The following is a 72,089-nucleotide window of genomic DNA, read 5'->3' as shown; positions in this document are numbered from 1 at the left end:
GCTCTGCATCTTGTGGTGCCAGAGTGCAGTCTGTTCAGTGCCTTCCAAGTCTCCCAGTCTTCTGTGTGCCCGGGGGGGGGGGGGGGGCTCTCTCATTTGGTATCAGCCATGGATTGAGGTGGTGGGTTTTAGCCTGCCACTGTTGGACTCTCGCTTGCTGAGGGGTTCCTGCAAGTATTTCTGTAGATCTTAGAAAACTATTTATTGATAAATAAAACTGAAATGATGGCAGCCTTGGTCAGTGTCTGAAAAAGTTCCAATTCTGAACCACAGCTCCTCAGAATCCGCCCAGTCATCATGATCATACAGTTTTTTGGTTTGTGAATTCTGGAAGTCATAGCTCAAAGTAAAAAAGAACTTCTACAAGCTCTGATTATAATAAACTGAGAATTTTTATCAGACTTTTTCCTAACATATCTGGATGTCTAGGGTGGCCTGCTTATATATATATATATATATAGAGAGAGAGAGAGAGAGAGGGGGGGGGGATAAACAAACCCAGGACCTGCCTGTAGTCCCCACACAAAACTGTGGGTCTTGGGCTGTCTTCCCCCATCATTCTCACAGCCCTTTTATGTTTTGGAATAAAATTGGAGGGCAGATGGGGGACATCCACCAGAATTTAAAAAAAAATACTTAGTTATGTGCTGATCCTCATATGCATACATGCAAATACCTAAATATAAAATATGAGGAGATTCCCATGTGTGCATGAGGATCAGCTTATAATGAAGTGATTTAAAAAAACTGCCCCCAGATTTCTCTCTTTCCCCAATTGTGTTTTCATGCTCTGTTTCAAGTTTAGAAACATTGAAATAAAGATTTTCAGTGAGCTCCAATGGCTTTCCTTCTCTCTCTGTTTAAGCCAACTGGAAATCAGCAGTGTCTCCATGACAGCCTGAACTGCTGATCAGCTGTTTCAGGCTTCTTTAAAACAGGCCCACAGTCTGGGGGGGGGGGGGGGGTGGTCCATTTTTCATGACTACAGGGATAAACAGTAATGCAAATATATATATATATATCTGCACTTCCCATTCAGAACCAGGATAAAAAAACTTCTTTATTCCGTGTTTTGGCTGCATTGCTCTGATTCAGTGCGGATTGACTGGTAGCATCATCTAGCTACCCCCTCTTTTAACCCATTCTCTCCCATTTCTTTTGTGCTGTGTGAAAGAGCCCTGAGAAAAAAATCCACTTAGGCATCTTCTACATAACTGAATAAAATCCACATTGAAGTGGATTATCTGACAGTGTAGACTCAGATAATCCAATTCAAAGCAGATACCATGGATTATCTGCCTTGATCTGGGTTATATGGCTGTGTGGAAGGGCCCTTAGAAACCATCTGAAGGATGAGAGATTCCTGATAAGCCATGTAGAGTGTAATAATAAAAAATAATAATAAAACTTTATTTATACCCTGCCTCCATCTCACCAAGGGGACTCAGGGTGGCTAACATGAGGCCAAGCCCAACAATTACAACAAAGCAAGAGAATACAACATAAAATCATAAAATAATACATCAAATAAAATACAATAAAATAGAATCATAGAATCATAGAATCAAAGAGTTGGAAGAGACCTCATGGGCCATCCAGTCCAACCCCCTGCCAAGAAGCAGGAATATTGCATTCAAATCACCCCTGACAGATGGCCATCCAGCCTCTGTTTAAAAGCTTCCAAAGAAGGAGCCTCCACCACACTCCACCACACTCCACCACACTAAGATTTTCTGCATACACATACAGAGCAAGCAACCACTTCTTTGAAATGTTGTTGCATTGGTAACTTTGCAAACTAGCAGCACTAGCCACTTTCTACATGATCAGAGGCCCAGGTGTGTACCTTTGTAGGAAAATGTGATAACAATCAATGAACCGGCATTTGATAGCAGAAGAAGAGTCATGTTAGATTAGATCCAAGTTCTGTTGAGTCCAACATTCTGTTCATGCAGGGACAAAGCAGTTGATCCCTCAAGCAACATGTTCCTTGGGAAGATTTATTTTATTGTTTATTCTATCCTATCCTACTTTTCATCGACAAAACTTAGAGTAACATACATGCATTTGGGGGGATTGTAGTTCAGGAACTACAATCCTTTAACCTACATATTAATCCTAAAACTTTACTATTTTAACTGTTATATAGTACACTAGCATTTCCTTTAGGCAATGTGCAACCCAGCTCTAAAAGCTAAAACCTCTCTCAAAAGGCCTTCCGCTTCTTCTCTTCCTCTGCTTTCTAGTCAGATGTACTGGGGTGTTTGTGGTTAGAACTGTTGATGAAGGAAAACCTGTTCAAGAACTGGTAAAGAGGATAGACACGTGCTAGAGTGTGCAAGGAGCTGATAACTTTGGGAGGCCAATTTGGTGGGATGTTGAGTCAAAACAAAAGGGTGTTTGAAAGGAGAACGTTCAGAGTTGCAAGCTCTTCTGATTCACAGAAAACTGTGACGTTCAGTTTCTGTGGTTTCTCTCTTATTGCCGCAGAACTGCTAATTCTCTTGCTTGGTTACTTTTCTCAACTCTAAATTGAGAAAGGCAATATTTCATTTGGCCCAGCTCCACTTATAAGCAGTTAAAAAGTCAAAGGACCTCAGGGGGAGCAGAAGACCTTCACAATATGACATGAGAGGAATGCAACCTTTTGCCAGAGCAGCCCAGGAGATCTATGAAGACAGTGGTTCCAGATCTGTGCTCCTTGGATGCTTTTAGAACTCAGTTTCTGGAACCTGGTCAACATGTCCAACAATGAAGTTTTTCTAAGTATTAAAGTTCAACCACATCAGGAGAATCTTATTCATGGTTCCCAGCTTCAACCTTGCAAAAACACATAGTTCCTAGGATTCCTCAGCCAAAATGTGGTCCACAAACTTAACTGGTACTGGGATCTGGATGTTCCTGCTGCTCTTGTCAACAAACATCTATGTATTTGTGTGTATGTGTGTGTTTAGGACATGAATCAGCATTAGAGTGATGGAAGGAGCCCACTGCTTAGTGGGTGCCAGTGGCAAACTTCCCATACTTTATTTTTTTAAAGGAGGTCTTCAACTTGCATATTGGGAAGAGGAAGGGACCACCTCTGGCAATACAATGGCATAAAGTCTTGGCAAATCAATCTCAAGACAAAGCTTGAGAAAGTTATTTTTGGACTACAAGGCCTACTATCCTCTATCCTATGGGGCACTTTTCCAAGCTCTGACCTCATCCTATTCCTTCACTTTCAGTAGACTACTATAGCAACTGAATACACTTCTGTACACACCTTTAGGATTTAAAGGTTTAGGGAAAGTGCTCTGCTACAGACTCTTTGCCATGCTGCGCACTGAGATCAACCAATGCTTCTGCAAGGATTGGAGTCCCAAAACTGTGCCATCTCTTCTGTGTTTATTCCCAGGATTGTGCCATCTGCCTGGGCTTTATATATCTCCTCCTCCAACCCATACAAAGGCAAAGAGGGAAGAGGGAGAAGTTTTTTGGTGGGGGGGGGGGCTCTTTCGTTTATGCGAGTCTCACAGCCATAGGGGGTATTTAACTTTCTGCCCTGCTTGCTGTAATTCTCTCTCCAGTGGATATACAGTTCAGCTCAGGTTCCTATTGCTGTGATGACAGGCATTCAGCAGGCACTATAATTGCAGAGTTAAAACAGCTCATTTTCTTACTGGCAAGCTGTAGTTAAAGAGGTGCTAGGAGGCAGCCTGGCTGTCTGCATAGAAACTGATCAAAGACCTGAAAGGCATCTGGATTGCCTCTGTTTTCTTTCACCACCCTCCCCCTCCCCTTTTCCTTAAAAAGGGGAGGGGGAGGGGAGGGGAAAGAAGAAAAATTGGTTTAAAAAGTAATTTAAGAAGATGAATACCTATCCCTTTCCTGAGGCTAAAAGGTGGCCACTTATTAGAGATATTAAACCTACGCAGAGTGGGTTTTCTTAGGCTGCAGACAGTTTCTAATAAGAGACGTTAGGCCGATACTCATGCCTACTTAGATGTCTATTCCCATTAAGTCATGCTGTGCAAAATTTCTAAGCTATTGGATTGGACTTTTCACACTTGAACTTATTTCCTGATGGAGATGAAACTTTCCCCACCTCCTTATACATCTGACATTGTCAGAAGTCTACTTTGCCCTCCATCCTCATCCCACCTGTATTCGCTTATAGAAAACAACAATGGTACTTGATCTTGACTGCATTTGGAGCATGGCTCAATGCAGACTGGCATGAATCTGTTGGTTTACTGCTTTAAACCTTTGCATTCATTTAGTATTCTATTCCTACTCTCTTCTAAGAGCCAGCACGGTATAATGGAATTCAACTTTGGAGACCAGGGTTCGAATCCCAGCTTAACCACAGAAATCCACTGAATGACTTTGGGTAAGTCACACTCTCTCAGTCTCAGAAAAAAGCAAAGGCAATTCTGAATAAATCTTACCAAGAAAACCCTGTGATAGGATAAGTTCACTTTAGGGTTGCCATAAATTGGAAATGAGTTGATGGCGTACAACAACTGCAACAATGCTCTAGAATTAGTTTTATTCAAGGGAACTGTTGAAGACAAAGGGGTAAGTCCTCTTGGGTCTTATACTAAGACAACTGAAGGTTACACTAGCAATCTAATTTTTGTCCTTTGCACAGTTAAAATTTGTGCAAAGCACTAGCTGTGACCAGACCTCAAGAAGCCAGACTTGGCTACGGTGGTCCATGCCTTGGTTACATCCAGACTGGATTATTGCAATGCACTCTATGTGGGGCTGCCTTTGAAGATGGCCCGGAAACTGCAATTGGTACAAAGGTCTGCAGCTAGGCTTCTAACTGGAGCTAATTATAGGGGACATCTGATGCCCCTATTAAAGCAGCTCCACTGGCTGTCGATACATTTCCAGTCCCAATTCAAGGTGCAGGTCATGACCTACAAAGCATTAAATGGTTCAAGCCTTGCCTATCTTTGGAATCGCATCTCCCCCTATGAGCCAGCGGGGCTCTAAGATCTGCCGGGGAGGCTCTCCTCTCACTTCCACCACCGCCACAAGTACGGTTGGTGGCAACAAGGGAGAGGGCCTTCTCAGTGGTGGCCCTCTGACTTTGGAACTCCCTCCCCAAGGAGATTAGGCAGGCCCCCACACTGTCCTCCTTTTACAGGGATTTGAAAACCTGGATGTTCTAGCAAGTTTTTGAGAATGATTAGTCCCCAGGCCCAGTTCCCAGGTAGCCAGGGACTTAATCCCTGCACTTCATCCACTTCCCTGGCCCTATTATTTGCTGTTTGCACTATTCCATGCTCAGCCCTCTTATTGTTAGCCATGTCCATTTATAACCCTGGCCATTGGTTTTGTTGAACCTCTACTAATGGAGCTACAATTAAATCGGTTTCAATGTGTCTATTTTTAATGTGTTTTAGTAGATTTGTTTTGCATTTGATTATGTTTTCAGTTGTTGTTTATTTTGTTTGATATGCTTAATTAGATTGTGTTATATTGTTGAATGTGTTTATCTTGTTGTAATTGTCTGTATGGTTTCTTTCTGCCAAATGAGTGTTTATCTCTCCCCTTGGTGAGATAGGGTGGTATAGAAACAAAGTGTTGCTGTTGTTGTTGTTGTTGTTGTTGTTGTTCCTGCATTGTGTAAGAACTGCTCAGGTGCTGCTCCAGCCCTAATCCAAACCCTGATTTGGCCATGGGGACTCGCTGGGAAAGCTCTTTCATGCTACCACCAGGTCACCCTTTCTAGCATCTGGATCTCTGAATCAATACACTAATTGAACTCTGTGCATCACCAGCTTCAAACAAGATCTTGACCAAAGAGAGGACACTGTATGCAAACCTGTGTGAAGAATATTTCAATAATACTTTGGAAGAGAATCCTTTTCTGAGAAACAATATGAAAAGAAATTCTCAAGAGTTTTCTTTCAAGAAAAATGTTTGCTTAGAAATTTTAGCTTAGTCCTAGTAACTAATCACCTAAGTGCTATGAAATCCTGGGATTTGTAGTTTGGTGAGGCACCTTACTTACTTAAGCGATCCCTCATTGGCCGAGTAGAATAGTCTTCCAGGATCAGTATTCTTGTGGGTCCGTAGGTGACTGTGGAGCCCTATTCTTGATCTGCATCTTCTTCCGCAGTGAGGGTATTGGTTTCCAGATGGAAGGCGGTCTCTGTCGGGGTTGGCTTGAAATAAAGAGGCACCATCTTTATTTCAAAGGCTAAAGACACTGCAAAACGTCTGCTCTCATGATTCTATAGCATTGACTATGGCAGTTAAAGTAATGTCAAACTGCACTAATTTTACAATGTAAATGCATTCTCAGGCATTTATCCAGTTAGCTTCTGAGAGTGTTTTGCCTAGGAGAATGAGAAGGTAAACAGCTTTCTAAGAAATAAGACATCGAAAAGATAAACCTAAGCATTTCAAATATAAGTATGTTTAATGATAATGCATTATTTGTGAAAGTGTTAAGATTTTTTTCAGTATTCAAATGCTGCCTACCCCATTGTTTTACAATTAATAACCAGGCTACAACCAGTGTGAATCAGGCTTAGATTTGCGATGTAGACTTAACCTAGGTTAACTATTCCCAAAAGAAATTTTATACTCAGGGTTAATCAAAACCAGTGCTTATTGGTCATGACTGTTGTACATACTCCCACAAAGGTAAATGCAAGGATCTGGTCACCTACCAAAGCCAGTTAACTGAAAGAATTTTATCCCCCTTTCCAGAGTTCCCTTGTTTAACTATATCTTGTTTCTTAAAAGTGTAGTAACATATTAACAACTATAATAAAAATCTGTTCTAAAGATAAAGATCTAAACAGGGCACCAGAAATACCACATTTACTACAGGATATATTTACTACAGGATATATTAAATAGTATGTTATTGATGAGGTGGGTGTTAAATATTGTGGGTATTACTTTGTTGTTGTTGTTGTTGTTCCCTTCATGGCATGTCATTTCCTCACTTGTAAAGTTTTCCTTTTGTTCCTTCCCAGATTTGTAGACAATTCTTACATTCATATTCAATATGTGTTGGAAAGGACAAGTTCAAAACTTGGGGAGGACGGTCTCCTTTATTTTTCTTCCTTCCTCAGTTTTTCACCCAGTGATGAGACTGTCATCTTTATACAGCTTTTCCTAATATGGTGCCCTCTTTATGTATTGGTTTGTAGCTCCTATAATCCTTTAGAGTGTGTTGTGCTGGCTGGGATGGAATGGGGATTGTAGTCCAATATAACAGATGCTAAGAAGGAAAAAAAGGGAAAAAAGAAACTGATTATTTTGATGGACACACTTTAATGTGTTTATGCTTTTATGTTCTCAAAAAGCTGTGGGAATCTTGCTCTGTCAGTACTGAACAGGGTCTCAGCCAGATGTTTTTGGACCACTTTTTCATTCTTTTTCTATTTTTTAATAATTGGTACCTGAACTATATCTGAATTTTAAAAAATTAATGTTTTTTTAGATGACCCCCCCCCCCCACATGCACTAATTTCTCATTTTATTTCACACTACAATTACTCAATTACATCTGCCCCAAGTGTAAACAGATCACTCGCATGGAACACAGTATCCGACAACTCGAGGACCGTATTAAGACCCTTAAGGACATTTAGGAACTTGAGCTGTTCTTAGACACCACACACCACACTGTCCTAGACACGCAGCCCATATCACACCAACATTACGGGGAGGCTCAAGAGAATAGCACCTCAGATGTGGACAACCCTCAGGCTTGGAGAAATGTCACCCTTAGAAGGACACATAGGACCCGGAAGCCTCCTCAGAATACTTACGCTCAGCTGCAGTTACACAATAGATTCCAAATTCTCACACAACTATCACCTGACCAAGAAACACAACATATTGGGGAAGACCAGAATGGCTTAGATACTGATCAGTGGCTCATCCTTGATCAGTGTGCAGGGGATAGCCCTGACTGGGACAACACTTCACAACATTCACACTTGCACAATCGTGCAGGTGTACCATCCCCAACCATAGACCAGGTGCAACAGGAACATATACAGGAGAACCATAGGCTCTTGGACGAATCTCAATGGATTGTCCTTGACGAATGCACCGGGGATGTCGAGGAGGAGGACAACACTTTTCACCTACACAATTCACACCAACAGGATCACTTTTCTGGAGACCTACACACTACATTGCACAAAAGGGGCCCTGTCATTCCCGAAAGTAAGCAGGTCTTGGTAGTAGGCGACTCCCTCCTTAGAGGAATGGAAGCTGTCATTTCCAGACCAGATGGGATGGCTTGAGAAATATGCTGCCTACCGGGGGCAAAAATACACCATATTACTCAGAGGCTCACCAGGCTCCTCGAGCCCTATCACCGTCCTCCCCTCATGTTTATTCATGTAGGAACCAATGATACTGCAAGGCATACGTTTCAAAAGATCACAAATGATTTTCGATCTCTAGGAGCAAAGCTAAAAGAATGTAATGTACAGGTGGTCTTTTCATCCCTCCTCCCTGTTGTAAGACACGGACCCACAAGAGCCAGAAAAATAGTACAGGTCAATGACTGGCTTAGAAAATGGTGTCAGGAGGAACGCTTTGGCTTCCTCGACCATGGCCTGCTTTTCCAGGAGGATGGCCTACTGGCAAGGGATGGGGTGCATCTCACACAAGTAGGAAAACACCTTTTTGCTCACAGACTCGCAAACCTCATTAGACACACTTAAAGCTAGGTCCACCGGGGGAGGGGGACAACAGCCTTGCGAACACTACTTTACCCATAATGTCTGGGAATCGCCAGAAGGCTAAACGGAGGGCTGCACAAACACAACAAGGACCAAGTACCAAAAGCACAATAATCCCAATTAAACAGCTCAAGGGAAGATCCCAGGGGCTCACATGTCTTTACACTAATGCACAGAGCATGGGAAATAAACAAGACGAACTCCAACTTTTAGCACAACACCACAAATATGATATCATAGGGATCACTGAAACCTGGTGGGATGACTCCTATCGCTGGAATGTAGATATCGAGGGGTATAACCTCTTTCACAGAAACCGAACAAAGGGGAGAGGAGGCAGAGTAGCCTTATATGTCAAAAGCTCTTATGCTGCAGAAGAGATTCAAGACAGCAATCTGGGAAACCAGCTTGAAATCATCTGGATAAGAATCAAGGGAACTGGGACTCAAAAAGATGTTGTTGTAGGCGTCTACTACAGACCCCCAAGCCAGGAGGAAGAACTTGATGAAGTCTTCTGCCAACAGTTGACCAAACAGGCACAGAGAAGAGATGTAGTAGTCATGGGCGATTTCAACTATCCCGATATTTGCTGGAAAACAAACTCGGCCAAGAGTACAAGGTCCAACAAATTCCTCACTTGCCTTGCAGACAATTTCATGGTCCAGAAGGTAGAAGAGACAACAAGGGGATTGGCTACTCTTGATCTCATCCTAACAGATGCGGAGGACCTGATCGATGCGGTCGAAGTAGTAGGATCCTTAGGGGCAAGTGACCATGTGCTCCTGCAATTTGAGGTACAAAGGAAGGCCGAAACAAAGACAAGTCAAACCCGCATTTTGGACTTTAGGAGAGCTGATTTCCAAAAAATGAAGGAAACGCTGAGCAGCATTCCGTGGACACAGATACTAAAAGACAAGGGAGTTACGGATGGATGGGAATTTCTCAAGAGTGAAATACTCAAAGCGCAATTGCAAACCGTGCCAACAAAGAGAAAAAATAGGACAAGTGCAAAGAAGCCAGAATGGATGTCCAAAGAACTTCTAACTGTGCTAAGACACAAAAGAGACATGCACAAGAAGTGGAAAAAGGGAGAAATGACCAAAGAAGAATTCAAACAAATAGCCAACACCTGTAGGGAAAAGGTCCGCAAGGCTAAAGCAAAAAATGAGCTCAGGCTTGCCAGGGACATTAAAAACAATAAAAAGGGCTTCTATTCTTATGTCAGTAGAAAAAGGAAAAACAAGGAGGCGATAGGACCTCTTCAAGGAGAAGATGGGGCAATGCTGACAGGGGATAGGGAAAAGGCAGAACTACTTAATGCCTTCTTTGCCTCGGTCTTCTCACAAAAAGAGAGTCTTCAACCTCAGCAAGATGGAGTGGATGAGGGATTGGAGGACATCCAACCCCAAATTGGGAAAGAAGTCGTCCAGGAATACCTGGCCGCTCTTAATGAGTTCAAGTCCCCAGGGCCAGATCAACTACACCCCAGAGTATTGAAGGAACTAGCGGAAGTCATTTCGGAACCATTGGCAACCATCTTTGAGAGTTCTTGGAGAACGGGAGAAGTTCCAGCAGATTGGAGGCGGGCCAATGTGGTCCCAATCTTCAAGAAGGGAAAAAAGGATGACCCAAACAACTACCGTCCGGTCAGCCTCACGTCGATACCGGGCAAGATTCTGGAAAAGATTGTTAAGGAAGCGGTCTGCAAACACTTAGAAACAAATGCAGTCATCGCTAATAGTCAACATGGATTTATCAAAAACAAGTCATGCCAGACTAATCTGATCTCTTTCTTCGATAGAGCTACAAGCTGGGTAGATGCGGGGAATGTCGTGGATGTAGCGTACCTGGATTTCAGTAAGGCCTTCGACAAGGTCCCCCATGACCTTCTGGCAAAGAAACTAGTCCAATGTGGGCTAGGCAAAACTACGGTGAGGTGGATCTGTAATTGGTTAAGTGGACGAACACAGAGAGTGCTCACTAATGCTTCCTCTTCATCTTGGAAAGAAGTGACAAGTGGAGTGCCGCAGGGTTCCGTCCTGGGCCCGGTCCTGTTCAACATCTTTATTAATGACTTAGATGAAGGGCTAGAAGGCATGATCATCAAGTTTGCAGACGACACCAAATTGGGAGAGATAGCCAATAGTCCAGAGGACAGGAGCAGAATTCAAAACGAACTTGACAGATTAGAGAGATGGGCCAAAACTAACAAAATGAAGTTCAACAGTGACAAATGCAAGATACTCCACTTTGGCAGAAAAAATGAAATGCAAAGATACAGAATGGGTGATGCCTGGCTCGAGAGCAGTACGTGTGAAAAAGATCTTGGAGTCCTCGTGGACAACAAGTTAAACATGAGCCAACAATGTGATGTGGCGGCAAAATAAGCCAATGGGATTTTGGCCTGCATCAATAGGAGCATAGTGTCTAGCTCTAAGGAAGTAATGCTACCCCTCTATTCTGCTTTGATTTGACCACATCTGGAATATTGTGTCCAATTCTGGGCACCACAATTCAAGAGAGATATTGACAAGCTGGAATGTGTCCAGAGGAGGGCGACTAAAATGATCAAGGGTCTGGAGAACAAGCCCTATGAGGAGCGGCTTAGGGAACTTCTGCTTCCTTGGAGACTAGGACGCGGAACAATGGCTTCGAACTACAAGAGAGGAGATTCCATCTGAACATTAGGAAGAACTTCCTATGAGAGCCGTTCAGCAGTGGAACTCTCTGCCCCGGAGTGTGGTGGAGGCTCCTTCTTTGGAAGCTTTTAAGCAGAGGCTGGATGGCCATTTGTCAGGGGTGATTTGAATGCAATATTCCTGCTTCTTGGCAGGGGGTTGGACTGGATGGCCCATGAGGTCTCTTCCAACTCTTTGATTCTATGATTCTATGATTATTATTTGAGTTCTTTCTAAGGACCTCTACACATGGTTCAGAATTTGGTGCCGGTGGCACTGATGGCCATTTTTTTTGCCCTTTCACTATGAAGCCCACTGGCTCCCATCACACTCAGTGATGGCTCCATGGTGGAACCATTGCAAAAACCCTGCCACCACTGAAAAATTACCAGCGGCACACAACAGGAGGCTTCTTGTCTTTCCATTGGGAAAGATGAGTTGAGCCAGTTTACTATGCCCCCCCCCTTGCCTATGTGATGAAGTAGGGGGGAAGTCAGGACAGTGTGGGGTTGGGATGACAGGTCCCCACACCCACTAGACAGGCACCATGGAAATCACCACAATTTGCAGCAATATTGGGCGATTCCATCCATGCGTGTGAAGAGTTCCTAAATTTACCATTCAAACTCATGAGATATTTCAAAGACAGATCCTAGTAAGATCTCAAATACACTTAAGAGAAAGGGGAAAAGATTTCTGTTTGATCCCTCTAGCTCATTGGTTCCCAACCTTTTTTTTTTTTTTACCAGAGACCACTCTGTTTGTTTGCTTTGTTCTGTTAGAAATGTAATATAATTTGACTGGTTGTCCTGACACGAAAATAAACTTGACCAGGGACCACTATGACCAGGGACCATTCTCCAACATTAGTACCAAAAGGGTTACAAATCATTTTGGTGTTGATTCAGAAAATTGCACTGGATAGATCACATCAGCTCTAGTTTCTGATACAGAACATATGCCACCCAGTAATTACAATTTGCTCACCCACAGAAAACCATATTTAATAATCTGGAGCTTATGTGGTCTATCCAAGTGGTCGAGGCTGGTCAGTGACAGGGAAGAGAGTGGCAGGCAATGTGAAAGGAGTGGAAACAAAATAAATCATTAAAGAGGAAGGAGGCTCACAGACCTGATTTTTGTCCTTGTGGCTCACTGGTGGTTTTCAGCCCAGAGTTTAAGAACCACTGTTCCAGCTGATGATTTACCTTCATATTTTTATTCTAATAATAGACAACTAGTTCAGCATCAGTCTCTCGGAGAGGGGGGGGGGGGTTACAATCCATATGTTTGTTCTCTGCTGGGTTGCAGAATTATAGCTGTTAATTGATCCTTTGATCTTCTGCGATTTGTAGATTTGTTATATATTTAACTGCTCTGTCAGATGCCACCACAAATCACAAACACCAGGATTCCATAGGATAGCCTATGGCATTTAAAATGGTGTAAAAGTGCTATAATTCAGAAGTGTGGATGGAAGTCACACCAACTTGAATGATAAAGAGGGCCAGTATGAGAATGATGTGGCAGAACCCAGAAGTGCTAGAACAGACAGCATTCATTTCCGATAGGAAATGCTACTTCCAAATGCATAAAATCACATTTTAAAAAGTCTCCCTGCAAGTAGAAACTATTTCCATTTCCTGCTGAACCAACTTTCTAATGCAAGGAGAGTTTATGCCCTTCTACAGTAGGGGCTCAGCTTGCCTCTTCCCTCCTTTCATTTCACTGGCAAGATAGAGTATGTAATCAGTCTCAGGGAAGCTCTCTATTGGGGTATGGGCTTTATTTATTTTAGTTTTGTATCATTTTAAAATAATGTTACACTATTTAAAATTAAGTGATACACACACACATATACATAGTTAAATTTTGATCAAGTCAGGACTTGGACTTTCCCTGTGTTTTTTAAAGGTATTAGGCAGCCTTCCCTTGGATAAGTCGTAGAAGTCTGCATGTGTTTTGTAGATGCCCACAAGTTGATTCACATTTACATCGACCTAAATAGTCAGTGTAGAAGCACCTTTGATGAGGCACCAGTATTCCTTGGTAGAGAAGGGTGAATATATCACCACAGTGCTATGTACTGTGGCTCAGTACATAGCACTGAGCCACAGCAGTTAAAGTAATGTCAAACTATATTAATTCTACAACGTAGATTCTGACTAAGATGTATATTTCATAATTTTGATTCACATTCAATTCTTCTGTGAGGGACAGGAGAGTACAGCTTTCATTCAAAAATTGTTTCAGGGTTAATTTTCTTGTGAGGAGAGAGTGCTTAATATCATCTCAGTACTTCCAAGCTGAATGAGGTTGAGTATCTGGAATGGACAGTAGGCATAGATAAGTCTTGAAACAGAATTAGTCCTTCAAAGCAACTTCACATTCTTAAAGCTTCATGCAGCCGACTCTTCCCAGGCCCAAAGTGTTATCTTGATGCCTCCTTCGATGCTCAAATCCCAGTGCCTTGAAGTTGCCGCTGCTGTAGAAGTAATCAAGACACCAGAATAAAAGATCCATATAATACAAGTAAAGATGCAAACAATGCTAATTTATATTACACTTTTGGTGAGGTTATGTTGAATGGCAAGCTACTCTCCCTCCCTCCCTCCCTCCCTCCCTCTCTCTCATATGCCTGGATAAGACCTTAATGTGAACTGAAGATCATTTATATTCTGCATCGTATGTAGCATCTGTACCTCATTTTCTAGAAAGAATTCCCAGGATCTTGATTGGTGTCACAAGTTTCAATCTTTCCCAGGGAGCTGGACTGACCCAGAGTCTAGTCTGCTTTTGTGAACCACAAATATTTAAAATAAAGAGACAACTTCTTAGAATTATGAACAGAGTTTCAAAATCATGGGTTATGCTGAACCATAGTAAATCTGTGGTTCTTTTTATTGGCCCTCTAGGTTTTGAGTCTTTCAGATATGTTGCCTTCATAATTTTAAGTTTCTTTCCGCAATCACGAACACTAGACAGGAATTTGAAAATTGAGAGGTGAGATTTTTCAGGAATTTAAACAGTGACCACATACTCATTGAGCATATGAAAGCAGGAAAAAAGCAGCTTTCTCTCAGACGATGCAGTAACTTTACACAATAAAGGGCTCACTGACCAAATCCTCCTGTGGATCAGCCAGACCTTCATCCTACCCAATGGGCAGAGTTCATATTCCCTTACCCTTATATGCCTTTTGTTGTGCCTCCATCAAATTAAAATGTTTCTTTGAAATGTTTCATAATTTCTCTTTTATAATGTGTTGACGTTCTTCTTATAATGCACTGCCTTAAAATAAATGTAGTTTCTAGGTGTGGCTGTGTTTTTTCATACATATGTTTATGTGTATGCTGAAATTACTTTCAAGCTCCTTTGAAGGACATGGAGATATTAAAGTAAATCTCTTTGAAGATAGAAGAAAATTATCTTTGCAAAAAGCATCAGAATGATAGTATATTTGCAGTCAGTGGTTTTCTGCCTTAACAACCCAATTATTAACCTGGTAAGAAATTATTTAACTTTATTAACATGTTGCAATTATGATAGAAATACTATGGTAGCAGCATCATGTATTAACATAATTTAAAATTAAAAATATGTACATGAATAAATATGTTTGAAGGACCTTTAGATAAAACATAAGAATCTGCCTTTGAATAGATTATTAATGTGTTTCACAGCGCATATATGCCAGTTAACTGCCTGCATCTTGACTTCTTATAAAAAACATAACTACAGTATATTGATTTTTAAAATCTGTATGACCACAACTATACAATAATAGTAGCAAAATTCTTGAAATTCAGCTTGATAGAAGCACTTTGAAGTAAATAAATAAATAAATTGTCTATCCCAGGGTAAGCAAAATAATCCATGGCTTTTCTTCTAAGGCCCCATTTACATTGTGCTATAATGTGACATAAGGGGTGCATTAACATGAGGTGGCTAAGCAACGCCTCATGATAATGCACATAATGTAGACGATGCATATTATGGTAGAAACCTGAACTTCTGGGTTTAATCCAGGTTACAAAACACCTGCAAAGATCTGGGACCTTTCAGTAAGGTCTGGATCTTTGCAAGTGTGCCTGGGGGGGGGGGGGGGGGGTTGGAGATTGTTCCTGGGATCACCATTCTTTATCATGGCTGCATTGCTAAGAGCAATCCCACCTCTGCAGGTTCAAGCAGCCCATAGAGGAGGAATGGCAATGCCATCCTCATCTCTTTTGCCCCAATTTTTGCCATAAAGAGTGCAAAATAGCCTCCTTACGCATGCTGGAGGGTCTCCTTTGCACTGTAGCACCTGTAAATAATGCACAAAACTTTTAAGGGGGATTCCTTCTGCCCTGTCAAAAGTTCTGCATCCTGTACAGGTGCTACAGAGCAAAGGACCTCATCACAAAAGGCAATCGATTCTTGGGGTCCCAGCAGGAGGTGTGGAGAACCCGCTGTTGCACAACCTGTATTGCCTGACTTAACTGGACCCCTATGCCTTGGGGAGAAGTGTTGCTACCCAGTTTCCCCCTGTTGATACAATGAAAACATGGGAAGCCTCCCATGCTGCCGTGGCAGTGGTGTATGCCACTTCTTTCCCCTTTTGACATGGAGCCCAGGCAGAAGTCTCTGTGTATTATCTAATGGGCTCAGTGTCAAAAGTGGAGAGCAAGCAGTGTACAATGGGCAAATAAGCTCATCTAATGAGGCTCTTTCTATACTTTCTAAGGCTAAAAGGGGGGTGAGGGAGGGCAGGAGACTACTAGCTATACCCATCTCCTGTACTGATTGTGAATAGGTGGGAACATTCCTAACCCCTTGACAAAAATGCAAGGTTTTGGTCCCCTGTGTGGGCACCAAATGTATAGGGAACCAGAGCTTTACACTCCAGCCCCCCTGTATATTTTTTGCTATCTGGAAATGCCCCCAATCTAATTTTGACGTTCAAAGACCATTGCTTGAATTACTAACTTTTCTCCACAGCAACGCTGACACCTGAAACATTGTGCATTTAGCTAAAATTTGGTTAGTAATGAACTATATTTGGCAGATTCATTTTCCAAAAGTCTTTTCTTCCATTTCATTTATATTTTTCATTTGTTTATGTGCATTTTTAAAGGACCTTTGAAATCAACTGTGAAGAATGTAAAAAACCCCTCAAGGAATTTGATGATCAAGACATCAGTATTTTGAAATGTAGGTTCACAAGGAGGCCCATGAGAATCTTTTCCTCCTAATTTGAAAAAAAACCCGAACACATTTGCTATTGCATCCTTAGTTGTCACTGTAACATATGTTGTTGCCTTCTTTGCCCCACATTTGATACACCATTTCTTTTGACACTGAGGCTCCATGTGTGACAGTGTTAATTCCATGTTTGGTAGTGTACTTTTAAATGCATATCCTGCAGTTCCAAGTAAAATCTTTAGTGAAATAGCTAACTTGTTTAAAAATATTCCTATCATATAAAGGCATAATGCAATCAGCCGACATGTCTTTGTAGTATAGATTTAAAATATTCAGTCAGCACAGTTGTTGATAGTTTCTGTTTCATTTATATTCTGTTTTGATTTCCAAACTTTGGCGTGAATAAGCTTACAAAAACAAAGAGTGATAAAAGCACATGCAAAGGCATAAATAAAAATAGATTCAAGTTTTTGATAAAAGGTGATTGAATAATAGAATTTAAAGCATTTAAAACAAATCCATTAAAATGCCCAAAGTAAAAAAAAATAATCAATAGAATCCTACACTGGTAAAAGCTGTTGAAATGAATGCCTTCCATTGAAAGATGCCATAAAATTGCCCTCTAATAGGTAATCCAGGATGACTCTATAGTAATTTCTAACAAAACCATACCAATAGAATGGCTTAGAGGACCAATAAAATTATTTGAGAGGATATATTTTGTCAGATGAAACCATAGTACCATTCTTGCAAGTACGCGGTTCATACTGTGTAGTAATTTGATATTGAACAAACTACTATGGCTGCACTCAACTCAATTCTGATAATTGTAATTTGATGAGTTAGTAGAAAGGGGAAGAATTTTAAGTACCTTATGAAATTGCATCAAGGTGGAGCTATGACTATTAAAGTGTTATAATTGTGTAATGTGATAGAGATTTTAAAGTCTAAATAGGTTCGAATAGAATGATAAGGGTCTTCAGATAGCATGGACACAAGCACTTTGAATAATACCAACTTGAAACTACTGTTGCTGCATTTCTTCATGTATCATGAGCACATTTGATTTAGAACTGAAGTGTAAAACATTTAACCCTCAAGAAATCTTGAACTACAATTTCCACAGTCTTCTACAACTAGCTATGCTGGCTGAGACTTCTAGAAAGTGAAATACAACACATCTGGAGGGTCCTATTTTTTTCACTCCAGACTTAGAAGCAATTTGATACTACCACAAAAAGATCTACCCATTGTTTCTTGTCACAGCACAGCATTAATGATTAAACAGTCTTTGGCCTCATCTTCACTAGCTACTTAGATTGGAGTGAGGTTAGGCCAGCCAGTGGGTAGCTAGAAAATACATGTGGGTTGATCTGCATTAACTCAAGGAAATATGGTTAATGCAGCTAAGAAGAAAACCCAAAACCTGCACCAGGATTTAATAATAATAATAATAAGAATAATAATAATCTTTATTTATACCCCACCACCATCTCCACCACCATTTTCCCCCATTGGGGACTCGGGGCAGCTTACATGAGGCCAAGGCGCCCCCCCCCAAAAAAACCTCCACATATGAATACAGTAAGCAATACAAAATATAAAATACAATATCTACAATAACAGTGACATTGAGCAGGCCACATGTGCAAGAGAAAATGCTAAAAACTCAGGGTGAGATAAGGAGGAGGAGCAGATTATTTGTGAGGGGGAGCTCATTGAGAAATAGGTTGTAAAAAGGGGGCTTTCCTATAGGCGGTGGAAGAGTACTCCAAGAAAGGCATTGAGGGGAGCAATAGTGTATAATTGTGTGATTACTCTCCAAAAGCACAACAGAAAAGCCAGGTTTTGAGGTCCTTCTTGAAGGTTTCTAGGGTGGGGGCTTTCCTAATCTCTCTGGGCAATGAGTTCCAAGGTCGGGGGACCACAGAGGAGGAGGCTCTCTCCCTAGTACCTACAAATTGTGCTTGTGATATTGGCAGGGGCAAAAGGAGGGCCTCCCCCAATGATGGAAGAGCTCGGGCTGGTTCATGGAGAGAGACACGGTCATGAAGGTAGGCAGGTCCCAAACTGTTTAGGGCTTTAATAGGTGATAACCTGCAACTTGAATTGGTACCGGAAACTAAACGGCAGCCAATGAAGCTCCTTGACCGCTGCTTTGATTTGAATTCTCCCTCGAGTTATCAGATCCCAAGAACTTGTCACACGAGCTGCTGGAATCGCCATGCATTGTTGTGAATTCAGTGACTGTCATCCAGGGGGAAGACATGGGGAACCTGTTGCCCCATGCCCCGCATTGCCCAGTTTAGCTGGAAGCTGATCCCATGCGGGAAAGTGTTGATCACACAGCTTCCCTCCATTGCTTCCTGTGCAACACGGAAAGCTTCCTGTATTTCCGTGGCAGTGGCATATGACAGCTCCACTATAGTCGACCCACAGAGCCCTGTCAGAAGTTCCTCTGCATCATGAGATGAGAGCCAGCGGGCTTTGTGGATCAGCTAAGGCTGAACCAAAATATGCTGCCGAAATAAGCCCCATCTGATGAGGTAGCCAGACAGCCACATATGGTTCCTAAGTGGAAATGGCTGTAGCTGTCCCAACAGCCATCCCGTGTCCCATTCCCTTACTGTGTCACTCCTGGCTACAGCGGGACACAGCAATGTATCTATGCTGCGGGCTTTGTTGACATTTTCTGTGTCTTGTGAGGATGAGGGGAGGGAAAGGATGATAACCCCCCCACCACCACCATAATGTAAGTCATGGTGTCACTGTTGTAGCCAGCAGCAACATGAGAGAAGGGGTTGGCAGCTGGATCTTGGATGCTGGTTGTGGCCCACCTTGTTGGGGCTGTGTAGAACTGTTCTTTGAGACACTAGAAAATCTTAAAACTTCCCAAATCCCTTTGGCAACTGTAATGATGACGTGAAGGGTCAATGTACCCAATCAACTAGTGGCTATGCCAAAAAAAATTTCAGTGCAGAGCAATATATTCATATCATTTGAAAGTGTTACCTTAACACAGATCTGCACTCATTGAATAACTGCAGTTATCACAAGTAATATGATTATGAGATCATAAGCAGCCCACAGCCTTTTAAAAAAATAATCTTATGCAACCAGCTCAAGCAGCTGTTTTTTCTCAATTTTCTAGCTTTGCTACTCCTAGCCTAACTTTCTTCTAACATTCTCACACCCCTCCCCCATTCCAACTGTGTACAGAAAATTCCTTGTGAGTAAGGTTCTTGTATGATGCATTCACTGTATAAATAAAGTAGTAGTGTGGGTAAAAATGTCTTGCTTCCTGCCTCTCTTCATTCCCCAAATTCAAACCAAAAGCTTGCCAGCAAAACTTTCAAAGTCTTGATAATTGCTTGCTACCTTATAATACTTTGAGAGTCTTGCAGTTTAAGTGAAGCAAACGTTTTTCCAAAGGGTCAAAGGACAAAGAGATCTTGTAAGCAGATTAAGAAAGGCCAAAGACACCCTAAGACTTTACATTCCCAAAGTGTTGTGTTAAGTGGTAGCCCAAGGATGTACTTAACTCTGGAGGTTAAATGAACTTGCAGCATTTCAACCATAATCAATCTAGAAGTGTAGCTGTTTACAAAAGTATGTTCAAGTGGCATCCAAATAAAAATGTGCAATTTTCTTCAGACATGACTAGTCCATGTGAAATTGCTGCTGTTTTATGATAATTGTATTAGGTTAAAGCAAATATTGTAGCTTTATTTAATTTATCTAATTCTATTGAACGGTCTGCTTTCTTTAGGCAAAATTTCATTGTCAAGTGTGATATATAGATCTAGGAGCCTGTTTTCCAAAGAATAACAAAAGGACTACATATGTCATTCTGAATTATTTACATACCATCATATAAAATATAAATGCATACAAAACTCAACACTCTTAAATGTATAGATTCTCAATATCTCAGGCACTGGCTTCAATTTAAAACACAACCCCTTTGTAGGATAATGTTACACAAGAAGGTGGGAAAATTTTGCCTTCCAGATGCTGGACTACAATTTCCTTGTTCTTGGCCATGATGACTAGGCCAAATGCCATCTTCAAAGCTATGCATCCCCATTCCTGTCTAAAATTATATTGTCTAAACATATTATAATATGATGGTAGAGTATGTATACATTGTAGAATCAATGCAGTTTGACACCACTTTTTAACTGCCATGGTTCTATGGTGTGGAATCATGGGAGTCTGGTTTTTTCCAAGCTTTTTAGCCTTTTCTGCATGAGTCCTGGTATCTCAGGATTCCATAACATGGAGCCATGGATGTTAAAGAGGTGCCAAACAGAATTAATTCGATTAGCGTTACATGCATCCATAGATTCTACTGTGACAGAGTAGCTCATGGTTCACATGGTGGCTCTCTTTGTGCATTACTATTGACCCTTCACTATGATTCTATAAAATAATTTCTTAATGCCTTTCAGAACCTTTCCAAATATGCTCTCCTGAGGTCATAAAGACTCATAGTGCACCACAGAAGAGACAATATAGTCATTTTTTTCTATTTTTAAATTTCATTCCAATTAAAGAGTAGTCATTCTTGCTCTTTTTCTAAACTAACAATGACTATTTGCTCTCCCTTTTCTACTATCAACCTCATTAGATGGGCCACCAGAATCACCATGTATTGTAGCAATTCAGGCTGTACCTGTTGGGGTGCTTGGGGAACACGTTGCCCCACGCCGTGCATCATCGAACTTACTCATCACCCCACGGGGGAAATGTCTGCTGCCCGGCTTCCCCCCATTAATCCAATACAACATGGGAAGCCTCTGAAGCTGGTAACAGCAGCATGCAACAGTTCATCTATACCTTTCTGACAGAACCCTGCTGAAGTTGCTCTACGTTGTAGAATGGGAGCTGGTGGGCTCTCACAAAAGTTTAAAGGCATGCTGCCAAAAATTACCTCATGTATTGAGGTTGTATGAACACTGATTAAGAGAGTTAAGAGGATAAAAAAAAACCCTCTCTGCAGCTCTCAGTCACCTGTCTCAAGACAGAAGGATTCAAATCTTCTACTTTTTTTGAATATGAAAGAAATTACAGGAACACCCCATAGTTGAGCATTACAGAAATATAAGAATTATCAGTTATCAATTCAGTTGTCAAAACACTGGCATCTCTCAGGGGGTTCCATAGAAACAGAGATGAAGCATCAATGTTTGTCATCTAGAAGTACAATATGAAGTCACTCATACTTCAAATAGAACAAGACAACTTGCTATAATAAGGAATAATTTGTCCAAATAACACTATGGAAAATTCCATTGAGAATGATTCTGAGGTGGGACTTTCTTGGCCATTTCTCCTTTCCATCTTCTGCCATTGTAAAGTCTGATGTGTTGACTCAAAGACTAGGCAGCCATACAAGCAGATTAATGTCTTTTCCATTGTGTTATATGGGCAATCTTCCAGTTCTACAGTGTGAGAACCAGAAATACGTCAACACTTTTGGCCATGGAGAAATCTAATTAAGAAGTCATTCCTGCTGTTTGTGCAAACCAAACCGAGCATACGTGAGTGCTTTGACTCAATCTTTTCTACCATGTGCATTAATGAACAGGAATCTGTGCAATCTGAAAAGTCAGCTCTATCTATACTATGGAATAATAGCAGTTTGATATTAACTGCCATGACTCAATATTATGGAATTCCAGGATTTGTAATTGTGTGATGTACTTCAACTCCTGGTTCTTCCACCCATCAAATCACATGATGTTCATGGTTAGTGTGTAGTGTTCATGGCTAGTTTTTACTCATGATTCCTGTGTAGTCACTACTTTGGGGGATATGTAGAAACTTTGAAAGTTTCCCATTCCCTCTTAATGGGCAACAGTCATTGCAAGTGACAGAAGTCTGTTATCCTGTCTATCAGGAAACAGCTGACTGACATTTCCACATTCAGCACCACCCCAACACACATACAGACTCTGAGGGAGGACTGTGACAGAAACCCCGCTTCTGATTATCACAACAGAAATTTCTCACTGGAAAGAATGGAAATATCAGTCAATTGCTTCCCAATTGATAAGAGAACAGACCCTTGTTGCTGGTAGGAAAGTCATACTGACATAGCCAGGTGACTGAGATGGCTAGATCAAAGTAGCCGATAGAAAAATCAATCCATCAATAATCATGTAGCAATAATACAGCAATAATAACAACACTTTATTTATGTTCCTCCCTTCTCCCCAAAGGGACTCAGTGCAGATTGCAGTCTATAAAGCAGACACAGGCAAACATTCAATGCAAACATTCAATGCCTTGTCACAAACGCAGATAAAGGCAAAGGCTTCTCCTTTCATTTCTGGCTCTGGGGAGGTGCTCTTCTCCATTTCCAAGCCAAGGAGCCTGCGTTGTCACCTTCTGGTCATGTGGCTGGCATGATTGCTTGTTTGTGCTCACAAAATGTTGCTATTTAAAATAAGATGTATACAGTCCATCTTATTTTAAGATCTGTCTGAAAATTTTGAGTATTTTAAAAATATTTTTATTAACATTCTAACCATATTGAGATAAGAGGAAGCTAGATATATGGAAAGTGTGAGAACACTGGATTTGTAGAAAAGTCAGAAAGAAGAAGTAGAATATAATAAAAGATGATAAAAAATATAGGTTTAACCTAACAAAGTCCAATAAAAAAGGGGGGGGGGGAGGAAAAGGTTCATTGACTTCCATTCTGCGCATTGGCTCATATTTGAGTATTTTTGATGCTATTACCAAAACAAAATTGAGAGAAAAAGAAACAGTTTTCCTTCCTACCCACTCTTCCTTCTTCCATTGAAATAGCTGTTTCTTAACTCTTTTTATTATGGAGTAATTTTATAGATCATTCAAAGCACCAGACAACAGCGAGGGGGGCGGGGGTGGCTTGCAAAGTAGATCTTGTATTTATTAAATAGAAAGATCCACACAGAAAAGCAGACTAAAAAAGCCCCAACAGGAAAGTTTGGCACACTGACATTTCTTTTTTTTAAATCGAAGTAAAGCAGAAAGACTTTTTTGTTGTCAGAGATCATGAGCTTTCTAATTTAAGGAAAAATGTGATATTTTTTTCTTATTAGCACTCTTTTAACTGCTTCATCTGTTTTTTCACATCTTCCTGGCATTAAAAAGAATAACAAAAGTCAAGTGACAATGCTAATATTCCATTTTAAAAATGATATCAAATCTTTTTTTCAAAGGGGGGGGGGGAGAGAAAGTACAACAGAAGGTCTCCTTATTTTCAATTCAGCCTCATATTCATAGAAAACAGGGACCATGTTTGTAGGATGCTGGAAAATGAAAGCTGACAAATACACTCTGAGATTCTTATATATTTGCATATTCTTATGGTCAGAGTAATAGAGTAATAGTAAGAGTAATAGTTCCTGTCTCATATTATTACTATGCTTAACAGAGAAGCACCTGAGGCCCAGTTTCCAACCCAGTCCTTGGAATCACCACAGCATGGGTATGAGAAGGACCTCTCTTCACCTGGTACCATTTTATTTTTTTTTCCCCAAATGTACACTTATATGGTTTGAAATTGTTTAAAATGTTTGGACTATTTTACCTTGTCGTTTGTTTAATATGTTTTTAGACTATTCTGCACAGAAATACATTTATCACGTAACTATGTCTCTCAGTGCTACCCCTCCCAATTTAGCTTGTAAGCCATGCAATTCTCCCTTTATTTATAACCCACCCTATCTCCCTGAGGGGACCCAGCAAAATAACACAAGGGCAAACATTCAATGGCAAGAACAACAAATAGCAAATCAAACCAGTGAGGAAAACTGTCTCAATAAAAATTACAAAAATAACAACTTAAATAAACATAACATAATACAGAACAAACATTTACAACATAAGTTCGTAAAAACTCTAAAAAATGGACTAAAAATATTAAAGCTGAGATGGTATACAACTGAGCATAGATGCATCCTGCTATCTTTCTGTAGCTGGATGCTTTGTGACAGCCAACTGCATATACTTCCAAAGGTCCTTAGGCAATATCTGTACTTGCAGTACATCTAGCCAAAAAGAAATACTTGGATGCATTTGTGCTCACCCATCGAAGAGCATGGGTATACGTATGTTTAGGGACACCGTGCTGCTTTGATGGTGGGATTGAGAGTTTGTGTCACTGTGTCTTGAGTTCTTGTGTCATAAGTCCAACTTGAACCATTATAAATCACTACCAGGATGCCAGCCATTATTTTTATCGTTTCCATTTATTGTACTTGCACATTGACATTGAATGGAATGTAAGCTAAAATAAAAATCCAAGTCACAAGAAAAATGCATTGCAGGTGGATTGATTCCGTTTGCAAGACCAAAGCAGGGCTGTTCATAACAGTGACTCTTGAAGGTCTCTCATTCAATAGACAACCATAAATTGAAGCCAGTTCACAGAAGTTAAAACAAGAGAAGATTTAGAGGCTTCTAAAGCCTAATCACTCAGGTGAAGTAGGAGTTTGACAACACAAGTCTGGAAAGCATCATTTGGGATTTCTACACCATCATTTGGTGGTAAAATAAGGATGGTCTACCAAAGGGATAGCTTTTGGTTCCAGAAAAATCAACTTGATGCTAGCTCTCTTTCCCCTTGTCTTCAAAATATGGGCATCATCTTGTTAAAATAAAACTCCAAACTCTTAGTGATACTTACCTTTAATTTCTGGGATAATTCATTTTGGTTTATCAGAGCCCTTCAAACATCACATTGGCCATTTGTTGCTCTTTGACAGAAGCTTTTTTTCTCTCCTTAATGCTAGGGGTGACCCTGCTTTGATGAGCTGTGCAAAAAAATTGGATTCTAATGTGCCTTGAAATCCAAAAATAGAGGGCATAGAGACATTGAGTAATGTCTGAGCAAAGGAGTAGCACTTCTCATTTTGCAGACACCTCCTTATTTCTGTATGTTGCTTGATATGTTTCTGAGAATGGAGAGACTTATGGCCATGGGCAGCATGTCCCTTAAGATGAGCCAAGTCAACCAGTCAGTTTAAATGTGAAGTGATGACTGCTGTCTTGACTTTGCAAAGTCCCCTTTGGTCTGTTTTTAGAAGGCCATTGAAGATAAGATAATAGGAGCAAGCTGATTTTAAAAGACTGGAAATTCAGTGCAGATGGAGAGAAGGGCTACTGATATGGCTGCAGTTAAAGAGAGATGGGTCAGAAATTAGTCCAGAAACAATCCAAATGCAACCCTATACAAGTTGCCCCCTCCCCTCATTATTGTTGTCTTTGTGGCCAATGTCACCCTCCTCCTCCTATTTTTACAAATATGTTTCAACAGTGATTCTTTAATGAAACTGTTCTAATGTTCAGTTCTTTCCTCTTTTTTCAAGAAATGAAAAGGCCATGGAGTGAATCATCTAATGCTGATATATGTCAGAAATAATCTGAGGATATAGAACAGACAGTGCTTTGCTACTTTTTTTCATCTTTTCAAAATATGATAACCTTGTATTTATCTGCAAAGCACAGCCTTCTTCACTTGAACAGGAGTCCCAATGGATATGATCTGGAAAACTGTTCAAAGGTGTCAGTTGGAGTAGGACCTGGTGCCTGCTTGGCTTCTTGGTGGAAGTGAGGGATTGTAGGCAGAAAGACAGTACCAAGACCTAGAATATTCACTGGCTTCGGTGGCATGAATCTAAATCTGAGCAAAGTTACTATTTGATAGCTACAGTTTCGACTATTTACAAGTATCATAGCCATTGGAATAGGATTCTTGGAGTTGCTACCCCCAAAATTAACTATCCATATTCTGGGTCTGATGCTGGGATCAGAACAGTCCCCCTTTTTATTTTCATCCTTGTAGTCATTTGCAGAGTCTTTTGATGATGTGCTTAAAACCAAAGCGCATTCCTAAGGGAACCCAAGACCGATCATATTGAACCAGGGACTAAGCTAGCTCATATGTAAAGTTGGAATCTGGTTTTAAGGTCCAGAAACCTTTTGGAACACATTTTTAACAAGTACAAAGGGCTGCAGGATTTAAAAAAGAGGGTCTTCCTATACTCTTCAAAATATGCTTGGCCAACACTAGATTTAATTCTTTGCTATCACATTGGGATACTTGCACAGAAACAGATGTGTTTATTTTTGAAATGCATTTCAATTAGATTCATATAGTTGTAATATAGTTAAAAATGGAAAGTCAATCCAATCATATCACTAGGATTTGTAACAATAAAATACTAAGGTGAAATGTGGCATTTATTATTTACACTGTGAGCTTTCCTTTTCATGCCTCTCATGCACTTTTAGCCATTGTTTATCATCAAAGTTTGGAAAACCTATTAGAATTCCAGAATTCCCCAGCCTGTTTGGAAGTTTGAGAAATAGTAGTGGACCTGTCTAATAAGGATGGAAAGAAATCTATTCAGAAAATGGCTGGGTAACCCAGCAAAGGATCACCACCTTGTCGGGGCGCTGGAGCTTGAGCACCTCAATGATGTCATGAGCGAAACCGTGAAGGGACACCCAAGACGGGACGGTTGTGGCAGAGAGGTCAGACCAAGCGTGATCCCTGGGGAAGGCAATGGCAAACCACTCCAGTATCCTTGCCAAGAAAACTAAATGGATCAGTACAACCAGAGATATGTCGGTATGCCATTGGAAGATGGGACTCCCAGGTCGGAAGATGGCCAAAATGCTACTGGGGAGGAGCAGAGGATAAGTTCAACTAGCCCCAGATGTGATGACACAGCTAGCTCAAAGCCGAAAGGAAGGCTAGCGGCCGACGGTACTGGAGGTGAACGACGAATCCGATGCTCTAAAGATCAACACACCATAGGAACCTGGAATGTAAGATCTATGAGCCAGGGCAAATTGGATGTTGTTATTGGTGAGATGTCAAGACTAAAGATAGACATTCTGGGGGTCAGCGAACTGAAATGGACTGGAATGGGCCACTTCACATCAGATGACCACCAGATCTACTACTGCGGACAAGAGGAACATCGAAGAAATGGAGTAGCCTTCATAATTAATAAGAAATTCGCTAAAGCGGTGCTTGGATACAACCCAAAAAATGACAGAATGATCTCAATTCGAGTGCAAGGAAAGCCTTTCAACATTACAGTGATCCAAATATATGCCCCAACCACAGCTGCTGAAGAAGCAGAAGTAGATCAGTTCTATGAGGATCTGCAGGAACTACTGGATAATACACCAAAAAGAGACATTATTTTCATTACAGGAGACTGGAATGCCAAGGTGGGAAGTCAAATGACAACAGGGATCACAGGCAAGCATGGTCTGGGAGAACAAAATGAAGCGGGACGCAGGCTGATAGAATTTTGCCAGGAAAACTCGCTGTGTATAACGAATACTCTCTTCCAACAACCTAAAAGACGGCTTTACACATGGACCTCTCCAGACGGTCAACACCGAAATCAGATTGACTACATCCTTTGCAGCCAAAGGTGGCGGACATCCATCCAGTCGGTGAAAACAAGACCTGGGGCTGACTGTAGCTCAGATCACGAACTTCTTATTGCCCAATTTAGAATAAAACTAAAGAGATCAGGGAAAATACACAGACCAGTTAGATATGATCTCACTAACATTCCTAGCGAATATACAGTGGAAGTGAAGAACAGATTTGAAGGACTAGATTTAGTAAACAGAGCCCCAGAAGAACTATGGACAGAAGTCCGAGACATTGTTCAGGAGGCAGCAACAAAGTACGTCCCAAAGAAAAAGAAAACCAAGAAGGCAAAATGGTTGTCTGCTGAGACACTGGAAGTAGCCCAAGAAAGGAGGAAAGCAAAAGGAAACAGGGATAAGGGGAGATATGCCCAGTCAAATGCGCAATTCCAGAGGTTAGCCAGAAGAGATAAGGAACTATTTTTAAATAAGCAATGCATGGAAGTGGAAGAAGACAACAGAATAGGAAGGACAACAGACCTCTTCCAGAAAATTAGAAACATTGGAGGTAAATTTCAGGCAAAAATTGGCATGATAAGAAACAAAGATGGCAGGGACCTAACAGAAGCTGAAGAGATCAAGAGAAGGTGGCGAGACTATACAGAAGATCTGTATAGGAAGGATAATAATATTGAGGATAGTTTTGACGGTGTGGTGAATGAATTAGAACCAGACATCCTGAGGAGTGAGGTTGAATGGGCCTTAAGAAGCATTGCTAACAACAAGGCAGCAGGAGACGACGGGATCCCAGCTGAACTGTTTAAAATCTTAAAAGATGATGCTGTCAAGGTGATGCATGCCATTTGCCAGCAAATATGGAAAACACAAGAATGGCCATCAGACTGGAAAAAATCAACTTATATCCCCATACCAAAAAAGGGAAATGCGAAAGACTGCTCAAACTTCCGTACAGTGGCCCTTATTTCTCATGCCAGTAAGGTAATGCTCAAGATCCTGCAAGGAAGACTCCAGCAATACATGGAGCGAGAGTTGCCAGATGTTCAAGCTGGGTTTAGAAAAGGTAGAGGAACGAGAGACCAAATTGCCAATATCCGCTGGATAATGGAGAAAAGCAGGGAGTTTCAGAAAAACATCTACTTCTGCTTCATTGACTATTCTAAAGCCTTTGACTGTGTGGATCATAATAAATTGTGGCAAGTTCTTAGTGGGATGGGCATACCAAGCCACCTTGTCTCTCTCCTGAGGAATCTGTACAAGGACCAAGAAGCAACTGTAAGAACTGACCAAGGAACAACAGACTGGTTCAAGATTGGGAAAGGCGTACGGCAAGGCTGCATCCTCTCACCCAACCTTTTTAACTTGTATGCAGAACACATCATGCGATGTGCGGGGCTTGATGAATGCAAAGCTGGGGTGAAAATTGCTGGAAGAAACATTAACAACCTCAGATATGCAGATGACACCACTCTGATGGCCGAAAGCGAGGAGGAGCTGAGGAGCCTTCTAATCAAGGTGAAAGAAGAAAGCGCAAAAGCTGGGTTGCAGCTAAACGTCAAAAAAACCAAGATTATGGCAACAAGAATGATTGACAACTGGAAAATAGAGGGAGAAACCGTGGAGGCCGTGACAGACTTTGTATTTCTAGGTGCAAAGATTACTGCAGATGCAGACTGTGGCCAGGAAATCAGAAGACGCTTACTTCTTGGGAGGAGAGCAATGTCCAGTCTCGATAAAATAGTAAAGAGTAGAGACATCAGACTGGCAACAAAGATCCGCCTAGTCCAAGCCATGGTATTCCCCGTAGTCACCTACGGATGTGAGAGCTGGACCTTCGGGAAGGCTGAGCGAAGGAAGATCGATGCTTTTGAGCTGTGGTGCTGGAGGAAAGTGCTGAGAGTGCCTTGGACTGCGAGAAGATCCAACCAGTCCATCCTCCAGGAAATAAAGCCCGACTGCTCACTGGAGGGAAAGATACTAGAGACAAAGTTGAAGTACTTTGGCCACATCATGAGGAGACAGGAAAGCCTAGAGAAGACAATTATGCTGGGGAAAGTGGAAGGCAAAAGGAAGAGGGGCCGACCAAGGGCAAGATGGATGGATGGCATCCTTGAAGTGACTGGACTGACCTTGAAGGAGCTGGGGGTGGTGACGGCCGACAGGGAGCTCTGGCGTGGGCTGGTCCATGAAGTCACGAAGAGTCGGAGACGACTGAACGAATGAACAACCCTGACAAGGAAAATTCTGGACTTTTGAACAACTTTTGAGCTGTGTGTGTGTTAAAACAGCAGTTTTCTTGCAGAAAACAGTGTTCCCTATACAGGAACTAACATCTCTGTGCAGAAATCCAAAAACGTAATTCCTGTATCAATGATGCTGCCCTTTTCATACATATGCATACACATGTACAAAGACACACACATACCATAACATTTTTGTATGAATTAAGTCCCAAATTGTGAATCGTTATGAAAAAATGGTATAGTGTTGAAAAATTCTAGCAGTGAGGTGATAATTGAAAAAATTACTGTTGCTTCCTTTGGGAACGAAAATGGTGAAGAATTACATGCCAACTAGATGCTAGCAGATTAATTAAATAGGCAAAGTAGAAGCTGAATGACCATCCCTGTGCCTGCATAAACACAAGGTCTAATAGAAAAGGAAAACACACTTAGTCTTCCTTTTCAAACATATAAAGTGGTATAATTCCTTAATTTTGCTGTAGACCAGCATGGCTACCCCTGAATATATTTTCACAGTATGAGTCCAAATATACACTGGGGTGTATATTCTGTATGCTATTTCCTTGCACTGTGCAGATTTCAGTTTTGTCACATCCAAATTAGGATGTCCTTTCCCATGTTCGTGCAAATAAGCTGGCTGTACGAAGTCATGTTAGTATAACATATCTAGAATTGGATCAACTTGTTGGAATTCAAATAATATTTCTTCAGCATCAAACAATATGATTTACAATGATCAAGGGACTCATACGAGCGAACTTTTCTGTCATCTCAGTCACAACAGGTAAATCTGACACATATGAGTTCACTGACATCAGCTCATGCATTAGAAGTTCCCTTTCTTCCCCCCCACCCCCCCCCCCTCTCTCTCCCCTTCACTCTTGTATCTTTCTAGGCAGATTGTTAGCTCTTGTGAAGTGCCCAGGAAGGAAATGAAATCAATTTTGTGAGTATTGTCTGTTCTGGTAGCAGACAGACGCCCCTAGATTTCACCTGCTACTTTGAATAGAGTCATTGGAACTTATCACATTAGGCTGATGAGTCTAATGGGGGTCCTGTCAGGAGGAGTGGAGAACCCATCGCTCCACGCCTCACATCGCATGACTTACCCTGACCCCCATCTCATGGAGGGAAGCATCATTGCCCTCTTCTCCCCATTGCTCCTAAGGTAACAAGGAAAATCTCCCATGTTGCTGCGGTGATGGTGTGCACCTCTTCCTCTCCTCTTTCACTATGTAGCCCTGCCAGAAGTTGATGTGCATCGTGGGAAGGACTCCATGGGGAAAGGGGAGGAGAAGAGTCCCCCTAGGGATGAGAAAAGGGATATATAAATACTGTAAATAAATAAATACTGTAAATAAATAAACAAATAAATAAATAAATAAATAAGAAGTGACGTAGAATGGGTAAATCAGTCCGTCTGATGAGGTCTATTGTTGGCTACAAAATCACCAAGCAAAGAGATTGAGCAGTCTGCACTCATTTATGAACCAGGCCTTCCTCTTTAGACATTTGGGATGAATACTAGGGAGCAGTAGTCCAACAGTATCTGGATAGCTACATTGTCAAGACCCAGGCGGACCAGCAAGGCAGGACAGCAGCTAAGGAGTTAAACAAAGGTCTTTAATGTCAATTAACATATGAAAAAGGGCTCTTAAAAGCAGAGCAGTAAACACAAAAGGGCTTGCAGCCAGCAAGAATGTAAACAAACAAAGTCCCAGGCAGTCCTCGCTGAGAAAAGGAAAGCAACAATAACACAGGCAGAAAGGCTTGAAGTCAGCGGCAAAACTCAGTTCATTCCAAGTACAAACAAATCAGTAAACAGCAGTCCGCATGAGGAGCGGTCCAACGAAGTCACCAAGGGTTAAGCAGGAGCGTAGAGTGGTCAGGCAGTCCAAGGGTCAGGGCAGGAGATAGACTCACAAATCCAATTCTGGCAAGGTCGTCCACACAGTCAGGAATCCACGAAGCTGTAAGCAGGAACTCAAGGCAAGAGTTTAGACACAAGGCACATGGTAACACGACACTTTGAACTCTGCAACTAGACTGCTCCCAAACTGCTGCTTAAATCTCATCCGAGTCGCTGGAGTCACTTCCAGGTGCATCCATTTCCACAGGTGAATCACGACTTCTCCATTTCTGCCATTCTGTACTTCGGACTGCATCCTGCAAGGTAGTATCTGAAACCCAAGTGTCAGTAAAACCCTGGAACTCATCGCTGGAAGTTGGAGCATTAACCACATCTAACACTTCCTGAACCCTGGTCCAGTCCAGCTCTTCCTCTTCGCTGTCAAACTCCTCACAATCTGCTACATCTTTAAGACGTTTAGAAATGGATTCCCCATCACTGTCTGAGCTGCGTGCTACTCGCTTTACACCGCGGTAATCCTCCACCTCCATTTCCTCTCAAGTAAACCCCTCAAAATCCTCTTCATCCGTAGGCTCTAGGAACAAGTCTCTAATGCGCTTCAGCTGTTGCTGAGCGTCTTCCTCTTTCAAGCCTCGTTTCCTTCTACTACTACTAGTAGGTACATGAGACACACGCTGAGTTACAACATACATGATATCCATATTGCTTTTAAGAAATGCTTTTGAGTTAGAAATAATATTGTATAGCTCAGTACAATGTAGATATGTGCTAAAAGTCTTCAGTTGTAAATTATTGCTGTCAAGACTTATTGTTACGGTTGCTATAATTTGCTTTCATGTGTGGCCATGTCAAATTTAAAATTATTGAACTTCATATTACCCTTATGCAATAAAAGGTGAAACAATGAAACATTTCAGTTCTGTAAATGTTTTAGTACTGCAGTAAGTGAACAGATCATGGAGGATCTCTTATGAATGTCACCACAGCTTTCACTTCCACCACAAGTGGCACCATAGCTTCCTGCTGCATTGCTCAGTCATATGAACCAGTCCTAAAACAGGCATTAGTAATGCTGATGGCCCACCAGTCACGCTCTAATTAATGTAAATTAAGTGAGAATGAGTGATCATCAGGCTGGACAAGGTTGAGATATTGCAGACTTTTCCTGTAAGCCTCATTACAGGTCTCCTTTGCTGGCTCTCTATTTCTACGACACCTGCTTGTGGTCAATGGCAGTGTACTTTCTACCCTCTACCACTTCTTGTGTTTATGAACTATAAGAACCTCTTCACTTACAGTAAATCATTCATAGCAGCTCCCCCATACCCCACAAACATAATTTGGTTAAGTCATGCACAAGCTAGTGTCATGGAGAGTTTGTCTACCAACACTTTCGTGGGCTGCCTCTTCTACTTCCTGAGTATTCAAATCCCTCATTCCAGATTCCAAGCACATTGCAGTGATGGGTGAATGCCATGACCTTACAAACTCATAGAACTATACTGGTTCTACAGAAAATGCCATCTTAGATGGTAGGTCTATTAGCAATATATGGACAAAATGAATGTTGGCAATTACCTTCAGCAAAGATGATCACCCTTAGACCCATTCATCTTTTTGTACATTATTAGCTGTAGGACTCTTCAATCTCAGGATACATTCTTAAATTTCTGCAGACAAAGTTTTGTTTATTAAAATTATCAGATAATACATCAACAACAGCAACAGCAAAAGAAAAAAAACACCTCTTATGAGATAAAACGGGAAACAGAAAAGAAGATTTTGGAAATGTATTTGGAAGCCTATAACTTCAGTGGAGAGTCAGACCCCTTCCACACAGCTGAATAAAATCCCACATTTTCTGCTTTGAACTGGAATATATGGCAGTGTGGACTCAGATAACCTAGTTCAAATATTGCAGGATTTTCTGCCTTGATATTCTGGGTTATATGGCTGTGTGGAAGGCCCTCAGGGTGGTGTCATGGTTTGAGCATCGGACAATGACATTGGAGACCAGAGTTCAAATCCCTGTATATCCATAGAGACCAACTGGGTGACTTGAGCAAGTCACAATTACTTAGGGCAAAAAAGCAAAGTTAAACTTTTCTGAATAAATCTCAGCTAGAGCCCTTCCACACAGCCCTATATCCCAGTAAATCAAGGCGGAAAATCCCACGATATCTGCTTTGAACTGGGCTATCTGAGTCCACATTCAGATAATGTGGGATTTTCTGCCTTGATATTCTGGGATATAGGACTGTGTGGAAGGGCTCTGAGTCTACACTGCCATACACACCAGTTCAAAGCAGATAATGTGGGATTTTATGAAGCTGTGTGGAAAGGGCCCAAGAAAGCCCTGTGGTAGATTCACTGTAGGATTACAATAAACTGGAAACAATTGGAAGTCACACAATATATTCAATTACATTGTGTCAGAATCTAGAGAAATATTTTTAAATGTACACTACAATAGAGAGTGCATCTGACTCACTGAAGGTTGAACAAGATCTACTCAAGGGTCATTAATAATTGCTGGATGTATTGCATAGCAGGTGCAGATATATACCATATATTTTGATGGAACCAATTAATAAGAAAATGTTAGGTGTCTGTTTTAGAAGTTGCAAATACTCATGCAGGAAGTTGTTTCACCATTTGTATTCTTCCACTATATAAGGGCCAGAACAGTAAGGGAGTCTGTTCTTCTCCTGCCATCCCTTTTCCTACCCCCATTGCCACCCAATACATTTATTTGACGTTTGTGTGTTTTCCTCTTTCCAGAATCTTGACAGGAACATATCCTAAGCAGCAAAATTTCCCCAAGCTGAAAAAGATCTACCGCATACATGAATCAAACTGAAATCTGTAATGGAGGAAAGTTTCCAGCAGTTACTCTTCTTCCCCACCCCTCCTACTCCTACTCCATCTCCTCCGCGTTCTCCCAAAACTTTTAAAATTCCATTCCAAATTGACCCCCCTCCCTCTCTCTGTGGGAGGATTATCTTTCTAAGCTAGTGTTTCTCAAGCTGGGGGTTGGGACCCCTGGAGGGGTCGTGATCAGAGGGGTCGCCAAAGACCATCAGGAAACACAGTATTTTCTGTTACTCATGGGGATTACATGTGGGAAGTTTGGCCCAATTCTATCGTTGGTGGAGATCAGAATGCTCTTTGATTGTAGGTGAACTATAAATCCCAGCAACTACAACTCCCAAATATCAAGGTTTATTTTCCCCAAACTCCACCAGTGTTCACATATTGAGTTTTCATGTCAAGTTTGACCAGATCCATAATTGTTTGAGTCCACAGTGCTCTTTGGATGTAACTGAACTACGACTCCAAAACTCAAGATCAATGAACACCAAACCCTTCCAGTATTTTCTGTTGGTATTTGGGAGTTCTGTGTGCCAAGATTGGTTCCATTCCATTGTTGGTGGAGTTCATAATGCTCTTTGATTGCCGGTGAACCATAAATCCCAGCAACTACAACTTCCAAATGACAAAATCAACCCCCCACCCCACCCTACCATTATTCAAATTTGGGCATATTGGGTATTTGTGCCAAATTTAGTCCAGAGAATGAAAATACATCCTGCATATCAGATACCTACATTACGATTCATAACAGTATTACAGTTATTAAAGTAGAAACAAAAATAATTTTATGGTTGGGGGTCACCACATTATGAGGAATGGTATTAAGGGGTCACGGCATTAGCAAGATTGAGAAACACTGTTAAGCATAAGAGCTTTAGACTAAGAATGTATTTACATTGTAGAATTACTCCCATGGAATCATTGGAGTTGCTGTTTTATAAGGTATTTAGCTTTATCTGCCAAAGAGTGCTGATGCCTCACCAAACTACAAATCCCAGGATTCCATAACATTGAGCCATGGTAGTTAAAGTGTTGGCAAACTGCATTAATTCTACAGCATAAATGTGACCTAAGATTTTAACACTTAAAATTAGCATTAGTCCCTAAACTAACTCACACCACACATGCCTCTAACTCTGACCAGCAGCATGGTACCAGTAACATCATAATTATGCGGGCATTGTAACTCCTCTGGTTTGTGGCATGAGAATTGTGTGCTTTTATTTTGGTTATGATCCGTGATCCAAGCACAGCTGGTTTTTCCTTGTCTATTCTTTGAAACATTAGGATAAAGCTTTCCAAACTGTGTGCTGTAACACGTTAGTGTGTCGGTTGCAATGTGAGGTTGTGTCGCACGAATGTAATGAGTAACCTCTGGGTATATGTGAAATAAACAATACCAACATGCATGCATTTTTAGGCAGTAAAGGTGCCGATTAGTATAGTGCACTAGTATATTCTTCTTCTGTCATATCCGTGCATGCATACATATCTTACGCATTATAGATTTTAAAAAATATAAATGAAATATTTTAATGAGCTATGTTGTGTTTCCATACAGTTCATTATTTCAATTTATGTAAGTGTCCAAATCTCATATAAAGATTTGGTTTAATCTCTGGTTTGCTAGTAAAACTGAATTACTGTGTTGTGAAATGATGCATGTCTTAAAATGTATCACCAACATGAAATGTTTCAAAAGGTCTATATTAGGATAATTTGAGACATCATGAAATCAAAATGTTTCAGGAAATTGATCTGGTTGGCTTTTTATCTCAACTTCAGTTGTAAAAACAAGTTTGAATGTGTGATGTAGCCTCTCATATGAGACATGAATGGGAAACCTAAAATAAAATTTGTAGTAACAATTGTTATTTTTTTTCTTTTGAATTTAGGCTGTAGGAAACTGAGAAATGATAGTACACATCAAAGATAGAAATTTTTTAAGTCAAAGCTGTTGTGACTTGACTTCATTTATAGCTTGCAATTTGTGTTTTGTGAAATTCTAACAAGTCCCCACCCTTTCTCTTCCTTTGTTTTATCTTTGATTAATGTTTCCTTAGGGTTGAATTTTGGAAAGAAAAACATCCACTTGGGACTGTTGCCTTAATTTATCATGTTTCCTTTTTTGCCATGTTTTGTGATATATTAGAAATATAGCTGACTTGGAGGTTGTATTATAAACTGTCTACATTAGGTTATTTCAGGGCACTGACACTCTGAGATGGGTGTGTACAAAGCAAACCAAGAACATTATGGAAATGGGGAGGATGTTCCTGGCAGCTGTTCCCTAAACTGAGCATAGATTTATGTGAATTGCTTTTGATGTTTTAATTGCAATATTGAGTAGTAGGTCTGGTTTATCTTACTTATAATTCATATACATGGTTTTCCTGTATCACCTCCACTCTAGTGTCATAGGGTGGATCTACATTGACCCCAAAATGGGTAAGACAATCACTCCCTGGTCACTGAGAAGATGGGAGGGAATACTGATGTGGTTTGGTGACACTAGACAGTCGCCCTTACTGATCCCTCCCATCCTCCATGCCATGCTGTTCTCCTGCAGTGATGTCGACTGGGGTAAAGAGGGAGAATAGTAATACTAATAATACTAATAATACTAATACTAATACTTTATTTATAAACCATCCTATCTCCCCTAGGGGACTCGGGGCAGTTTCCAATAAATGAGGCAAACATTTAATGCCAATAAAACAGAAAAAAACAGACAAACTCAAAATCAATAAATAAGAACAATCACAGTATAAAACTTATAATAATTATAATATTATATTAACACCTTAAAAATGGAAAAATTTTCAACATTAACAACTTAAATAAATAAAATGATACATCCATCACAAGGCTTCACCACATAATTAAACAGACAATTAAAAGCATTAAATATGGAATGATTTTCGGCAACCAACAGGACCGAGGTAGGATTCCAGTATGGAAGAAAGGATATGTATAAAGATGAACTATTCCTCCTCCTCTCCATAAGCCAAAGTGCATAAGTGGGTTTTTAAAAGCTTCTTAAAGGAGAGGAGAGAAAGGGCTCTTTTTTAATTCTTTAAGGAGGGAGTTCCAGAGACGGGGTGCAATCACAGAGAAGGCCTCATCTTTCATTCTTACCAATCGTGCTTGAGATGGGGGGTGGGACTGAGAGCAGAGCCTCCTCCACTTACTGTAGTGCCCTTGCTGGTTTGTAAAAGGAGATGCGGCTTTGCAAATAGTCTAAGCCCGAACCGTTTAGGGCTTTATAGGCAATAAACAGCACTTTGTAGTTAGCCCGGGAGCAGACCAGAAGTGGAAGGGAAGAGAAGGAATCATCCTTTATCTCCCCCTTCCTCCCCCACCTGTGTCAGATGTCACTGCAAGTGATGGTGGAGACTGCCATGCTTTTGAGGATGGGAGGGGACAGTAAGTGCCATCCCATGACCCTGGCCACAGTGAAAACAGTTGCAGCCAGTTCCATTTTGGAACTAGCCCAACTCTTCAGATGTGTCTAAATTCTGGGCAAGAATTCAGACTGTCCCCCAACTTTGGTTAATGTGGGACAAGGCCATATTAAGGCTGCCACAGAGCTGATTTGAGGCCCATTTGAAATAAGTGTCAATGTATATGTGCCCATAGAGTCAAAAGAATAATCAAATTGGACGGGGTCACCAGGTCTACCCCCTTCAGTGTAAGAATTCCAGCAGGTAGCTGTCCAGCTGCCTTTTGAAGATATCCAAAGAAGGAGAGCATACCATCACACTATAACCAATAATGATCTACTCTTACTGACAAGAAGATCCTTCTAAAGTTCAATCAAAATCTCTCTGGGCTCATCTACATAGAACACTTAATGTGGGGCTGATCCAGAATGGTAAGACTCTGGATCAGTCCTGGTGTGGCCACACCATAACAACAACAACAACAACAACAACTTTTTTTATATCCCAGCCTATCTTCCCATGGGGACTCAGGGCAGGTCACAACAAATAGCAACAACCATTCATAGCTGTAAAGTGCAACCAAGAAACAATGACATAAATCAAATAAAACATATTAAAGAACATAAAATAATTGTGAGATAGTACACCAAATTAGATATAATGTCGCTGAAATTATGTCTTAACAAATAAACATTTAGAACAACACTTCAAAATAGGGGCTAATAGCAATTAAAACATAACATTCAAAAAGCCATAAGAAAGCCACTAGACTGCATTTTGCTGCAGTGACAGGTTAAAGTCTTATACATCCAGTTGGGACAGGCCCAGTTCAGCCCACTGGATGGCCATCCTTGCCTTTGTTGTTTTTTTACCTCTATAGTAGCAGCCATAGAGCTCCAGAGAACTGTTGCTGAGCACCTTTGCTGATGACAGGAAAAGCATCCGTGTGACTTGGAGAAAGGAGGAAGCAACCCCGCTCCTTCCCACCTATCTTTTCCAGAAGTCCTACCCAATTAATTTTAACTTGTGAATTTTAACCTACATTTTATTGATGTTGTCTTATGTTATATGTATTTTAATAGTATTGTGTTTTATTGTTCTGCTTTAGTCCTGTTCTCCTTGTTATAGATTTATTTGTACATAACAACACAACACACATTCATATTAGGTCCAAGTGTCTGGGATTAGTCTCTGAAGAAATTGTTGTTATTATTATTATCATCATCATCATCATCATCATCATCATCATCATCATTATATGTCCGGGGCTGGAAGACACTGGATATCATGTTGATGTCCAGGACTGTAGGTGGGTCCTCTAATTTAAAACCATTAGAGCTAGTCCTACTCAGGGGCAACAGAGAATCATGTCATCCCCCTCCCAAACTATACTGCTTTCCCCCTCTAAATTATACTGAAGTATATTTCCCTTTTGGAAAATGTAAAGTATAATGTGTTAAACTAAGGGGCCTTGACTGGCAGTACCACTTTCATATTATTGTACTCAATAAGCACAAACTAAGGGCTAATATGGACTGGTGCAAAGCCACAGGATCTGGTGAGTATTTGCATTTATTCTGACCAGTGTGTGTGCTGTTGTTCATTCGTTCAGTCGTTTCCAACTCTTCGTGACTTCATGGATGAGCCCATGTCAGAGCTCCCTGTCAGTTGTCACCACCCCCAGCTCCTTCAAGGTCAATCCAGTCACTTCAAGGATACCATCCATCCATCCATCTTGCCCTTGGTCAGCCCCTCTTCCTTTTTCCTTCCATTTTCCTCCAGCATAATTGTCTTCTCTAAACTTTCCTTTCTTCTCATGATGTGGCCAAAATACTTCATCTTGGCCTCTACTCTTCTTCCCTCCAATGAGCAGTTGGGCTTTATTTCTTGAAGTATGCACTGGTTGGATCTTCGCGCTGTCCAAGGCACTCTCAGCACTTTCCTCCAACACCACAGTTCAAAAGCATCTATCTTCCTTCACTCAGCCTTCCCTAAGGTCCAGCTCTCACATCCGTAGGTGACTATGGGGAATACCATTGCTTTAACTATGCAGATCTTTGTTGCCAGTGTGATATCTGTACTCTTCACTATTTTATCAAGATTGGTCATTGCTCTCCTCCCAAGAAGTAAGCGTCTTCCTTGCAGGATCTTGAGCATTACCTTTCTGGCATGAGAAATAAGGGCCACTGTACGGAAGTTTGAGCAGTCTTTAGCATTTCCCTTTTTTGGTATGGGGATATAAGTTGATTTTTTTCCAGTCTGATGGTCATTCTTGTGTTTTCCATATTTGCTGGCATATGGCATGCATCACCTTGACAGCATCATCTTTCAAGATTTTAAACAGTTCAGCTGGGATCCCATCATCTTCTGCTGCCTTGTTGTTAGCAATGCTTCTTAAGGCCCATTCAACCTCACTCCTCAGGATATCTGGTTCTAATTCACTCACCACACCATCTTCTTTATAGTCTCGCCACCTTCTTTTGATCTCTTCAGCTTCTGTTAGGTCCCTGCCATCTTTGTTTCTTATCATGCCAATTTTTGCCTGAAATTTACCTCCAATGTTTCTAATTTTCTGGAAGAGGTCTCTTGTCCTTCCTATTCTGTAGTCTTCTTCCACTTCCATGCATTGCTTATTTAAAAATAGTTCCTTATCTCTTCTGGCTAACCTCTGGAATTGCGTATTTAACTGGGCATATCTCCCCTTATCACTGTTTCCTTTTGCTTTCCTCCTTTCTTGGGCTACTTCCAGCATCTCAGCAGACAACCATTTTGCCTTCTTGGTTTTTTTTGGGGGGGGGACGTACTTTGTTGCCGCCTCCTGAACAATGTCACGAACTTCTGTCCATAGTTCTTCAGGGACTCTATTTACTAAATCTAGTGCTTTAAATTTGTTCTTCACTTCCACTGCATATTTGCTAGGAATGTTAGTGAGATCATATCTAACTGGTCTGTGTGTTTTCCCTCGTCTCTTTAGTTTTATTCTAAATTGAGCAATATGAAATTCGTGATCTGAACTACAGTCAACCCCAGGTCTTATTTTCACCGACTGGATGGATGTCAGCCACCTTTGACTGCAAAGGATGTAGTCAATCTGATTTCGGTGCTGACCATTTGGTGAAGTCCATGTATAAAGCCATCTTTTAGGTTGTTGGAGGAGAGTGTTTGTTATACACAGGGAGTTTTCCTGGCAAAATTCTATCAGCCTGCGTCCCGCTTCATTTTGTTGTTCCAAGACCATGCTTGCCTGTGATCCCAGTTGTCATTTGACTTCCCACCTTGGCATTCCAGTCTCCTGTAATGAAAATAATGTCTCTTTTTGGTGTATTATCCAGTAGATGCTGCAGATCCTCATAGAATTGATCTACTTCTGCTTCTTCAGCAGCTGTGATTGGGGCATATATTTGGATCACTGTAATGTTGAAAGCTTTCCTTGCACTCGAATCGAGATCATTCTGTCATTTTTTGGGTTGTATCCAAGCACGGCTTTAGTAATTTTCTTATTAATTATAAAGGCTACTCCATTTCTTCGGTGTTCCTCTTGTCCACAGTAGTAGATCTGGTGTTCATCTGATGTGAAGTGGCCCATTCCAGTCCATTTCATTTCACTGACCCCCATAATGTCTATCTTTAGTCTTGACATCTCACCAATAACAACATCCAGTTTGCCCTGGCTCATAGATCTTACATTCCAGGTTCCTATGGTGTGCTGATCTTTAGAGAATCAGATTTGTCATTGACCTCCAGCACCGTCAGCTGCTAGCCTTCCTTTCGGCTTTGAGCTAGCTGCGTCATCACATCTGGGGCTAGTTGAACTTATCCTCTGGTCCTCCCCAGTAGTGTTTTGGCCATCTTCCGACCTGGGAGTTCCATCTTCCAATAGCATACCAGCATCTCTCTGGTTGTGCTGGTCCATTTAGTTTTCTTGGCAAGAATACTGGGGTGGTTTGCCATTGCCTTCCCCAGGGATCACGCTTGGTCTGACCTCTCTGCCATGACCATCCCGTCTTGGGTGACCCTTCACAGTTTCACTCGTGACATCATTGAGGTGCTCAAGCTCCGGCACCACAACAAGGCAATGATCCTTTGCTGGAGGATCCAGTGTGTGTATCTGTGTAATATATGTGAGTGTGTGTGTTAACATACTTTCTGTCCTGATTTATTCCAGGACAATCCATTTTTTTAAAAATTTAGGATAGGGGGTGATTTTTTCCCACTGTCCTGGCAGTCACCCCTATCCATTTCCATCTTCTGGGTTCCACTTCCTTCTGTATTTTTGGAGGACTCTGACTGATGACGTGTTAACTGTAGAGGATGAGAAGGGAAGACGAACACACTTAGTCCACTGCCAAACACACTGTGGGTAGGACAAAAATGATGCATCAAACCCTGTTATATTGCTAGCATGACTGGATGCAGGGTGGTAGCAACCTACATGAGAGGTGCCCTCAAGAAATATACTAGTCCAGCATTTACCAGGACTATTGCTCTTCTAGAAAGCCATCATTGTTAGTGACTGCCGATGCCTCCAAACCTCTATTCAAGTGGAATATAAACCACAATCTGTATTTTGGTTGTGGGGTATGCTTCCCACTAGGGCTGGGCAACCATGGAAAAAATTGTTTCTAAACTCGATTCGTTTTTAGGGGGTTTTTGCGTTTCGATTTTTAAAAGAATTCCAAAATTTTTCTTTAAAAAAGTTCAAAATTTACGAAATTTCGGAAATTACAAAACAATTACGAAACAATTATGAATCGATTCATTAATGGTGGACGCGACCGCGCAATACGCTAAAAAAACCTCCAAATGGGACAGGGGGAACTTCTGAAGCTTCCCTCTCCCTCTGTTGTTGACTGTTGGTGTGATAATTATATTTTTTTTTCACTGATAAAACAAACAACTATAGAACTTGCACCAGACATGCAGAAATAATAACGAAACGATTTCAAAACGATTTCGAAACGATTTCGAACCAATTACGAAACAATTACAAAACAAATTGAAAAATTCGTTTCGATTTTTAGTTGCTCCTGAATGGTTCAATATCGCTTTGTTATCAAAAAAATAACGAATTAATAACGAATTACGAAATTAACGAACGAAACCGCCCAGCCCTACTTCCCACCCCCACTCCCAGACCTGAATGTATCTCTAATGCTTGGAAAAGTAGTACCAGTTTGTTTGGTCTTGTTGCATGTGTGCAGGCAAGTTCTTGAACCAGTCAGATACAAAAATACAATCATACTATGTTCCATTGAAGCAAAGAAGCATTACTTAGGGCTATTTTCTGTTTCTCAACTTTTCTATTTCCTTTGTTTCAAAATGCCGTATACCCGCTTTTCTATTCTTCTTTCTGGTAATTCTGATAATTTTCAAAGGCAATTAAACATTTGGTTATCTCCAAACAATATGACTGGTAACCCTAAACATTATTTCTATTCAGCCTTCTGATACCTCTACAACATTTTGGCCTTTGTCCAAAACATACCACTCAATTACAAGGTATTATTCCAACTGCCATGGCTTTTGTTTTGTTTTGTTTTTCCATGTCAGAAGCGACTTGAGAAACTGCAAGTCACGTCTGCTGTGAGAGAATTGGCCATCTGCAAGGACATTGCCCAGAGGATGCCCATATGTTTTGATGTCTGACCATCCTTGTGGGAGGCTTCTCTCATGTCCCTGCATGGGGAGCAGGAGCTGACAGAGGGAGATCATCCGTGCTCTCCCCAGATTTGAACCCCCGACCTGTCGGTCATCAGTCCTGCCAGCACAAGGGTTTAACCTATTGCACCACTCCTACTGCCATAGCTGCATCCTATGCAATTATGGAGAGTGTAGTTCAGGGAAAAGTAATTAGATTTCTCATCCAAAGAGTGTCTAGGACCAGACCTCAGATCCTGAGGTTCGATAGAATGCAGTCAATGCAGTCAAAGTAAAATCATGGGGCTATAGCTGAGTAGTACAAAGAGATCTCAGGGCAAAATGGGCAGCATTCCAGGTGCAGAAAGTGAAAATGGAGGGATCCTAAGCTCTGGCTCCTTCCCCCCTGTGGTGAACTCATTCGGAGGTCCAAGGAGGAAATGCATTTGCAGCCACTGGACATGAGCACATGTGGGCTTAATTTGTATTTCAGGCTGTGACATTATGCCATTGCATTTTACGCTTTCTCTGGAAGCCAGCAACCATTTGAAGTCACTGTTGTTCTTGGTTATAAACTCCAGCATCTTCCTCCAGAAATATGTGAGGGCTGTATTCACTTAAATAGCATATAAATAAAAAGCAGAATGTTGCTAAATAAAGCCAGCTTCTTATCTTTTCCTTGTTTGAATATATTTCACCTTAAAAAGCCTTAGAGAACTGACATATAAAGCAAATACACCCAGAAATTTAACATCTGGAACTCTGCTTAACACTTTCCAAGTCTCTTATTCTGTAGACAGTTTTGGCATAATACCTTATGATTCAGATAGATAGTAGTGACTGGAGCTCTCATGTTATTGTCCTCATTTTGACAAGACTTTTAAAGGGATATAAAGAAAACTGCCTCATGGAATTGAATTATATGTTAGTCTTTCCCTTTCTCTTTTTTTGCATGACCCAATACACTACCTGCTCTTTCTCTTGATTCCCAATGCAAAGTGAAAGCGTGACTTAACTGTACAAAACAAATCCATATCCTGTATTTTCTCCTCGCAGGTGAGAGAAGGTCTTATTGGGCCAACACAGTAGTGTGTGTTTAGAAACAAACAGGATGTTAAAGAATAGCTGTGCCAAATATACAAATCAGAAGAAGTCGTTAAAATGTATAGGAGCCGTTGTGGCTTCTGGGCAACTCAGCAGAACACATTCTCCCAGGAGCCAAAGTTATGGATTAAAAATCCATTGCCTTTCCATCATGACCTCAAAGACATTGTGTTGTTCCATTGGTATTGAGTTTATCTGGAGGCACACTTACTACCCTGATCATCTACTGAGGAGGTGAAAGAATGCTACTGAGGGATTGTTGTAAACATTACCAGGGAGATTATCAAATAACCTTGCCAAATAACCTTCCTTTGGTACCTCAAAGGCTTGGAAGAGACTATGGAAATGTCTACAACAAGGATGACTTCATGAGAAGGAACTAATTAAGCATCAATGAAGTTTACCCAGATTTTTTATCTGGGCAGATGAAAGATGAAGTGCTTCAGAACTTGAACAAGCAATTCCTACATTTCCCCTTTAAAAAGAACTAAGAAAAATGTGGGGATTTTTTTTGTTCGTTACAAGGTAACATTTCACTTTCCCTCCCAGACATTCACAAGTACACATCTAAAACAATTACTTGAAGGTATATTTCACAGAGATTAACGTTACTGACTCCAACTGGTAATTGCTTTCCAGAGCATCCAGAAATTGTGACTATCAGGCCCCATTTACACTGCCATATAAAATCCAGATTCTCTGTTCTAAACTGGATTATATGGCAGTGTAGATTCATATAATCCAGTTTAAAGCAGGTAATCTGGATTATCTGGCAGTGAAGATTCAACCTCAGTGTCTTTAGAGCCTGAAAAAGTTACTTTTTGAATTCCAAGTCCTAGAATCTCAAAACTAGCTTGGATAGTGAACTAGGGGGCTTTATGAGTTGTAATCCTTTAAAAAGAAACCTCTGTTCTACTATGCGAAATATTTTTTTATTGAATTTGAGATCTTTTGTGTGCTAAAGGTGTGCTCTCCCACAGAGCTATGAAGCTGAGGTATCACTTTCCTTTTGCTAGCAGGGATGGAGGATTTTGGTTCCTTGCCCTCATGGGCACATTGCATGGGCATGACTGAAGTGCTGATCCATAATAGCTTGATATTGCTTAATCATATGAGCGAGGGGGCAGAAACAGCTTGGGAACAAATTAGTACATATATTATGCCGAAATCATTTCAGTGAAATATTCTAAAGTTTTCAAAACTCGGATTTGTTTTAAAAATATCCTCCAGATGGTTCTACTCAACCGAGAAAGTAGTAAAAATAAACTTTTAAAATACAAATTGTTGCCATATTTCAGAAAAGGGTATGACTAAGTTCACACACCCAGCAGGACTTTTGATCCGCCCTCTCGTCTCCCTTTTAGTTGAACAGAAGCCCCCATGGGCACAGCAAACTGCTTTTGAAAAATCTGGGAGTGTGAAGGAGAGGCAAACAAGAGAAAAAGCAGTTTGCAATGTGGCATGGGGAGGGGAGACTGTGGGTCAAACACGTTTTAAAGGTCTTTTAATATGCTGCTTAGAGTTCTCTGTAACATAAGTAGGGCTACATTTATTTTAACCAAATATAACACAATTGAAAGGTCAGAAGTCCCATTTGGTATGTGAAAAACCTCTGGATGGGTTGGGCTAAAAGAAGTGCTGCAGATTGCCGGCCTTCTTGATGATTTTAAGTTTATGTTACTCACAGTAGGCACTAGAGACTGACTCCTTAATCTTACACCAGAAGCAACTCAGTGAGGAGGTTGCAGGTAGCGCTGTCTCACACTGTCCTCCAGGGGAATCAGGTGGGCAAGTCATTCATCTCATAGAGTGAGCCGTTTCTCCTGAGGTCCCTGGACGACAATAAGGTCAGCTTTATTTATTCTAATGTCAAAGCTATAGGTTCATTTCTGTAGATGTGAGGACTCATTTGCTGATGCTTTGAATGCATATGTAAATTATTACCTATCAGACACCTGGTGCACTGTACAATGATATACATGTGTGTGAGTACATGCATGTGTACACAAACACACATATACATATACACACATACCTACATACTCACACACAAAATGCAGGGAGCCAAATAATTGATAACATTTTGAGAATAGCATTGAAATGGAAGAGTAATGGCAGTAACTGAAACCAACTAGTTGAAACAAACTTAGAGTTTCTGTAATGAAAAAAGGCAAACTCATTTATTTTTTCTGCTTCAGTTGTAATTTCAACATTTACTTAATTTCCAAATGAAGGTATCAATGGAGTTAGTACTATCATTAAATGAGAAATGAAGCTAAAGAGCATAGAAATGTTGTATTTCTCACCTAACTCTCTTGGATTTTTGCACGACTGCTTCTCACTTTTTGTTCCTGCCGAACAGTTAAGGAATTAAAAGGTTTAGATCACACAATTCAAACCACAAAAATAGTTCTTGTGGGAGGAACTCTACTTAGTTTAAGGAGATGAAGCGAAAGACAAAAGAAAGGGAAGAGAAGGCTTTTGCTGGAGTGGGTGAAAAATGGAGTTCATTTAAAAATATGTAGTTGTTTCCTTTTCTCTTGGGATCCAGAGAGTTCGAGAAGAGGAAGACTAAATTCACGGATGAGGTTCTTTAAAGGTTTTTAGTACATGCATTCAAACTACATTTCAGTGGCAGTAAAACATAAATCTAATTGTTAAACTTTCACCGTAAACAAAATAGATTCTACACCTCACTAAGACTTAACTTCAGGGAATCAATTCTTATGCACTAAGTTTCTGGTTTTTGAGCAATATGACATTATATAATATTAAAATCTAAATGACAGGGGGCATTCATTCCTGCCTATCTAATTCAGGCAAGGAAATAAATAAGAAGCAAAAATGCTCTTTCTCGAGAGGAAGGTAGTTTCATTAGTACTCATTTTGAGTGTCTAACAAGTTGACTTCTTTAAGTTTTAGGACATACAACAGAACACTCCATTATTTACTTGAAAATCAGTAAATCAATATGCTAATTAAATGTTTTCTTGGTCCTTATTTACATGAAATATAAGTATTAGGTGGCTGTTGTGATTTTTAATGCATTAGGATTGCTACAAAATGTACAGAGTATTTCATTAGAATTATCTGTATATGCTTCCAGGGCTTCCTGGGACTTGTCATTCAAAAAGTAGTGTTTCCCCCTTATATCAGTGTGTCACAATTGAAACAATTTAGGTTGGGAGAAAGTGGTTTGATGAAGGCCACATAATATCTATGAACTATGGACTTCACGATCCATAGGCCAGTGTCTTAGCTGCTTTCCTTTAGTTTCAGGTGTAAACTATATCACCATTACTAACAAAGGGCACATCTGCACTGACCATTTAATGCAATTTCAAACTGCTACTGAGGAAAGTGGTTTCACTGTGCATGTTATTACACAGGAAATCCTAGAACCAATTTGAGGCTCGGATAGTGATTACACAAGCCACAAAGCAGTAATATACATTTTTGGGAACTTTTGTGGGCGTTTGTTGTCTGGCCACTGCAGTTTGAAGCTAGCTTCATAGTGCATTAAATGGTCAGTGTAAGTGGGGCCTAAGACTTAATTTTAATAAAGAGATGGTTTTGAATTTGTTCCATATATTTGTAAATATTTTCTCTCATGCTGAACATGTGTTATCCCTTGGTCAAATATTCAGTTGTACATTCAGTTGCCCTTGTTTTCCAAAATTCTTGGAGACGTTATCATGTAGCCAAATTTTAATGGTTACATGGTGGCATGACATCATTGCATGAACCACATCATAACTCAGACCAGAAAGAAAGAGGAATAGGCTTGTGAGGAAAGCAGTAACTGAAACTGTCGGATACTATAGGTTTTTTTTTTTGCTTTAAAAACACAATAGTTTTATCCAGTTGCACTTGGTTATACTGAAATAATGTGAAAAGTTAGTCCACTATTATAACTCATTGATTTCAATTCTGTAAGAGTCTGGAGCTAACAAAGCTCAGGTACTAGGGCTGGGCGGTTTCGTTTCGTTAATTCGTAATTCGTTAAAAATTTGTTATTTTTTTTATAACGAAGCGATAACGAACCATTCTGGAGCAACTTAAAAACAAAACGAATTTTTAAATTCGTTTCGTAAATGCTTCGGATTTGTTATTTATTTGTTTCGTTATCGGTTTGAGGTCATTTCGTTATTATTTCCGCATGTCTGGGGCATGTTTTATAGTTGTTTTTTGTTTAATTAGTGAAAAAAAATTATAATATCACACCAACAGTCAACAACAGAGGGAGAGGGAAGCTTCAGAAGTTCCCCCTGTCCCATTTGGAGGTTTTTTAGCATATTGCGTGGTCGCGTCCGCCATTAACGAATCGATTCGTTATTGTTTCGTATTTGTTTCGTTAACGTTTCGTAATTTTTTAACATTTACGAAATTTCATAAATATCAAACTTTTTAAAAGAAAAATTTCGGAATTCTTTTAAATATCGAAACGCAAAACCCCCCCAAAAAATGAATCGATTTTAGAAACAAATTTTTCCGTTGTTACCCAGGCCTATCGGGTACTTATTTTCTAAAAGTTGTGTTACATTTGAAACAGTGTTTTTGAAAATAACTTATCATGGTTAGTTATCAGCACATGAATAATACTGAAAAACAAGCTTGAAATGTTTTTTTAAAAACCACAAAATAGATAATGGTACAAAATGTGAAAAATTCCAGTAAGAATATCAAAAATCCATACATCTTCTCTTTTAAAAGTAACCAGCAAATGCTGCTTGTTGCACAAAAACAAGACTAACAATGTTTATACATGTTTGCATTACTTTTGAAATATAAATTTGCCATATTCCCATTACTAAAGAAAGCAACTCACTGATAGAGTAGCATACTAATTGGAACTCATTACTTCAGACCCCATCAGGTTTGGCTCCTGCCTCTCCTTTTGTAAAAAGAACAGAGAATGGGATTTTCCCACTTCCTTGCTTCCTGGGCCCCTCGCAAACTACTGCTAGAGGCTATGAGTCTTTGGGAATGTTTTGGAATATGGTGTGGCGATTGCAAAGTGGAGGTTGGGTTGGGCAGAAATTGAGCAGAAAAATAACTCAGAATCCAAGCCATAGTCACCTTAAAGGTAGCAGCAACACATGTGTTACTAAATGTTTGAGTTGGTGTGTGAATGTATGTATTAAGCTTCTGCAACAAGGGATAAGAAAGAATGCTTCCATGTTTCAGTAAGGAGGAGGAGGAAGAGCATCAGTAATCAATACAGTAGTAAGAATAACATGCTTAGAATGAAAAGAGGATGCCTTTCTGACAATAGAAAATTAAAGAGAAACAAATATTAATGTTTGTGGTCAATTCGCAACAAATGCCCCGTTCAAAGGGAACCAATTGCATTTTTAACTGAAATGTATGACGGATAGCTGAGTCACTAATGTTTTTCACTGTTAATAAGGTCGATATGGAACAGAGCTGCTTTAGAATATATATGGCAAAGTGGAACTGCATGCTTTGATGACTGCTATAAAGCAGGCCAAAGATATGCCATATTCAATTAATGTCAATAAGGAACATCTGTATTTAGGCACCCAAGTTACTTAATGCAAACATTTCATAATTATATACTATAGCACACACAGAGCATTATGAAATGTGGTGTCCCAGTGTGAAAAATATTCGCATTTTTCAGATCAGTCAGCAGTCTTGGTCTGGCTTTGGCTCAGCTTGCCGTCTCCCCATAAGAGTATTCCTTTATAATATTGAATTAAGTACAATCCACATTTTTTCTCTTATCTGTGAAATCTTGTGGTTGCAGTTTGACTGTTTTCATAAAATGAAAGATCCAAGTGCACAAAGTTAGGATGGCTTTCCACCCACCCCCTTTCTTTTTAGTGAAATACATCTGTTCCTCCCCCCACCCCACGGGAACTTTTTAGGCTAAGAAGCGAAGATTTAGTCATAAAGACTGTAATTTGAAAGACTCTAAATTTGTACTAGTGTGTACTATACTGAACAATATGGCTGTATGCACAAGAAAATAGTAAACTCATTTCAGTCTTCCCCCACAGATACTACTGAGTATAGATGGCTTGCAAATGAGGTAGAGAGGATATTGGTAATAAAGGAATCCTGAGGATTGTGGAGTGAGAAAATGGATCCTTAGCTTTTCTTCAGGTTCAGTATTCCCTTCTGTATTGTACCATACAGTATATTGAAAGAATTAGCTCACAAATATACTTCATAATGCATGACTGGAACATCATATGGTCAACTGCATGCATAAAGTGGCCACCAGAGATTTAACACCACAGACTGACTTTTCCTGGCATTATGAACACAACATTTTAAATGCATGCCAATTCATACTTCTTACTATTATCACTAATCAGGTATATAAACATCAACTGTGCATATGCATGAGTTAACCAGTCCACAATAACATCATTTGCCTTCCTTTCTTCTTTATTTGTTTTATATCCTTCACTTCCTTCTCCATTGAGGCTCCTTTCACACCACATGACTATAATGGTATAATTCGACTTTAATTGCTATTGGTTTGTTTGTTTTTTTGTCATGTCAGGAGCGACTTGAGAAACTGCAAGTCACTTCTGGTGTGAGAGAATTGACTGTCTGCAAGGATGTTGCCCAGGGGGCGCCTGGATGATTTGATGTTTTTATCATCCTTGTGGGAGGCTTCTTTCATGTCCCTGCATGAGGACCTGGAGCTGATAGAGGGAGCTCATCCGCCTCTCCCCGGATTCGAACCTGCAACCTGTTGGTCTTCAGTCCTGCCGGCTCAGGGGTTTAACCCACTGCGCCACCGGGTGCAACTAGAGAACCCTGAAGTTTGTAGTTTGGTGAGACACCAGAGTTGCTCTCTACTTTGGAATTCTCAAAACTCCCTCCCCCAATTGTAAATCCTAGCATCCAATAAGGTGTTGCCGTGGCAGTTAAAGTGTGATAATAGTGTTGCAATTGTGTAGTGTGAAGTGGTTCCAGGTCTCCAGGTGGCTTTCAAATCAAAACAAATACAATATTCTATCAATGTCCTTTGGGCAAACATGCATTCCTCCTCCTGCTGCTGCTGCTCTTTATTTCAGACATTTATATCCTGTCCTTCTCACCCCTGCAGGGGGACTCAAGGTGGCTTACAACTGGCAACCATTATATGTCAACAACAATAATCTGTCATGCATTCTAGTCACTGTCTAGAGACTTTTTTTAAGCCCACAAAAGTTATAGGCGACAAACCCACAATCTTACTGCCTACACAAGGGCACTGACTGTCCCTCTATTGGATCTACAGATGTCTCAGGCCAGACAGCACCTAAACGTGCGCTGAAGTAGCTTTAGGAAACGTACTTAGGTGCATGCTTAAGTCCACACACCACCCCCTAAAGCACGCACTTTCCTGGGGGGTTGGGGTATCTAGATGCCCTCGAGGTACCTTCTGAGAAGGCACTGAGGCACCCCCTCCCCCAAAAGGACTTAAAATAGAAAATAACTTACCCAGCCACCATTAGGTCTTGCAGCACACTTCCTGAAATGTACCAATGCAGCACTAAGAGGCAGCGAAGGGGAGGAACAATTAGCCCCGCTCCTTTAGTGCTACATTGGTACATTCCAAAAAGAACCGGGTAAGTTTTTCTTCTATTTTAATGGTTTTAGGGGGGGGGGGGATTTAGAGAGGGAGTGAGTTCCCAAGGCCAAAGAAGCGAATTGGCCTGTGTGGACTGACCCCTTAGTAATCCCAGGACTGCCTGGCGGTCAGTCCCCATAGGGCCCATACTTCATTAGACCTGGGTCTTTCAGGGAGACCCAGGTCTAATTGAGTATGAAATTAATTTGGGATAAATTAAGGTTTTCCTGCTTTGTCTCAAATTAATTCGATTTTACCGGAGACATCGTTCGAATGCCTCCAGTAAAATTGTAGGAGCTTCCATGTTATGGGCCCTGTCTGGATGGGCCCTCAGTGGGGAAATCTAATTAGTAAAAAAATAATCTATAGGTTTGAGTTAAAACAGGAAGCTCTATTTGTGAACGGTATCATCTCTCACAAATGACCCTTTCCAATTCATTGACTATTCGGGTGAGATGTGAACAGAAACAAACACGCCTGCATCTCAAAGTGCCAACTGAAGGAGCCGCTTTAAAGGATAAAATTTGCAGCAATATGCTTGGCATGATTTTTCTGTAATTTATTTTTGTTGTTGTTGCCAATTTCCACTTTGAAGGAGGCAGTCTGCAGCAACATGTCACTTGTTAGCTTCCTCATATCTCAGTAATTTTCAAGGTGAAAGGTGCATTGTTGCAAATGTGTTTTAAGGAGGAAATCACCGTTTTAATATCCAGTATGATCCCTCCCTCTCTTTTTGCTAGTGTTTTGCCAAGATATAAGCAGAGGTGTGGGGATGGATTGCAATCTCATCTTTAAAAAACTCTTTAAGGGGATTTCCCTTAAGAGGCTAGTGTGCTTTTGAACAAAAAGGCGGAGGAGGAAGAGGAGAGGAGAGGTTGATACTCCTGAAATGACATATTTCACTAAAAATTGGGGTCCATTAAAATTTACCATAGCCCTTGTCTGATTTGATCAGAACAAAAACAGCTTTAAAACAAAACAATGCAAACATCAAAACTTTGCTATGTTTGGGGATAAATCCTGGAAAACAGAGGTACTGATGTACTGATGTTCCTTTTGTATCAGCTATCTGTTGCTGAAGGTTAAATGAACTTGGAGCATTCAATTGTTCTCCGCTTATTCCTGATTGTTGATCAAGATTTTTGAATGTCCATCTTAGAATGTGTCTTATATAAGAAATGAGTTTTGGCACCTGAGTTAAACTGTATTGTAATTGAATTTTTAGCTCCCTGCAACCTAGTTTTACTGGTCACTCAGTCACTGAAATTATCTCAATGTAGGTGAAGAAAATTGTATATTTTCCAAAGCTACTTCCCTCAATTGAGCACAAAAGGTTATGATGAAAATTAACCAAGGAACAGATGGTGGAAGTACTCATGCTTGTCATTTGGCTGTCTGGGTTGAGGCAGAAATTTTTGGCATTTTCTAGTTAAGGTTGAATTTTAATTGAATTTTGGAATTAAAAGATATGTAATCTGACACTTCAGGAAGGAAAATTGAATTTTCCCCTGTAGCTTCCCAAGGATCTATGTTACAGAAGGACATTCCAGCATCTTCCTACACCTTAGAGCAGGGGTCCTCCAACTAAGGCCCGGGGCCGCATGCGGCCCTCCAAGGTCATTTACCCGGCCCTCGCTCAGGGTCAACCTAAGTATGAAACTACTTGAAAGCATACAATAACAACAACAATCCTATCTTATCAGCCAAAAGCAGGCCTACACTTTCCATTGAAATACTAATAAGTTTATATTTGTTCAAACTGTTCTTAATTTTAATATTTTTTTTGTTTTTAAATGTTTTTTGGACTATAAATAAGATATGTGCAGTGTACATAGGAATTCATTCATGTTTTTTTCCCAAATTATAATCCAGCCCACCAACAGTTTGAGGGACTGTGACCTGGCCACCTGTTTAAAAAGTTTATGGACCCTTGCCTTAGAGAGTTGATGTACTTGTCATTGAATTTTAGTGGTAAATTTGTTGGCTGATGCTACGTTGTAGCAGTGGACGACACAGAAGGGACAGTGCACAGATTCTCATAAATTGGGATGTATCTTTATCTATCCATGGAACAGAAGGAACTTTGGGAGAGCTATTCTCTGACATCACATGAAACTGTAATATCTGTACTGGAACATATGGCCTCCCTAAAAATTATTTACCTTTAAAAGGATATACATCTTTTTTTAAAAAAATGGAGTTGTCAGTAGGTGATATTAAATATTAAGGGAAATTAGCATTCCTAGGCATTAACTTGCTTTCCTTCCAACAATGGGATTTCCTCAGAGATGCATGCTCCAGAGCAATCAGGTTTACAAATTAAGGTCATGCCAAGACCAATTCCAAAGCAAAACACATTAATTGCATAATATGGAGGTGAGAGAAAAAATATGCTAACAATCAGACATCTTTCACCCTTGAAGAAGTAGCTCTTCTAAAAAATATACTAGTTGATTCTTCAAAGATAGTCCATTGTAACTAGATCTAGAAAGAAATGTTAGCTTTGTGACCTATCTCACTATAATAGCTACAGACCTTTTGAACCCTGCTAGCAGCCAATAATCATATTAACAAGGTGGGTTGTATGGATCTTACTTACCTGTCATCTATGCAGAAAGGAGCTATGGAGTAACAGTGTTCTGAAACAAGGACTTTCATATAACAGGAGCCAGAATACACTGTGAAAACCAAGAAGAGAAAGTGAAGAAAGATTATTCAAATTTTGAAAAAGCTCTTAGAATTCTCCGTTGGGAAGGAGGGAGGGGGAAAACCACAAGCAATTTATCTCTCTAATTATATTTATTATCCACAAAGAAAGAGATCTTAAACAAGATCAGAGAAAACTGAGATAATTAAATTTACTTTCTTTACTTTTACAAAGAAATGTCAAATTTCATCAGCTTACGACCTCTAAACAATCTCTAGATAGATGTAGAATTTATAAAAATATTAACAATTCATTTTGGATCTACTCTACAGGCAATCCCCAACACACACACACACACACACACACACACACATATATATGGTGTTTGTTTTGCTGTCTGTGCCTTGGTTCAGAATATTTCACCTCACTTTCTGTCCCTGTGAGAACTGGATTTTGAAAAATGTGGATTGTTGTAGAAACAAGGATTGGTAATAAAACTTTGGTGGAGACATCTTTTTCCCATGATAGCTCTTTCGGGAGTGAATTTCCCTTTCTAGGGGTAGATTTCTCTCATTTCCTGTTTTCTCACCCTGTTTGTAACTATGAATAATTTGTAAGTCGGATGTTTGTAACTCGGGGACTACCTCTAGAGTTCACTGCTTGATTAACTGAAATTCTGATGCACAAAGGTATACCTTATTTTTCATAGGGAAAGTTGTGATAGTTAAACTGGTATCAAACTGCTCTAAGGACCTCAACACATGAGGAATTTTTAGCCAGGGGGAGCAGGGATTGCCCACTGCCCTGCCAATTTACCATGGAGGCTAGTGAATGGGCATGGGGGACCTCATGAATGTGATGAGATCCTATTTGCTCTACGTGGACATAAACTTCATGCCTGTATCATGCAGACCTACATTGTGCCCAGTCATAAATTCTCCCCTCAACTTACCACAGAGCCATTCCTTTTTTTCATAGCAAGCAGGTAGCTTTGGAGAAGTGTTTGGCTAATCTCTCAAAGCCAGACACAAAACAATCAAATAAAGAATCTTGGAGAACCATATTTGTAGGAATTGAAAGCATGTTGAGGATATGATAGCATGATGCTGCAATCCTGCACCATTCTCATTATCAGGAATAGCAGCAACTTAAGGACATTGTAACCTTCATAATCACACCACTACTGGTATCACACAATTGTGATGCTTTGGCAGTGTGAGATCTCATGGTCACACTTCAGGGTAAGACATCCCTCTCCCACTATGCTGTTTCTGTTATTATTATCGTTATCATCATCATCATTTTAATCTTGTAAAGACACTTCAAAGTTCTACAAAGTACAGGTAATTTTTTAAAAAGAAATCTTTCCTTTGCAGTGAGTGGAGAATGGAAGAGGAGGACAAGCTCGCCCCTGATGATACTGGCATGCCATTACAGAAGTGCCAGGGATCATCATACCAGGTAGTTTGTGGCAACATGGTGCAATCAGATAGTATTGTAAGGCTCAGAGGCTGAGGGTGGATTCATTGTGGGGAGGTGGCAGATCAGTAACAGATATAACATGTATGTCTGCTTGCAATAAAGTGTTCACTTTAACAACTGATGATATCAGCATTGAAAATCACTGGAGCAAATATGCTTTGAATGCACATATTTTCCAAGTTCACTACCAACATAGCCATGTTAAAGAAAGGGCGTACAATCTGTGGAATCTCATGTGGTAAGGCTTGGGAAATCAGACTTGGGCTATACTGGGCTGTGTATGTGTTATATGGCCTTCTGAATGTTAATGAATTGTAACTTTTTGAATACCTCACATTGACAGTGCTTGTTAGAGCAGCTAGGAGTTGCAGTCCTCTGGAGAGTGGCACAATTTCCAGCATCCTTATTCAGTATGAAAACTCATTGTGTTCTAACTTTTCAGTGTGGAAATAATACAATGTATCTGAAATATTGAGATCACAATATTAAGATACTGAGACAAGTATACCCTCTGTGCCAACTAGTCCTCTGTTACCATTTTGGGGGTTACCATGTTTGGTGTGTCCTTTGCTTTTTTCCCTGGTTTACTTCAATTGCTGCAAACGGAGGCCATTTCAAGACAGGCCTTTAACCTGCACCCAATTAGTTTTAAACTCAATTGGGCACAAGTTAATATATACACACCTCTCCCCAAAACCCACACTTTCCTGGGCGGGAGGGGGTCTAGATTCCCTGCTGCTTCTTCTGGCAGGGCACCCAGACATCAATGATAAGCCACCAGAAAAGATTTAAAAAGTAAAAATAACTTACCCTGTTGCCAGAGTCCTTGTGCCGTGTAGAAATGATGTGCTAGGAAAAGGAGCCAGGAGCGATTTTGCCAGGAGAGCTCTAGCACCAGGGTAATGGCAAGTTATTTTTATTTTTTAAGCAGTTTGGGGGAGGAAGTTCCAGCCCTCTGGGTTTTCTAGGCTGATTCAGCCCAGAAAACCTGAGAGTGTTGTGCAGACTGCCATCCACACAGGGCCCATATTGGATTAGTCCCAGGCCTTTCAGGAAGACCCAGGTCTAATCCAGTACCTAATTAATTTGGAACAAAGCAGGGTTTTCCCACTTTGAGACGTTGTTTGGACACCTCAGGTAAAAGTCTGAGAGGGACTGTGTTTTGGGCCCTATGTGCATGGGCCCTGAGTTCAAAGTACAAAATTAGTATGCACCCAATTAACTCAGTGAGAAAACAGGAAAGATAGGGGCAAAATCTTGCCCTTCCCAATAGGAACAGGCAGACATAAATTGCTACAGCCTCTCCCATCCTGTCTGTTCTTCTCAATTATAACATTTGCCACCTTGACTGCATTTTGATGTTGATTGGCTAAATATGTAGTGGTTTTCACCTAGTATGGAGAAGAACTTGTTTATTTTAGCCTTTTTATATATGCCCTTTCATCCCACTGAAAGCTAATTTAAATACCTATGGCAAGATTGCTAGTAACATTTTGCACACACCAGCTATAACCATGGACATGGAAAGGAAAAGAAACTCAAATTATTTTGGTGCATTTGGGATATCAACTTGGAACAAATGCTTATGCAATCCCTAATTAAATTGCTCCCAGGTTGTATTAACAACTAACAAGATTTCTGTCTCCTCCATCACCTCCTCCCCTTAAACACTTTGAACACATAAAAATTACAGAATTTGTTTGATTCTCCTCCCACCCACACTCTATTTCTCCCCACCTCTCCAATAAAACACTGGAAATAAAAAGACTCCAGTGCATTTGCAAATTCTAATTATAACATGATAGAAGAACATCACACATCATGACTGGCTTACTTCCAGGGGAAAGAGTTGTATTTTTCAAATGGTAGAAAGTCCCTTATTGCATCGTTGTTGCTCGGTGTTTTTTCCCCTTCCCATTTCAAGTGCCAACATGTTTTTTAAAAAAACAACAACAAAACCTCCTTTCACAAGTGGGGGATTTTTATGAGGAAATAACTGATAAGTTGAGCTGGATGGGTGTCAAGAAAAATTGTGCAATGAACTATACTACACTTTTAATAAGAAATGGTTTTGCTAAGCTAGTTTGTTAAGCTTTGCAACTGAAGATTACAAAGTTTCAAATTTAGGAAAATGTCAGTAGGGTCATTATGGATCTAGCAATGTTGAATGATACACTGAATAGCGGAATTTTAGAATACTTATCTGTGGGAAGGTAGCACATCATTAAAATCTCTGCTAATACAAGGATGCCATAAAATATAATAAAATACTAGTTTCAACTGAGATTAAATGTTCATTGAATGAATTTAACCCATGCTGTTGTGATTTTGTTCTGGCTAGATGGATTGCCTGTGTAAGGTATATTTTCAGTACAGATAAAACAATATTTAGATAACATGTTGTTAATTAGTGTACATATATGTTCACAAATAGAAGCTGCTTTATAATACACTTCTAAAATCGAACAGTGCAGAGATTACAGAATTAGATTGACTCAATATATAGGAGATAGTATCTTTGAAACTTAAAAGGTTTACGGCGCAGTCTTGCTCTAGCCCAGACTTTAGACTATCTGAAGGATCTTATATGTATGTGCTTCAATCTTAAGATGTTTGGAAAAGGTTTTCCCTCTCTCCTAACACTATCACAGGGCAGTGGATGGAACCTTCTCAGGAGCTTTTCATCCATTATGGAATTATCTCTGACACGATACTGAGGCCCCTTATACACAGCCATAAAATCTAAGGCCGTTCCACACAGTCATATAATCCAGAATATCAAGGCAGATAATTCCACAGTGGACCCCTCCACACAGCCCTGTATCCCCTGTATGGGGGAGGGGGTGGGATTCCCCTCCACACAGCCCTGTATCCCCTGTATGGGGGAGGGTTTTCCTGGTTTGTGGCGAATTAATTGCCGGTTGGCCAGAACATCATCTGGACAACCCCCTTTTTTATTGTAGTAGTTTCCACAATAAAGGAGCTGTCTGGATGGGCAGTCAACACTACCATATATTCCAGTTCAAAGCTGATAATGTGTGGAAGGGGTCCCAGATTATCAAAACTGATAATCCACATTATCTGCTTTGAAGTGGATTATATGAGTCCACACTCTCTCCTCCAGTTCAAAGCAGATAATCTGGGTTTTATATGGCAGTGTAGAAGGGGCCTGGATATTATGGGAGGTTTAGTCCATAGCATCTAATAGGCAGCAGATTGCGGAAGTCTGCTTTATGATAAACTTCTACTATGAGACACTGCTCAGTTCTAATAACAATGGCCACTTCCAGACAGCAATTTGTTTTGAGAGAAAAGGGGTTAAAATACCGCTTTTTTCCCATGCTGCTGTCTGCACAGGTGCCCGAAGGAAGTGGGCTTTGCCGTGTGTTGTTCCCATTGTAGCGTTGTAACAAGAAAAACTTACTGGGATGCCATTATGCCTTTTGGCATGCTTTTTGGAATGTACCAGTGTAATGCTAAGAGTCAGGAAGGGGGTCCTTTGTTTAATTTGTCTTGAAATAATTCAGTTTTACCAGAGACATCATTTGGATGCCTCTGATAAAAGCGCGGGAGCTCCCGCATTATGGGCCCTGTCTGGATGGGCCCTATATTACCTAGTTGTGAAACTGATTTGATGATTTACCTACTAGCTGGGAAGGAGGGGGTTTGCTAATCAGAATTAATTAAAATGTCCCGGGGAGATTGTCACAAGCATGATGTTTGGAAATGGGAAAATAAAGGGATCTTCCCAATCTGTCAGAGTTTTTCCATCAATATGTGAGCTGTTGACATATTAATTCACTTCTGTGAGTGCTTGCTTTGAGATTTCTTGCCAGTGCCGTCACCTTTTATTTTTTTAAAAAACACACACACACAAATGCTTTTTGAAGTATTTATGGAGATCTGCCCTCCCTTGATTCATTCATCAGATTCTATAAAAAGGAGACAAACATCTTGTTTTATGTTTCCAAGATGACACAAGATCAAAAGCCTTGCATATTAAAAACCTTAATTACAGATGATAGGTTGATTTTTTAGAAATCCCTTCTGAATTATATTAAACAAGAATTACTACTGTATTCTTTGGAATACAGTCTGTAGCAATCAGTGTAGCCCTGAATATAAAATTATTAGGTTTGGCAGTCAAGGATAACACTTTTCTCACTTATATAATTACAACATACATCTTCAAATTACTAGTTCCAAGACCAGTAGCTCCACAACCCCTCTCAAATTATGCCTCATGTCAATAACGTTAACACTGACTCTTCCTTTAATTTTTGCACTTGCAGTAGCTTCCGAATGCATTTTTGTTCTACACAAGATTCCTTTGCATGGATTGATTTCATTTTTGGCACCATCTGAAATCAAGGGAGCCATTCTCAGGATGTACATACACAGAACTTCAGTTGGGGTTGAATGCTGCATTTGTGCCTCTAGTTTGTAATCTCAGGGTCTGCCCTATTTCCATAATACTTAGAAATACACATTACTCTAGGAAAAAAATCCACAAAGGGTGGTTCTACATTGGCAACCACAGTGCGTCTGACCCAGCCTGTGAGATGCCAGATCGGGCCTGCTTTGCAGCCCATCAGGGGCTTGCTGTGCCACCTCAGTGGCAGCGAGGAATCCTCACTGCGCAGCCATACCAAAAACAGTTTAGCACACTGGATATGAGCCATATTTGCTGCCACCCCTTTCTCTTTGTGTCTATGTTGGCTACAGCAGCAGCATGGCCACCTACCTTATCCTTGGGGATCCTCCTTGCTTCGATTCTGTCTTGTGACTCGCAATAAAAGCTGGGAAAAGGGAATGAATCATCAAGGAGCCTGGGAGGAGGGAAAAGTCCCCCCTTTCTCCTCTCAGCCTCTATTATGAGTTATGCAATGCAAAGATCCCACCCCACCCCGCCCCCACCCCAAGATCAGCTAGGTGGCCCTGTCACTGCTGTAGGTGATATGTGTGAGTGTGTGTGTGTGTGGGGGGGGGGGGAGATACCACATCTCTAGGCTGCCTTACCAGAAAGCATGGAATAGCTGTTTTGACAGGGCCAAACTTGAGAGGGAACCCCACTCCTGCTTCAGGGGTTTTTTCCCCTGGGTTGGCTTAACTTAGGGCATTGTGGCTTTCCCCAGGTTAATCTGAATCACCCCCTGTGTGGCATTTAGCTAGTATACTAGGGTTTGTTTCATGGGCAATGCAATATAGTATAGTTCCTTAAAAATCCTGTGGCATTACTGTCACTAATCAGTTACCCACAGAGCAAAATAATACTTTCCTAGGATCGTCTTGGATAAGCATTCAACTTAGTGCTTTACAGATCCTTCTATATCTGTAGTAGCAATTGCTTTCAAGTGTGAGATTTGGCAGAGTTCCTACAAGTACACCAAAGTTTTTTTTGGATGGGCCACTGCAAAGTTTTGAAAGATGAAATTGTAACTTATCAAAGGATTTGTTCTTGATAGTCCACCTGTCAGTCACTATTAGATTTATTGCAAATGATGCAGTCTGGGAAACTCAGTTTAAATTAATCATTAGATTTAATCCTGGGGAAAGTACTACAGGTAGAAGGTTTCACAGATAACATCAGCTCACAATTTATCCCCCAAATGTATATGAGAACACAGCAAACTGCCTAATATTAGTTCACAGTATTGATCTACTCAGACAAATTAAGAGTCACCTATTCAGACCAGGAATATCTCTTCAGAGACCTTTGCCATCATCTGACATTTGATCATTTTTTTCTGGAGATGTTGGAGACTCGGCATGCAGTTTTCTTCCTGCAACATATGTGGCCTACCACTAAGCTATGGCTGCTCACTAACCTTGGTTGAATTCCGACTATAAGTACAGTTTTGCTGGCCAGAGCATTTCCCTTGCTGCTCATAATCAACATGAAGGACTGTGATTATGGTCTTGTACACATTATCATGGAGTGAGATGTGCATCTCATTCTGCTTGGCTGGTATACAAGCATAAAAAGGAACCGTTTCATTTGAATAAAAAATGTTCCAAGGCTTGGAAAAACCCACCTAATTCTTCCCATCCTCATTTTATCTGAAACCATATGCAGAAAAGTTATCCTACAGAAGTCAAAGATTCTTATGATGTTTCCAGCCCAGATGGAATAAGAAATGCTCAATTGTTCCAAAAAGGAGCCTATTCTCAGCCTGATAACTGTTTGGTAAGTATTTTAAATTGAAAGGCTTTGATGTTGATCCATCCCCACCCCATATCAAATGTTAAAACTATCCTGGAGTTTCACTCTGCTTTCTGATTATTCATTCTGAACTATTGTAACAGAAATAGTCCAGCCAAAAAACAATTATGAAGCATAGCTTGCTTTGAACTTGCCAGTGATGAGGGCTGACTAATTTTAACCACATATGATGATAATTATTACCTAGAGCATTTGCCAGTGAAGTCAGGAATTACTGATGTTTATACAAAGCAGACAACTTGATTTTGGGGCTTAACATGAAAATGTAATTAGTAGCTGTTCAAAGTATGATCCCCACTTTTTTATTTCAGTTTTGAATATTACTTTAGTGAATATTAAAAGAATCATCTTTGGATGCAACAAAAACACTTCAAGGTTCAATGTATTGTCGAAGGCTTTCATGGCTGGAATCACTAGGTTCTTGTGGGCTATAGGGCCATGTTCTAGAGGCATTTCTCCTGACGTTTCGCCTGCATCTATGGCAAACATCCTCAGAGGTAGTGAGGTCTGTTGGAATTAGGACAATGGGTTTATATATCTGTGGAATGGCTGGGGTGGGGCAAAGAGCTCTTCTCTGCTGGAGAAGGTTCAATGCTTCACTATCACACACTTATGTACTGTATGTTGGCTGCTTCTGCTAAAACTCAGATGACAATGGCAAGATAGGTTTAAATCTGCTTGTCCCAACTAGAGCAGATACATTGACTCAACGACTGAGTTTTAAACGGATATTTATATTAATCCGAATTATTGCATTTATAGCCTATTAAGTATACTTAGGTTTTTAGTCTTAGAGCTATAACCTGATATTTACTAACCTGGGAGTATGCCTCAGTGAACTCAACATGGTTAGTTTTGAGTACTATGCATTAGGTTGCATTATTAGATTATCTTTTTTACAATGATTACTGCTATATGTTGATGGTGGTGTTGCTGTTTTCTAAGTGTGTAAATTGGTACTATATTTTTTTTATTTACTTTATTTATATCCCGCCTTTCTTTACTCTGAGGGGAACTCAAAGCAACTTACAAATGGCATCTACACAGTGCCTCAAAGCATACAATATTCATTTTAAATGATTTATATTAAAATTACTAATACACATTATTAGTAATTTAATTTATTAGTAATTTATTATTAATTTATTAGTAATACATTAATAATAAACATTACTAATTACAGATACAATGTAACTCTTACATTTCACACAAATTTGTTATAAACCTACTGCTGTCCTCTTTTTAACAATACTTAGGATATTTATATAGTCACCTTATTTAAAAAAAAGATGAGTCACATTAATCTGATGATGTTTTATTGTAGGTCTTCAAGTCATTTCTGATTTAAGACTCTCCTAAGGCAACCCTGTCACAGAGTTTTCTGGGTAAGATTTGTTCAGAGGAGGTGTGCCTTTGCTCTCCTCTGAGGCTGAAAGAGGGTGACTTGCCCAAGGCCACTCAATGGATTTCCATGGCTAAGCAGGGTTTCAGACCCTGCTCTCCACAGCCATAGTCCAATAATCAAAACACTAAACTTCACTGGCTTTCTTTGAAACTGCTATTAAACAGTGGTAGACTTTTAATGACAAGAGTTGTTTATGTGTGCTATTCATAAGATTTATGTTTATGCTTTCATTTGGTGCTTCAGATAACAGCCCACTAAGTTCAGGCACTGTTGAATTCTGTGTTATTCAAATTGTGAGTTCCAAAGACTTTCCCTCACTGTTTGTAGGCTTTTAAATGGCACAGAATAACACTTACTATTGAAGCATGTGTACACAAGTGCATACATGTACAGAGATAAAATTCATAGGTATGTTAAATAGCTAAATATTAGGATTTCACATTTTATTAGTTGTGTACAATGTTCCTGTTTGGTTATTTTCACATATTTATTTTAAATATAGAATGTTAGTGTTCATGAACAATGTAAGGTAATTGCATTTCCAGTTTTTGTATACCCAGGTGAAATGTCATTGCTATGAACTGCCAACAAGTGAACTTCATCTTACAGTGATTCCATGAATGAAAAACCCCCAGTCATTCTGTCATCAGCAGCTGTACTCAAATCTTGCAGTGTGGCTGCCTTGGTTGGATAATGACTGTAAGGGTGCTTCCAGATAGCACAAAATCATGGGTGTTTAAAAGGAGCAAAAAATCCCAGAATTTCAGAAGAGGTCCACATACAGAGCTGTTGGTCTCAGGATTTCTGGCTCCGTTGTCCAGACTTGATGCTTTGTTACAAGATTTAGAGGCTTCCAAGATGGTCACCACAGGACTTCCACCAGAAACTTCAGCATTTTTTTTCTAGAAAAAAACCTCACGATGTGGATATGCGGAGAATCACAGCAACAAATCACTGCAAAAGTTCTGGTTTTTGTCTGGGCCAGAGAAACTGTGCCCTCCAGATGTTTCATGAAGTATCTGACACACAAACTCAAGTGTTACCTTCTTTTTAGGAACTGACCAATCAGGAACAAACATCTAAAACCCAGGAACAAACCCAGATAAAAACATGCAAAGATCCACATATTCGTCTCAAAACTGTAATGTTCCTGCAACTGGAAATCCCGCTTTTTTGCCTTTTGTAATGATTGCTTCCATGTTTACAGGGAAATGCATCTGGCCAACCCTCCTGTTTCCTGTGGAAACTCCTGGGATAAAGGTACTGTCTGGATGGGCCCTAAGACTGTTGTCTTCATTTCCCGCTGCCTTCTACCTTGCCAAATATGATTGTCTTGTCTAGTGATTAATGTCTTCTCGTGATATGTTCAAAGTGCAACAGTCTTAGTTTAGATCTCATGTTATCTAGGCAGAGTTCAATTTGATTTACCCTAGGACAACCTTAAAGGCCTTTTCACACAGTGATATATCTCACCTCTGACACCCTTTTGCATATTGGTTCCTATGGGTCCTATAGCATGATGCATGTTTTTCCCCCTGTAGGTAACCCCTGTAGGCACCCATAGGCAAAGGATTTGCAACCAATGCCTTTTGAAAGACAAATTTCCAACTGCATTCACTCATCCTTTATTTCTCTGCATACATCAGAACTGTGACTTTTGACAAGTGATTGTAATCACATATGCAGCTCATCTACAGCTTATCACCTGTGCCAGGTATGTGCCTTTTGGGACATTCTGTAATGTATATTTAAATTCTGCTCAAAACATTATGTGTTTGCTTAAGAAGTCAAACATGTATGATAATTTCTAAACTGATTAAATTCCCAAGGTCATCATTCAGATCAATATAATAGTTTTGTGCATTACTGTTTGTGGTTTTCTTTAACATTACATTTCTGTGTTCACAGTATAATATAAACCGTAGGGAAATTTTAGATTGAAAAGAAGGTGTGCTTAAATCTCATTGAAATTACTGGAATGAAACAATGGAGTTAAGGAGCAAGGCAATCTTATTTTAAGAAAAACTCACAGTGCCACAAACCCTCTTTAAAAATGAAAAGGAACATCAAAATGAAGCATTGTTCTCTTTTTTGTTCCCCATCTAACAAAACCAAGGCATTTTATTGCCTTGCAATCCACCTGGCTGTGCTGTTGGCCAAGAAGCCTCAACCCCTCTGCTTCCCCAGTAACCAAGAGAAAGTGACTAATCCATTTGCAGTCTCCTGTGACAGCTAATATAGCCTACACCACACTCCTTTTTTAGCAGTGAAAGAAAGAAACTAATGCGGATATCTAAGCAGAGCTTGGAAAGTTTTTTTCAAAGTCACTTTGTGGCCTAAATCCTGGTTCCTTTTTGAATTTAGCTCACTCTGGAAGAGCCCTTAAAATGAGATAACATATCACTCCTGTTGAGTTTAACGTGATTCCTGTTGATTTTAGCTACAACTTTTTCATGTAGCTGCTAGCTCTTTTTTCCCTTGTGCTGCTGGATGAAAAACAACCATCTTGCTTTGAAATGTTTAAAAGTCAAAAAGAATAGAAAATATTATTACTCTTGCAATAACAGTGATAAATTGTTTTTTATAACATTGGTACTATAGATATTTTGAGTGAATTCCTATACACTACCCACATGCTATGCTGATGAAGATATGAGTATTATTATTATGAGGAAAATGTGTCTTTACAATGCAAATTAGCATTATGTAACAGGAATGGAGGAGCCCCTGGTGGGTTAAAGCACTGAGCTGCTGAGCTTGTTGATCGAAAGGTCGCAGGTTCGATTCCGGGGAGCAGCGTGAGCTTCCGCTGTCAGCCCTAGCTTCTGCCAACCTAGCAGTTCGAAAACATGCAAATGTGAGTAGATCAATAGGTACCGCTCCGGCGGGAAGGTAACGGCGCTCCATGCAGTCATGCCGGCCACATGACCTTGGAGGTGTCTATGGACAACGCTGGCTCTTCGGCTTAGAAATGGAGATGAGCACCACACCCCAGAGTCAGACATGACTGGACTTAATGTCAGGGGACTACCTTTACCTTTACCTTTAACAGGAATGGTTTACATTCCTGTTACAAACCATTGATGTAAGAACACCTTATGCATTTTGGGGCTCTTAAATTCTTTTGGAAATCTTCAGTATTCAAGATTCTGAGATCACCAAAAACTTTGGGGGAAATGGCACAGGAACTTTAATTAATCTGTTAAGTCAGAAGCCCTGTTTTACATCTCATTAGGATAATTACATTCAAGTTCCTTGGGGCACTAAACAAATAATATGTGGTAAAAGTAAACGAGATGTTTACAGCCCCCTCCCAAAATTTTATGGCCCAGATAATTTTGCTTACACAGCTGGGAATGTCTTTATTTATATATATTACTTGTTACTTCGAAAATGTTTAATTTCAGACTTCATACATGTTGTTAAAAATGAAAAAAGAATACTTTTTCCCATTTGGCAACTATGATATGAAAAAAAAAACAGTTATACCAAAGGAATTATAGCCAAAAGGTGTTTAGTATTTTATGATAATTATGCCAAGAGCACTACAGTGGTGACCTAAGGGCACAGGTACCTGGAGTTCGTGTGTCTATATGTGCCTAAAAATGAGATGTGCTGACTATACCTCCGATTTCTGCAGCTATGCCGAAGTTACACACAGCCTGCTTTGATTCCACAGCTGTTTCCAAGGTAACTAAAGGTTAACTTTCCTTTGAGCAAACAGATTCCCCAATCTCTTTGTTCTTGACTTTTGACAGAGGAAGAAAGCAGCCCCCTTGGGGTGGGGGGCATTTAAATCTCCTCTACCTGTGCACAGTGGGTTCATTCTAGATTAAACGTCATTCACCTACTTGTAAGGAAAAAAGAAGAAATATTTATCTATGCATTGAAAATTGTTGTTTGACTTCAAATTCTTGGATTTAAGACTACCCTATCATGTTGTGTGCCTTCAAGATGTTTCTGACATATGATGACCCTTTCATGGGGTTTTCTGGGCCTGATGACTTGTGATTTGCTTTTCACAGAGTGTTTTTTCTCTCCCAAGATTTATTAAGAGAAGTTTTGCCTTCCTTTAAGGCTAAGAGCAAAGGACTTGCCCAATGGTTTTTCACTACTGAGTAAGGATTCAGACTCTGGTTTCCTGGGGTTCTAGTTCACACTTCAACCACTATACTGAGCTGATTTGCTTTTAGAGTGTGGTAATAATATGTCATTATAGCTAAAGTTGCCATATTTTGTAAATCTTGGAAGGCTTCCAAAGTCAATTTTGTATTTGCTGAAAGCAAAGCCAAAGGCTGCCTTAGTGCCTTCCCTTCCGTCTGTAAATTAATGGAGTCTTGCTTATAGGAGCAGAGAAAAGGGGAAGCAGTGTTTTCTGGGAACAGCACAGAACTCTGGGAAATTGGGAAGGGAGGAGCCCTATGCCAAAGAATTCAAAAGACCCTGCCCAAAAGTACATTTCCCAGAATATCGTGCACTGCTCACCATCACAGAGATTTGCCTCTCCGTAGCCAACCAGAGTTCCAATAAATTATTATTTTTGTTTCTGGGTTATACATGTCATTTCCTAATTCTTTCTATCATAAAAACATGGTGAAAGTTTATTAAACAGCAATAAATTGTCTTTACACAAGGGACATCATGTTATAGCACATTTTGCTATTGAGTCCACTAATTTAACATTGTCATCCACCCATTTAACAAGGTTTTTGGTGCAAAAACAGAGTTCCCAGTGTAGAACCACTACTTTAAAAGTAAGAACTACACATATGAACAGGAAATAAAACTTTCAAACTAGGAACATGTTTTCTTTATTATTAAAAAAATGTGGTTTATAAAAACTTTGAAAATTCCCCAAATATCTGTGGATAAGTGAAACATTCTGAAATTTGGTGGGGTAAGAGTAGTAAATGTGTTCTACTATTCCAGCTAGTTTTACCCCAATAGCTGTAATAACAAGTGAGAAATGAGCCCCTGAATTTTCCCCAATCATAGTCATTTTACGCAATTACTATAAAGAAATAATAACAAAATTTTATTACTCTCGTTATAGTAACACATTTTTCACTAACTATAATTTAGAAACACTTTATAAATGAAACACCAGCACCTCCCAGTTTTGTAATGACTTTTGAACCATCTTGCACATCTCTACTAGCTAGTTAGCTTTCTTGCTTGCTTTTTCTTTCTTGCCTGCCTGCCTTCCTTCCTTTTAAAAAATTGTAAAGTAAGTCTCCTGATCAATTGCTTTGTAAGAAACAAGTGCCTTTGCCTTTCAGCTCATCCAAAGAAACATGTCGAATGAACGTAGCAAAACTAAGACTGACAATAATGTTACAGAATATAACTGCCCTTCTGCTGGCTGTAAAATGCAGATAAGAAGGAAGGGAGAAGAACACAACAAACGTACAAGATGACAATATTGCTCACAAAACCCCAGGACCCCAAAAGGCCAAGGAAGATGCCATGAAGGGTCTTACTAGTCAAGTCAAAAGGTGACCTTTTCCTGTGATATATGATCTGACTGACATTCAGAGGCAACCTTTGGTCCAGATTCATAGTTGCACAAGCACACACACCGGGAGGGGGGGGATGCAGGACTAGTCCCATTATTACTTCACACAGCTGACATAATCACCCAGTGACCATACCTTCCTAGCCAACAATGAAACCTTTCACCCAGCAATGGTGAGCTAGAAAAATCACCTAGGGTGCTTCCAGACAGAGCCAAAATTGGGGCAAAAAAAATGCAGGACCTGACAGCAGGTCCACATACAGACCTGTCAATCCCGGGAGGATTGACAGGTCCTCACACCTTTCTTTGAAGCAAATTAAGATGAAAGACAGATGGAGAACATCCGGCGGAAGTTTTTTTTAAATCACTCCATTATTCACTGGACCTCATATGTGCACATGCAAATATCTTAATGTAAACAAGCTGATTTCATGTCTCTCTCTTCATTCAAATGTTAGTTCAAGCTCTGTTTAATATTATAAAGTTTCAAAGAAAGAGTTTCAGAGAGCTCTAATTGTTTTCCACTTGAGCTCCCCTTGAGCCACCTATATGTCCATGGCTTCATGTTTTCACAGCCGAATCAGCTGATCATCTGCTTCGGGCTTTTTAAAAGTGCATGTGTGCTGGAGCAGTCTACATTGGGGTAAGGAAAGGAAAGCACGTGTTTGCATGACTGCAGGGATACATAGTCATGAGAAGGATATACAGCCATGTCAAGGTGCACATTTTTGGGGCGGAATCGGATTTTAAGCACATCTTCAGTTGTTAACCTGATTTCTCACAAACTTTGGCTAAACATTGTTTAGCCACCCCACCCCTTTTAACCCAGTGACTTCCGGGTTTTTAGCCATGAGTCACCCAGCACCCACTGAAGTAGACCCAGAAAACAGCCACAAGCTTCAAACTGAGAAATGACTGTCTGTTAAAATTTCTGCCAGACAAGGAAACCAATCATCTGCAGCGGCAGACAGTGCACCACCGCCAATCAGTACATGGACTGTTATTTGAGCCAATCAGTGCCCAGAGCGACAAGAGTCAATTGTAGGAATAGTTGTCAAACCTCTATAAATGTCTCTGTATGTATCTGTTACTTGATGTATGATTTCAGAGTGCAGACTCTCTGACATCCATTTTTGAGCAAAGTCAATAAAGCCTCTGTTCCTTGCCTTCAACCCATTAGTGTCTTATTTGATCCTTGGGAGCCTAAGCACACTGGGACCCCAAATCTGTGAACTTGTGGAGCTGAAATCACGTATCACTAGAAAGGGGGAAAATTGCATAATAAAAGAGGGAGCCATTATGAAGGCATAAGGTGAGGCAAGACATAGGAAAGAAAAGAGGATGAGAGATGCCATGGGTAGGTGCAGGAAGGAGGTACACGTTGAAGAAAAGTACAAGGAAAGTAGCTGTGGTTTGAACTTCCTCCCCTGTAAGGCAGATATCAACCACTATCTATGTGCATGACCTGCGTTCTGAAGGTTTTTCAAAGCCTTAATAAGGGATGAGCAACTTTTGCCAATATTGATGTAAAGGTTAGTCTTTTAGGACTGGAGCTAAACATTACATCCAGATGACAAGAGCTGTTTGGCATTGGCAGTGGACTATGCTGCCTCAGAGTGTGATGGGCTCTCCTTCTCTGGAGACTTTTAAACAGAGACTGCATGGCCACCTGACAGGAGTACTTTAATTTGGTGTTGCTGCATGGCAGGGACTGGATAGCCCTTGTGGTATCTTCCAGTTTTATGATTCTATAATCATGCATGGATTTGCATATCTACAAGCATTACAATATTTACCTGGATCCATTATTTCACTTTGATTGGGACTGCCATGTGAATTTAGACCTAGGTTTGGTTAAATAAAATAAAATAATAATCTATTGTTCCTTCAAAAGATTCCAGTTACACCTCTCAATATTGTACAACTATCAATATGACTCCTGACCACCTAAAATGCTGGGTGCAATTAGGAGTACATTTCCTCATTTGATCAGGAGAGGAAACTGCAAGCACTTCATGCTTGACTCATTCATTTGAGACTTCAGTTTGTGAATGCTGATGGGTTTTGCAC

General features: G+C 40.3%; 2 long non-coding RNA genes across 5 annotated transcripts; one reads left to right on the top strand and one right to left on the bottom strand.

The window, feature by feature from the left end:
- Nucleotides 1–31,738: 31,738 nt before the first annotated feature.
- On the bottom strand, nt 31,739–57,853 carry LOC137096053 (uncharacterized). Its single transcript, XR_010909190.1, has 4 exons — nt 57,687–57,853; nt 55,347–55,425; nt 33,674–33,765; nt 31,739–32,405 (listed from the first exon to the last, which is right to left on the bottom strand). It is a non-coding gene; the product is annotated as an uncharacterized lncRNA (long non-coding RNA).
- Nucleotides 46,734–71,175, top strand: LOC132768828 (uncharacterized). Of its 4 annotated transcripts, XR_010909187.1 has the most exons (8): nt 46,734–47,000; nt 56,771–56,855; nt 62,953–63,063; nt 64,424–64,484; nt 65,712–65,764; nt 66,046–66,218; nt 68,145–68,194; nt 69,784–71,175. It is a non-coding gene; the product is annotated as an uncharacterized lncRNA (long non-coding RNA). The 4 variants fall into 4 exon arrangements; XR_010909186.1 differs by having other exon boundaries at nt 65,712–66,218; XR_010909188.1 differs by lacking the exon at nt 46,734–47,000 and adding an exon at nt 51,882–51,965 and having other exon boundaries at nt 65,712–66,218.
- Nucleotides 71,176–72,089: the final 914 nt, after the last annotated feature.

Source organism: Anolis sagrei, chromosome 2 (genome assembly GCF_037176765.1).
Source record: "Anolis sagrei isolate rAnoSag1 chromosome 2, rAnoSag1.mat, whole genome shotgun sequence".
Classification (NCBI taxonomy): Eukaryota; Metazoa; Chordata; class Lepidosauria; order Squamata; family Dactyloidae; genus Anolis; species Anolis sagrei.
This window is presented reverse-complemented; position numbering and strand designations above follow the sequence as displayed.